Source organism: Zonotrichia leucophrys, chromosome Z (assembly GCF_028769735.1).
Source record: "Zonotrichia leucophrys gambelii isolate GWCS_2022_RI chromosome Z, RI_Zleu_2.0, whole genome shotgun sequence".
NCBI lineage: Eukaryota > Metazoa > Chordata > Aves > Passeriformes > Passerellidae > Zonotrichia > Zonotrichia leucophrys.
In genome coordinates, this window is record NC_088200.1 from 17307291 (window position 1) to 17379379 (window position 72089).

The 72089-nt window shown below is 36.9% G+C and overlaps 1 protein-coding gene across 9 annotated transcripts; it reads left to right on the forward strand.

The window, feature by feature from the left end:
- Positions 1-35228: 35228 nt before the first annotated feature.
- On the forward strand, positions 35229-48064 carry NUDT12 (nudix hydrolase 12). 9 transcript variants are annotated; one of them, XM_064736209.1, is made up of 8 exons: positions 35229-35315; positions 35854-35903; positions 36108-36321; positions 38881-39473; positions 40436-40603; positions 41613-41726; positions 43103-43302; positions 44880-48064. In XM_064736209.1, exons 3-8 carry the CDS (start codon positions 36116-36118, stop codon positions 44988-44990), a joined length of 1392 nt encoding a protein of 463 aa, XP_064592279.1. In that variant the 5' UTR covers positions 35229-35315; positions 35854-35903; positions 36108-36115; the 3' UTR covers positions 44991-48064. The 9 variants fall into 9 exon arrangements, with proteins under 9 accessions (XP_064592279.1, XP_064592282.1, XP_064592274.1 ...); XM_064736204.1 differs by lacking the exon at positions 35229-35315 and adding an exon at positions 35413-35748; XM_064736203.1 differs by lacking the exon at positions 35229-35315 and adding an exon at positions 35414-35631.
- Positions 48065-72089: the final 24025 nt, after the last annotated feature.

Genomic DNA, 72089 nt, shown 5'->3' on the forward strand with positions numbered 1-72089 from the left:
GTTCTCTTCCCTATGATATAAATGTTGATATTGAAGAGCCCAGAGGAGGGAAAAATCTCACTTGTGATAGGTAACAAAATTACTGCAGTAAAAAGTCAACATGTAAAGCTGAGGTGAAAATATTCACATGCTGAACAAAAGGATATCCATTTTCATGATGGCAAGTTGCAAGAAAGTAATAGAAATTCAATACATCTGGTGTTTTACCTTAGAGCAACCCACCCTGAGCACCTTCAATAAACACAAGATGACAAGACAACATTTTTAAGGCAATCAAACCACATACTTATCTGGAAGACTACATTACCTTCCCTGCTATTTTAACAAAAATAAGAATCTAATATAATTCCTAAAGCTCACTGAGGTCTGTGTAACTGTTTCAGGAATTTATGGCTCTGAAGGTTCACCAGTTTTGAAAGAGAAGAATTTCTACTACCACAATCAAACACCTGGAGGAGACAATACAGTCCTTAAAATTAGCTTGTCATTTTATCTCTGGGCAAGCTTTCAAATATACTACATATGATTGATTATATCAGCTAAAAGGAGTGTTTCCTTATATTTCATCATAGCTCACTGAAGTGTGCAGAAGAATACCATGTGAACTAGCAATACAGCTGACAGATAAGCTAAAAGAGCTATGAAGAATGCAGGTAGGAGAGATTTCACTACCCAGTGTTCACTTCTTCACAGATCATGGTAGGGGAAAATAAGTAATTGCCATTTGCATCAGGGAACACTCCACTCAAAAACACAATACTAAGGCTGCATGAACACAGGATATCCCATAACTTCATAATTGTGGGATATTTCTATCTCATCCTTAAAAATTTTTATTGTTAGGAAAAAAATCCAATTTTTAAGTCTTCTAATAAAGTCCTAATTCCTGCTGTTCAATCTCATCAAAAAGAAGAGATGGCAGGAGTCATCTACTCTTTGGCAGGAGCCTTTGCAGTATTTGAAGACTTTCAGCTCATATTCACCATTCTGCTTATCTCTAAGCTAAGCTTCTTCAAGCAGTTACATCTTTTCCTGATAGTTAAGGTTTCTTCTTGACTCCTTGAGGGAAGAGCTCAGTTTTTCAGAATTACTTTGAATTTCACTTTATATTCCGGTGTGCTTGTAGCCACTCCTCAACTAATGACATTGGCAAATTCAGCAGATACACTCTTCACCATTTCTTACAACAGTTTGCAGATTTATCTCCTAACCCTGTACTGGGATTAATTTCTGTTTGTATAATCTTGAAATAAATGAGACTTCTTGTCTTTGGGAATACAATTTGGGCTTCAAAGACTAAAAATATATAAAAGACAGTGATCACATGCAAAATGCCCACTGAGTCTGAAGTGATGTGACAGGACCATAGCTGGCACCTTCTCACCACTTTATTCATCACTTGCTCCTCCAGAATGCCAGAAATGCCCACTGTGCAGCACCTTTCTCTTCCTGAAGTCATGTCTCCTTCTTCTCAGAAGAGAGACTCCTCTTTCACTTCCACACCTAATAAATTATGTACATGGTGTTAGGAAAATTAATCCACAAACACCAGAGGTTTATGTCCAAAAAGGAGACAAAGGAGTCAGTTTACTTTATTCAAATAAAGGGAGAGGCCATGAGGCATTCCCCTGGAGTCCCTCAAATTTTTAGAGGACGTAGACTCTCTTTTCATCCTAATTTCCCGGCCGCATTTCCCTTCTTTCTTTCCCCATTGGCTGAGGTACTTGAGAGGTACAGACTTCCGAATATGCCTGATACCAAAGATTTCCTTCTAATGTATAACACTCCCTTTTATGGAATTTAGGGGTTTTTCTTCCCCATTATTTCTTTCATCTTTCAATGTCTAATTTCATTTATCAGCAAACCTAAAGTTTATTTGTAAAAGCAAATATCTTTTCCCATTCATCAATCAGTGGAATCCTTCCCATTGTTTCTTTTATCTCCCAGTGCTAGTTTTCTCTAGCACCAAACCCACAGCTTGTTGGTAAAGACAAATCCACTATTCCTCTCAATGGCACAGAAAAACAACCTAGACACACCACACAGCTCCAGTGTGCAGTGAAAAATGAATCCTTGTCCTTGGCTTAAACCAGGACAGTCAGACACACATCTCTTCAGCACCATATGTGCCAAACTCCCCTCACCTGTTCATAAAAGCCACATGTCAGTATACTCTATGTGCAAATAATAACACGCTCTATGCCATGCCTTATCAAGGTTTGTCACCTCTGTTTGGTGCACCATATCAAATATTGCTGCTATACATCTAAATGTAACTTTGCCAAGTCCTTGTTGCTCTTGATTTTCAATTGGATGCCTTGCATACTCAAGCCTCCTTCGCTATCCCCTTTAATAGGAAAAACCCCTTCATACCCAGGCAGGAGATGGGGCCCTCCTGTGGATGTTTTCTAAAAGAAATTATCTCTCTGATTCTGTCAGCAATGCAAAAGTCCCCAAGGGAGACTTCTTCAAGGCTCTGTTAACAGCCTCTCCCTCCCATAAATCGCAGTCCATAATGTTGGCTGTTCCAGAAATTCAGTGTCTCCATTGATCAGATTCCAAAATAGGACTAAGAGTAAAGAGCACAATTTTTACTCTGAGTGAAAGAGACAGACTGTGCCACAAGGACACATGGCATTAATGATAAAAGCAGAAAAGGTTAAGACCCTCTCTCAGTTTCTAAACCTTGGCCTGGCGTAGTCCTCTGGAGGAGAAAACTTCCATTGGGGGTTGGGTTTCTTTACTTTTGTTCCTTTTACTTGTGGGATGTTTCCCATTGAGTTGCTGGGAAGCACTGATGGCTGAGAGCTTGAGACGGCGGCGAGGTGACCAGGCCTCGGGGGGAGGAGGGGTCTGGTGGCACTGCTCTGGTTTTGGGAGTTTCTCTCGGAGGGGCAGAGGGGCTGCTGGGGCAGGGCTGGGGCAGCTGCCAGCTCTCCCTCGCTCTTGGCTTTCAGGGCAGGACGGCTGGAGCCGCTACTTGGGAAGGGAATTCGTTGCCAGCCCAGAGCTGTTTCTTCTGCCTTGAGGTGAAGAGCCTTTGCTTGTAGGAGCAGCCACTGAACAGGGACCTTTTGAACACCCACCTCACTAAAAGAGGGATCTGTCCCCGTCTGCTCGGGATCTCGGGCTCACCCCTCTATGCCCTGCTGGGACCCGGGCTGCCGCTGCCCCGGCCCCCCTGCTTGTTTGGCGCTGCTCGGAATTTTCGCTACGCGTTAGCCCCGCACCCCCGGCCTGCCGAGACATCCCACGGTTCCAGTCACGGCTCCGGAGTCTCTGCTACATCTCGTCCACCAGCCCGGGATTCCTGCCGTTCCAGTTTGGTGCTCCTCGGAGTCCTGCTGGGGCACCGGGATCGACTGCCCCGGAGGTTTGTGAAGCGAGGCCTCTCCTTCATCCCTTCCCGCCTCTGCGGGAGCCACCAGCGCCCCTGCCGGCCGTGACCGGAACTGCCCCAAAGGGGAAAGCGCCTGCGGCCCAGAAGGGCCCTGTCACCGGGGTCTGGTTCTGGTTGTTGTTTGTGCCATGGTTATTGTTGTTTGTTTGCCTTGTTATACATACTGGTAAAGAATTGTTATCCCTATTCTCATGTCTTTGCCTGAGAGCCCCTTAATTTCAAAATTATAATAATTTGTAAGGAGAGGGTTTACATTTTTTCATTCCAAGGGAGGGTTCTGCCTTCCTTGGAAGGCAGACAACTGACTTTCATGACATGACAACATCATAAAACCATGCCCCACGGCAGGGTTTGGGAAGGTTTCCCAGTTTAAGATACCAACCCTCCAAAGGGGTACAGGCACAAGTGTACCTTGCCCTAATTTAGAGGAAGTGTCTGATCATCAGGCTTAGAAAGGGAGGCAAGCCAGTCTTAGCATAGGCAGTGATGGATGAAGAAGGATCTAGCCAGACCTGAATTCCATTTCTCACTCAGTTTCTTGCAGGCTATAAAGAGGGTGGTCATCTCCTGGCCTCCTCAACACCATGACTCTGCTTTTTGTTTTCCAGCTGTGAAAAATCTGCACATTACATCACAGCCCTTCATAAGAATGGCATTTTTAGAGCATGATGTCAAAGGTGCATCATTTCCCAGGCAGGCCCTGGGAAATGCCAGACGGCCTCCTGGGATGATTGTACAGCCATGCCAGATGGAGCATGCCAAAGCAGCACAGCCCTATCTACTCTAGTAATTGAGAGCATCTTAACTGCCAAATTATACCCAGGGAGGGTACTGGGGAGGGCTTTGGATGGGACAGGCTGAATTCATGCCAAGAAGCATTCTGATTCTGTATTAGTCCAGATGAACATGGGCCAGCACCTGGAAGCATTAATGGCACAGTCAGAGCTAATTGCATAGACACAACCATGACACACAAATAACTTCACCCTACACCCATCCATCTTGTCTCATATTGTCATTTAAACTCACGGGCTTCATGTTCCAGATTTTCTCTCCAGGCTTTTATTTCTTTGGTTCATTACACACAAAGATCCCAGAATTTTTACTGACAACATTTATCTAATGTTTTAGTTTGAAAAGACAGGTGTCTGCTAAGGAAGGCAGGAGCCTTCCTTGAAATGGAAAATGCAAATCCCTTCCCTCCAAATTATTATAATTTTGAAATTAAGGGACTCTCAGGCAAATATATGGGAGTAGGAATAACAGTTTTTTATTAGGAAATAAAATAAAAATAGAATATAAAAATAAAAATGCAGTAATACAAAACAACACTGACAGAGCAGAATCCAATCTGACACCCTGTTGGTCAGGTTAATAGAAGTCCCTTTAAATGATGGCTGCAGTCCTCCTGGAGTGACAGATGAGGTTCTGTTGAAGCACTGATCCTGTAGAAGGGTGTAGGTTTCCTCTGAAGGTTCAGTGGTGGTATAGAGGGGCCTGGTCTTCCTCTAGGAATCCAGTGGAAAAGAAAGCTGCTCCTCTAGGATTCCGTGGGAAAAGGCTGTCTCTGGTGTTCCAAATCTCAGACTATATCCAGGTAGGAATGCTTGGCTCCTCCCCCTGAGCAAAGCATCTCACAAGGGGATGATGTAATTTTATCAATCAAGCAGTGAGACTCAATGGACCATTAACAGAAAGTATCTCCCCTGAGAGAGGATTGGTTGTGGAAGAGATAAAGAAAACTGCCACACCTGGTTTTAACAGGTGGCCCGATTAATAGAAGATAACTGCCCCAGCTCTAACAGATGGGTATAGAATACACACCCCCAGCCACATCTTGCATTTTCCAACTTAAGACATCTAATGACACTATTTACCGAAGAATTCTCTTATTCATGACTTTAGTACATTGATTTCTGTTGGTAGAGACCCTGAGTTTGCAAGTCTCATTCTGATCTAAGGATGCATGTAACACTTATTTGTTTTTCTCCCAGTGCAGGAATAGATTTTTAAAAATTTGAAGATGCAAATATATCTCTCTGTTCATTTTTTTGAAAGTAAAGAAGTCAAAGATGCAGATGGAAGGAGTATGTAATTGATCATCTTTACAAATTACAGTAATGACCTAGAATTTGTCCCTGTAATGTAAACTTACTTATTTAGAAGTAGAAGAAAACCCAAGAAGTGAAAATCAACGCTTTGCAATTCCAAATAACTGCATGATAGGTAATTCATAAACTGCTCAAGTTTCAACAGAAAGCTGACTAAAGGTTTGCTTTCCTTATATTTCTCAGAATCTGAAGCGTTGTCAATCCTATCTCAAATGATTAAAAACTGTTCTCTTAGGTTAATACCATGGCCAGTTTATAATTTGCATTCTCAAAGACACAATTCCAAGGTTTAAAATTATGAGAAGGCAGTACTCCTAAATAACTTTGGGGTTACTTTTTTAACTCCTTAAAAGACTTCAGGGAAATTAGTACAATCTGTTTGGAAACTGATTTACACCACTAAGGTCAACAAAGTTGGTAACCTGTTTTTTAGAGGAAAGAATTTCAACACTATTCCCATGAATGGTACCCAAATTCAGACTAACTCTGTTTCTATGTACAACTAATTTATTTAAAGAAACAATAAAAGATACTGAAAATCTTAGAACCTCTATGTTAATTAACTTTATAGATTCATACAGGAACACAGAGGTTACCAAAAAGAGACATAGCTCTAAAACTATACAATAAAAGCTGGACTTTTGAGATTAGTGACTGTCAAAAAATCAATGGTACATTAAAATATTACAGATCTTATTCTAGGTGACAGCAAATAATGTTTTACTGACACTTGAATGCATTACAATGTTTCCTTTTGCATGCACTCAATAGATTTGAGACCTTTTTATTAGTCAAAAAACCTCATTTTATGCACTTTTAAAAGTGCCAAAAATGTATATATAGCTGATAGAACATAATGAGGCTTTTTTTTGCCTCAAACCATTATACTGTCCAGAGTAAATATGTACATAAGGAATAAAGTAAGGATTTAGATCCTTTTTTGAAAAATAGGATCTAAATCTTTATTTACCCAGTTGACCAAGTAGTGTCCTATAAGTTCAACGTTTTTGTTCTGCGTTTCCATTTGACCATTAGTATAACGCTTTACAAATGAAAGAAAACTCAAAAATAAGAAATCATGCCTACAGTATGCAAGGCAGAAAAAACCCATTCTTTTTGGGTTTGGGCTGGGGTTTTTCAGTCCTTAAGCTGAAGTGTAATGTAACAATGTCACTCTTAATGTCATGTCACCTTTAACAATGTCCCCTTTACTCTTTTTCCTTGTTTTGCACTTCTTTCCATTCAGAGTTACGTACAGAGTTCCCATGTTATGTTTTCTATAGCTGTCAAAGCAGCCTGGAATTTTTAGTGGTATTTCATGGAAGTCTACCATCATCTTCAGATCCTGCTGTTGCTTAACCTCTGCACCACCATCACAGTGTCTGTATTTTCTCTTTTTCCTAGTTCTTATACACAGTTCTGTCTAACTGTTCTTTCCTTTAAATTGCACAAATGTCTTAACATACACTCGTAAAGATGGGAACCCAGAGTGCTATCTGGGACTTCATGGAATTTTTGCACGTATCTTGCACTATATACTACCATATTTTGCTATTTGTTTTCAGACACGAATGGTGTAGAAAACAAAGCAAACATTTAGAAATATGTCTCATCATCAGTGGAAAAATATAACCAGGAAAAAACTTCCAGTTTCAAGGTAGTGAAGTTTCAAGTGTAAAAAAAAACCAACTTCTAGTTCCGAGGGTGAAAGCCAGGCTGATAATTCTTCTCCTAACATACTTAGCAAGCATGTGTCAAAAATCTCAGTAACTTATGTTTTTGCAGTAACTGCAATCATCCACTACTGTATTTTCTTTTCTTTAACACAAAACAACTTGAAATGTCCCAGAATCATCCACAATATCATAATGAAAAACAAAAGGAATTGCAAAAAGGAATTGTAAAAACAGATCTGCATGCCCCTGTCTGTAAAGTTCAGGAATTACTGGTAAAAGTTCAAAGCATTCTCAACATCCAGGCAACTTCATATTTGATTTTGCACCTGTAAATATTTCCTCTTAGACCATTGTCCTCAACCCCACGAGTCCACCTTCCTTTTCTATCTGGGCTGCAGTTATTCACAATATCCAAATTTTTTCTGAGCAAAAGTTTTGTTATATACAGGAGCTAGCAAGGCCCATTATAAATTGTTTTCATAAATGCACAAGCCTCTCACAGGCCCAGCATTCCTAACTGTTACTTTCATACATCCTACCATAAAGTAGCTGTCTGAAGATGCACCTGAAAGTGGAACTTATTTTTTCAGAGGACTGGAATTAATATTAAGCCTCTCCTTCATAAAGCATGAAGAGCTGATCATTCAAATTTAAAAAGTTGCACATCTACTAAAAAATAACAAACACAAAACCGAATACAAACATATTCATTTTTTTTCTGTCTAGGAAAATTAGAAGTTAATGAGAATTATAATCTCTTTTATCATCAAAGTTTGTAACTCCATAGATCTGGAATATTTTACACTAAGTTTTAGTTGTACTTCTTTTTCATCACATGGTACTAGGATTTCAAAATTTCTTATTATTGTACTAGTTTACATGTGTGAATGAAGACATTTATTTTACATTGTGGTGTCTCTTTCAAAATACTTCTGTCTAGCAATTCTGCCCTTGCTAGTATGTCTGTTGCCTTGGTCTTCAGTTTGTGTAAAAGAAAGAAAAAAAATACTCTAAGATGCACTACTTTCTTCAGCTAAGATGGAAGATAGATATGTGTCCTCATTCATATAAATGTGAGAAATCAAAGCCCTCCATAAAGAAGATAGGAGAAGTGAACTTCAATTTTCAGTTACTGACTGACATGATAAGATATAAAAGCACATAACATAAAAACATGAAAGTTGTGTAAAATGACTTGTCTTACTACACTACTGCAATATTCAATGTTTTCATATTCTGGATGTAAGCCACTGTTCAGAAAAACAAAACAGGAGTTCACAGTGCTCCTGGTGTAGTTTCCAAGGAGAAGTAAGGAGACAGAAGACAGTGATACTTTTGTCTTAATATCTCTCTTTTCCAAGGTAGTTTTAGCAATTTAACATGCATATTACACTCTAACAGTACTATAGCCCTCCTCATCTATAACTTCAATCTCTTTTCTGAAGATCTTGCTCCTTTTCACAGTATTGTGTAATCCTCTCAAATAATCTTTCAATTAATTTTAAAATAAGGACTATATTAAAAAAATAATAAAGAGCCCAAGATACATACAACATAACCAAGATACATACAACATATTAGGCAAGCAATCTAAAAATTATTTGCAAGTCTTATTTCTGCAAACACCAAGATGCAAAACATATCTTCATTTTTTGCACCTACACTCCTGGTTTCACTTTTTGAATTAAATCCCACCCCCTACTGGGAGGGAAAACTACAACTGTAAAAGCTATAGACAGCATGTTCAATATATAGATTATTTTCTTTACCTCATTTTCATTAGATTCTCTGCTTTTGAATGTGAAACCTAGGTCTTCAGCTTTGATGTTAGATTTAAAATTTTCTTCTCATTGGTGAATTGATAGAAATTTTCTCAGGCTTGGAGTGAATTTCTATTGTATTTGTTCAAGTAAGGAATTGATAGCATTGGTTAAAGATGCCAGACATGGTACTAGCAGATGCTACAGAGACTTCCCTGCAGAACTCTGTGAGTGCATTTCAGTCCTGTTCTTTAACAGCTCTGCTGTTCTTGATCTGGGCTTCTCCTGTGTAGGGCTTGACAGAAGTTACCCAGTATTCTGGCTCTGTGATTCAGCAAATAGCCACTGAGGACTAAATAGATACCCCCAAATGTCATCTTCACTTGTTTGATAAACCAGTTTTCTGATCAGATCTAGATTATCCAGAAATTAGTAGGCATTTTCATGAGTCAGTAAATATGAAATTGTTTTTTAGTATCTGGACAAAGTAAAGTAGCAAAATCAAGGTTACTCACAAAAACACAGGGAAAAAAAAGAAGAAACCTGGAATTAAGGTAAACAAAACCAGTATTTTTTTTCATAGAACTAAACTATGTCCTTTAATTCTACATAAAATTCCCACTGAAGAGTTTCAGCTTTTGCTTACAACTGACTCATCCTGAGGAATCACTGATATACTAGTGCTGTTTACTCAATGTATGAATTAGAAAACATTTCAGATAACTTCTCAGCAATACAAATAAAAATGGTTTGAACTGCCAGGAGCTATATATAATGCTTATTTGATGAGAAAGCATTTCTAAAATAATTGCCAGTGATGTCAGTTTGCAGTGAGCTGGAAGGCTTAGCATTTCTTCTTTGAGACTGTGGAGTACATCAGGAAATATGTAGAAACAGAGCAGCAGCATATCCTCACTACCACAAGCTTTCACAGATCTCTTGAAATCGGAGATTAGACAGTTTACAGCTGCTGAGGGTCTATCCTTGGTGCAGTAAGAAAACCATAGAACAAGTCAGAGGGGAAAAGAATTAATTCTGGATGCTTGTTTTGAAACTGTATGTTGATATTATTTCTTGAAATGCAAGCTACATATGTTTAACTCTTTTTTCAGTTATCTTTGTAATATGATATAGTCTTGCTTCTTAACATACTGCCATAGGTTGACAACGAAGTGAGTTTTCTGGGGAAGTTATAGCCAAACCAATCAGTGGTCAGATTTGAATATTGACACCTGGTGTAACCACTGAAGACACGGACACGCCTCTGAGAACACAGAGGGTTAAAAGCAGAGAACGCCCTCGAGAAGTCTTTGTTTTGTTTTAGTCAGTAAAGGTTCAGGGCTATCGTCTGGGTGGGGGAGGGGAAGCCATACGGCCTAGGCTAAGATAGGCCAGGAGCCCCGGACAGAGAATCGGGGTGAGGGGAATGGAACCGGGCTGGCCCCTGCAGGACAGAGGGGTAGAGATGTCCCGGGCAGCCCCCTTAGAGAAAGAGAGAGAGAGCCACCTTGAAATGTGATACCATGTGCTGGCAGCACGCAGGCAGAGGAGGAAGTGAAGGGGCGGGGGGGAAGGTGCCCAGCCGTGGGAGTCCCGGGCAGGGTGCTGTGAGATTTCAGCCGTCCTGAGGGCAGCAGAGCCCAAGATTTTAGCCCTCTCTTAGACAAAGAAAACTCTGCGAAACGCAATCCTCCTTGATCTGAAAGAAGAGAGTAACAACCTGGGACCTGAGATACCAGAAGAAGATGGGAAAGGATCCTAGGTGGGAAGAGATGATGGAATGGCCTTGGCTGGACTTTCTCGTGTATAGCCATAGACTGAACCAATTTTCCTGTAAGACAGAGACTGCACTTAGGGAGATGCAATGGCTTGAGCCAAGAGAGTGACCTGCTGCTGTGACGCCATGTGCAGGAGTGAAGTGAACAGAAAGATGAGGAGGGTGTCGTGGTGCCCTCTGGCTTCAGGGAAGAAGATCTCTGTTCTCAAGATCCTTAGCTCTACGAGAGGTGGAAATGGAGGAGACTGTTGTCCCAAAATGAGAAACTGTTGTTTTTCTGGTACTTGGCAAAGCATCCCTAAAAGGAACCCTATAAGCAGTTTTGGTCCATGTGCAGTGGTGAGAGCACTGCACATGGAAGGAGGATGTCATGATGGTAGATTTTCTCGAGGTGGTGCTGTGTGTGACATGGAAACATAAGAGGTTTCAATTTCAACTGTGTTTCCTGTGGAAGACTATGGTACAAGAGAGACTCCTTTCTCCCGTGATGAACTGAGAATTGATTATCTGAGAGGTGGTAACGACTTACAGTGCAAGGTTTTGTCTCACGGTGCTTTGGTGGAAATAGGGTGGGGAGAGGAGGAATGTTTTGGAAGGTTTTCATTCTGAATTTGTGTATTCCTTTCATTATAGTGTAAGTTAATAAAGTTTTTTTCTTTATTTCTAAGCTTGAGCCTGCTCTGCTCTGTTTCTGGTCACATCTCACAGCAGCCATTTGAGAAAAATATATTTTCATGTGTGCGCTGGCACTGTGCCAGCGCCAAGCTATGACACATACAAAATTTTAGTAACGATTTAGCATGTTTCAAAATCTTTAATAAACATGTTGCCCTTTTTCTGGGGAAAATTTTCTTTTACTACATTCAAGATACGAATACTAAAATTCCTTGGATGTTGTGTTCATGACTATTTTACAAACCTTTGAAAATGAAGTATTTGTCAAATAACAATATACTTACAGTTATATTGGTGCAAACAGTGTCACTGAAACACAAAATATTATTTTAAGTCCAGTTGTTTCAAAGCAAAATAGAAAGCATTAAAGAGGTATTTGTAATCAATACTTGCATGATGAACTACTGGATGCCATCATGGGCAGTAAAGATACTGCTTATCAGTTATCCATTACTCTAAAGTACAACTGCACAGTTAATCAGTACCTAGTGTCCTTGGCTAATGAAGACAAATAGATCAAACATAGTGAACTGTAGTAACAAAGTGTGAGGAGGACAAGGCAGAAGAGACAACCTATTGTGGGCTGACCAGCACCCCTGTTCCTTGGGAAGCTGTGAATGAAGCAGTGAATTGAATGGGTTTTCTTATTAGTATGTTACTGACAGGAAATAGGTAGCGTTAAAAATAGCTTTGAAAAACTTTTCATATTTCACATTATTACTGGTAAAGTACCACAATCATCACCCTGAGACAGACGGGGTTTAGGGAGCAGTTTTTTGTCGGTTTTTGTTTTTCACAATTCAACTCTATTTTAAGTGGCAGTAAAATAAATTTTTCATAAGTTGAGTCTGTTTTGTCCATGATGGTAATTGCTGAATGATCTGTCTCTCTTTATTTTGACCTGTGGGCTTTTCCATCTTGTTTTCTCCCAGCAGTCTGGGGAGCAGGAGGACTACAAGAGTGGCTGGATGGCTGTCTGGCTGCAAGCAGAGGTCAGCCCACCAAAACTTCTTTTATGGACTTGACCAGTTTTAAATGGCTCTCTGTACTTTCTTTGCTACACTGCGACAGATATCAGAAACCTATTAAGAAGGGATATCTGTCTAGGTTTCAGATTTTTTTTTTCTTCTAAATAAATTGTTTAAGTATTGATGTGTTTTTTTAAATGAGAATATAATCAGAGTGGAGAGAGAATACTACTAGGCTGAACTTGTCAAGGCCCCAAACTAGGGGAAGTGAGATAATTTGCAGAAACACATTTATTCCCGTTAATTAATGTTGTTGTATTTTCTGTGAATATTGTTTTTTGCAACTCATTCCATGATATATATTGGATCGTGGCTATATTGTTAAAAAATTGAGTAAATGTTTTTTATATTAGCATGTTGTTTATGTAATTTAAATAGAGTTCAGGTGGTTTTCAAAACTTACCATGTGTGCCATTAAATCTACTGAAATGTTAGTTACAAAACTCTAACTTACACATTTCTTGACATCTCTGCAAGAGGTTTTGGTATTTCAAGATAATAAGATTAATAAAAAAAGCAAGGAATGTGTGCCACACATTTGTTAGGAATTATAATGCATTCGATTGGATCTTTACACAGAGGTAAAAGTTTGTCTTCAGTGTAGGGTCCCTAGGTAACAGTCTTAAAAAGCATATTCATTTCAGCTTGGACTCTGTGAATAGCAGAGTGGACTGGCATTGTAAAACCACCAGTTTCTCCCAGCCCTATGCTTGCAGGTGTGTCACACACAGTAACAGCAGTAATGCTTCTTCCATCAAAGCCATCAGAGAGGCAAGCATCAGGAACTCTACAGTAAGATATAACCATGATGAAATCAGTAACAGGAATGCATAATTTGTCACCTACATATAAATGAATTTCACTGCCAGAATCTGCAAGTCCAGAGAAAGCACAAATGTACCATACAGGAAAATTCAAACTATTTTTCATTCAGTTTATTAAATAAATTTATTACAAGCATCTTTTTATTGAATTGATTAAACAATTTACATCACTCTTGAAAATTATACAGAACCTTTATTATCTTCCATTCTCAATATTTAAAGCTAGAAAAAGCAGACTGCAATAATTAACTTTGACCTGTAAGACATATCTTTTGCTGTTATTTTTAATTTAGGGTGTTATGAACCATAATCTGAGCCATTCAAAACCCTACAAGTATTAGAAAAGCAACAGTTAGATTAGTGGCAAACGAATATATTTCCCTGCCTAGCAGAATAGGCACATATTTAGTTTTAAATAGTTGATTCATTTCTGAACTGTTTCTAAAATTTCTTCTTATTTTCACCCATTTTCATTGTCTATCAAGAAAGAAGTGTGCTACATTATCTGTGTACGCATTAATTCAATCTGAAACTCTCACTTCACTAGAAGCTAGAATGTTGTCTCTACCATTTATTGACGTCAAAAGAGATATTGTTGCTTCACAATAGAAGATAATTGAAAAAAAAATTTTCTAAGAGCTTTGTGATACAACATCTTTGAAAGTGGTTTGCTTCTCCTTTTCTTACTTGGTTTTGGATGTGCAAAAAATCTCACTTGTGGGTTTTTTGTGGTTTTGGTATTGGGATTTTTTTTGTTGGTTTGTTGGGGTATTTTTTGAAAAAAAAAAGCAAAACTCACAAGACTGTGATACATACAGCTTATTAAAGTCAAAACATTAGGAGAAGTTACCTACTAGCTAGTCTGAGAAGCAACTGTTTTCTTTCAAAGCCAAGTTTTAGCCTATATGAAATGTGCTGTAGGTAGCCCAAGAGAGAAATCACCACACAAACTGTACAGATTACATGCAGCTTGATAAGCATGTAAACATAAACATGCATAATAAGCATATAAGCATAAACATGCTTAATAACCTCATGGAATATAGGTGATTAGAATTTTTAGATATAGGATGATTACTAAACAACACATTCCTAATATTCACATAAAAAGCAAAACATTTACAAGAAAAAAGAAAAAAATTCAAATATCTTCACTCTTGGTAAAGCCACTAGGCATTTTGGAAATCTGAGATGAAAGAACAGGAAGGCCAAATTACTTGACTACCCTACTCAAAGATATCCACACATTATAATGAACAGCAAAGAAGAAACCTCTGAAGACTTTCAGGGAAAAAGAGAAAAGTCACATGTCTGAGGATCCATGTTAGAAAACCCATACACACAATACTGCAAAGCAGAAGGGTGAATATTTTAACACCTACCACTTAAACTCCTCATGTCACGTCTTTCCTGGTCTTTAGTCATTTGTGGGTGATTTGCAGGAATTATTCAGCCAGAATTCTTTCTTACAGTGTCTAATAGGCACTGTAAGAAAATGTTGATTTGATAATACTGAGAAAGAGCAGCACCCAGAGGCATTAATAGGTGTGGTAAAGACCAAATGGGCAATAAATTATGATGCAGCTGCTCACTCATTCCCTTCCCTTCACGAACCAACACTGGATAGGGAGGAGAATTGGAAAAAGTAAAACAACCAAAAATCCATATCATCATAATAATGAAAAGCAATAAATTCATATAAAAGAGAGGAACTAAAAACCAAGAAGTCAAATTAATGGCCAATACAGTTGCTTACTGTCTGCCAGCTGATGCCTAGAGTGTCCTCAGGTAGCAACCAGGACCCCCACTTTCTGTAGTGAGTATGACATTCTGTTGGCCAGTTTGGATGACCTCTGCTCGCCATGCTTTCCCCAGATTGTGCAGCCATTCACTGGCAGCATAGGAGACAGATTATTTGATTACTTTATTATGTCATAATAACTACTGATAAGTTTATTAGACACTGACAATGTTATGAATGATTTTGGTCCCACGGCTGTTTCAAAATTTGAATTCCCTATTGCAGGAGTAGCAATCTTGACTTCAATTTCTAGGAAGTACAAGAAAAATGTGCTTAAAAGATCTCTGCTTGTATTTCCAGACAAATTTTGCACTGCTGGTGACTTACACAAATGTAGAAATAACAAAGCAACAGGTGAAGATAACTGGTCAAAGTAATCTATCTCAAAAGACAAGTAGCAAACACTGCATTGCTTATTCTGTTTTAGTGCGAATTTGTCTTGAAATCACCTTCTTTTTTCCTTGCTCAGGTTGCTGGTAAAGCTGGAAACCCAGATGAAAAATTAGCTAACAAACACGCCCCAAGACACATTTGTTCAAAACCTGCTTTATCTTCAATGGACACCTGAGAAGAAACTAGTTAAAAGCTTGACAGATTCAACACATGGCAAACCATCTTTTGTTGGCAGTGCTTTAAATTGCTATGAGGGAAGGTATTTCAGTGAATCAGAGGTCAGCACAGGGAAAGAAAATGCCACTGTTAATTCCATGTTAGAAAGAAGTGTTATATACAAATCCCAAAAATTAAAAAAACCACCACATTTTATAAATTCATTTTAAAAAGTCTTAATCAAATCTTATATATCTGTCTGTGGAAACATGTATATTCTAAGAGTGATTTTATGTGTAGCATAAGTTTCACATGAAATAAAAGGACAGATTTTCTGGTTTCTCCTCTCTGACCTTCAAAAGAGTCAAATTTAGATTCTGTAGGTGCAGGAGAAAAGTAAGTTTAGGGTTTGAATCACAGTTTTCTAGGATTCTAAGATGTGCTCCGATGTCACAGTAAAGGTCTGTACATAATGACCCAAAGCGGCTTTTGGAGTCCTCTTTCTTACATCCCACTGGTATACACCTGTGGAGAACCTGGGGGGCATCCCCTGGGTTGGGGAAACAGAAGAAGCTTCCCTCAAAAAGCCAATAAGACCCCATTGGATCCTTCCCCTGTGGCTGTTCCTGTGTCCCTGAGCCACTCCCTCCCTATTCCCCGATTGCTCCTTATCTTTGGCCCTGAGACCAGGGTCAGTCCCTGGGCCCCAACAGAGTTGGACCCTGCACGTGTGTGTGCCTGGGACCTGAACATCTCACCACACGGCTGAATTAAACATCTGTGAATATTATACAAAGGCCCTTTTTGCTTCTTTACCCTGGACTTTACTAGCAGCTATTCAGGCTACAGCATACATCTATGCAAAAAATGTCCCGAACCATTCAAGTGCAAGTCCATCAGATTTAATGAAGTATGGATTAGACTCCAAACAAAAAGGGCCATATGTCTGAAATGTATCTGAAAGTATAACAGAAAACAAAATAAATCAAATTGCTTGATGATTCTACCTAAATGGTGGTAACCACTGGGTCTCTTTGGGGTAGCCTTTCTACTGTTTAGAAATTGCTTGGACTGAAGATTTAAATAGTATTTAAAGTATTTAAATTAAAAGTATTTAAATATTTGGCCATATATAATAAAAATTATGATTATGAAAGGTTCTGAAAGTATGAGGCACTTAATTTTGTTTTCAATTCCAGTCTTTATTCAGTAACTCTCTTCAGAAAGGGGGGAGAGAGATTATAGACATAACACTCACTTTAGATTAAATAATTACATATAGAGTATGAGGTCAATTGCATTCTAGAATGTATAAAAAGCATTCTACTACAGATGTCCTGAATTCTGCCTTTTCTCCTGGAGAATGCTGTCACATCACCCACTCTTCAAGACAAAATGAGTGTGTGAATCAAAGCAAAACTGCAGCTCTCCACTCCCTTCTCCTGGATAAAAGTAGGCCTCTGTGGACAGAAATATGCACAGGAAAACCTATCTAAAGACAAAAGAAAATTCATATTTTGTTCATATTTTGTTCATCTGTTATTCTGATAGGAAATCCATATTATTTTGTGTGCAGAACCCACACTTACATTCTGGTTTTAAAGGTTCTTTTCATGTTTAAGTATGCTCAGTGATTTCATTATTAGTCAGTTTCATTTTTTGTTCATGTGAAGGAAAAGTTCATAGCACTTGGCAAAAAGGAATGCAAATACAAGGAATTATTTATCCCTTTTGAACAATCAGCTAATGAATTTGCCAGGGGAGAAGCAGGGTGACACAACATGACATTTTATTTTCATTACAATCTAACTAAAATTATTGCTTGTCTCTCAACTGCAGTGAGTCAACAAACTTGCTTGCATTTCTTTGTACTCAAATTATACCAATTTACACCTGACAACAATTTAGCACACTTGCATTCCGAAGAGTAAAAACTCCAAAGTATATTTTAAAGCTCTTTTCAAGTTTGACATACTCTTTTTGAGTTCTACCCCCTGCTTGACAAAGCTTTTCGACTTATCTGAATGCTGATGTAAAATAATGCAATTATTTGACCAGGTAGGAAAGCTGTAGCAAAGGCCTGTGGTGTTCTACAGCCACAGGACAGATGTGAATATATGTGCAGTTGCATGATGGGTACGCCTTCATGCTAAACAGGACAGTCGATGGGCAGCAACCACACTGCCAGCCCAGTGCCTTGGTAAGCTCAACCTTCCTTGAGCCTGGATTTCTCTCCAAAAGATACAGGCCTGGTTGTAGTGCAGTAACCTGGTAGTGCTCTCCTCAGAAACAGTTGGGAGCCAGAAGCATATTGTCCAGCTGTCCAGTCAATCTGTGTGTCAGAGAATGAAGGCGAGGCGTGATGAGTGAGTGTCACAGTCACAGCGTGGGAACTTTACATGGTTTTCTTCTGGAAAGAGAAAAGATGAATGGTTACAAGCAGCTTTCCTTTCTGGAGGCAAGTCTGACCAATAAAGCCTGTTCTCATGTGCCTAACTCCAATCTCACACTACAGAGGAGACTGAAATTAGTATTTTTAGTGTGACTATGAAGGCTGTGCTTACAAAAGGCAGACTCTCTCTAAAAGGCATGATATAGATCAGGCATGAGAAAATATTGGCTCTATTACAGGTTCCACTATTAACTCAGACCTCACTTAAATTGTTTATAATAGTGTCACACTAAATTGTCCAAGTATTGTAACAAGTGGGCAATCATTATTTTAAGGGAAAAGCAGGTTTTGTGAAGGCAGTACAAGTAAAAAATATTAAAATGCCTCTTCTCAATAATCATAATGCAATCTACATGCTCTGACATATGCGTTCTTAATAAAAATAACATTAGCAGACATAGGAATGATCCAATTTTAATAAACTTTGCAATAGTTACATTTTGGAATAAAATCAGTAGCAGGTGGGTTCAGCAAAAATAGGACACTTTTTTTTCCTAGGTGTCCTAGGACACCTTTTTTAAAACTTTTAACTGTGTTGTCATGTCAAAGACCAACAATATTTCATCTTGAGAATATTCGTCACAATCTTAAATTATATATTAATTCTATTCTACTCTATTTGTCATTTTCTCTATTTCAGTCAGGATTTTATGGATTTGCTGCATAATGGTTTACCATAATCTTTTATTAATTTACTATGACCAAAATTTCTTGCAAGCATAAAGCAATTATTTCACTTTTATAGCATCTAAACTAAGGATCTCAAAAAGTTAAAAACAGCAAGCTAATTAATTCTAACAACATTGCCAATATTTGACAAAGGTTATAACTTTTAACCTAGGTTTTACTTGAACTACCAGCAAAATGCCTGGTCCTCTGATGTGAAATAGAATTGCTGACTGAAAGGTCTCAGCAGAGTAATATTTTGGGTCTTTTTCTACCCTGTGCTCAGAAGTTTCTATTAGCCAGTTGTAGACTATTTGGGATCTTACAAAGTCAGACATTAAATTACTTCAGAAAAGACATGTTTATCTAGAAGGGGTCAGGAAACACATGGTTTTCTGCAGAAGGCATTTTTTGCTTTTTAAACAGCAAAAAATTTGGTTTTAGCCTAGACTATGCATGTATGGCCAGATGTTCTTTTCATGTTAGTAAAATTAATTAGCCATAGAGTTTGTTAATACTATATTCTGGGGCCCCTTAGTACAATTATTGCACTAGTAATTTAACTATTATACCGTGAACTTGCAAATGCTAGCTTAAATCGCTAGCATGTGTCAATATCTGTGTGTTTATAAAAGACATGATAAATCATGTGGTTCTGGAAAGCACTTAAAAAAACAGGTTCACTAAGCATACATTTGGCACAGCTAATTATAGAATCAACTACTTTTGAAAAATACAGGAGTGCAGAAATTACATTCTTGAAATGTCCTGATCTGCATTAGTAAAACCCCCAAATGTCCCAAGAAGCATGCTCAAAAAGCCATCCCATTTCTATAAGAAAAGCCAAAACAGTCTGCCAAACTGTTCCCAGTATATCAAGAGCATGGTGTTTCATGTAAGTCTAGAATCACAGTTTACAATTCTCAGTCATCCTGCAAACACTTTGCAGCACCACAATTTAAAGCCCATTTTAAAGGCCTTGGGTCTAGTTAACAACTATTTTGTTTTGTTCCATATCTGCATTGGGCAAAAACTTCCTGAAGCATCTAATCTTTTCTGACAAAGAGGAAAAAAAAATGCACATATACATTTTGTACAAACTGAAACCTTTGGCTAAACTATGGGGTATGTTTTCTCAAGGGCACAGTGATATTTCAGAGGCAAAGCACACAGGAGAAAAGCGTATGACACCTTTGCTCATGCTGCATTTGATCCACTCGAATATATAACAGCCTCTCAAGGTGTTGATGGACCACATGATGTGCAAAGCCACACAGACCCCTCCTTTCATTCTGTCTTCAGACTCTTTCTTTTCTTGACTCTTTGATTTGGAAGTTACTGAGAAACTGCATAGAATAGATGGTACACCATTGCATAGCTTACCACATTTAATGTATGTATTTTAATTACTATAGCTTTTCAAATTTTGATAATTGCATGACATTTAGACCTCATACTATTTACGAATGCCAGACCATGGCTCCTTAGAAAGACAGCTGAGAGGTCACTAAAGCTTGATCAGCTTCACAATCACAGCACCATTCATTCCCTGAAAGAACTCTTCCTTGTCCTCTTTCAGCTCCAACAGCCACACAACATCAAGATCAGAAGAATGACCTCTCTAGTTCACAGTTCTGACTCAGCTCCTGCAACAATTTTCTAAAGCTCTGTCAGTGTGTGAGCCATGTACTAAGATCCTGAAAAACAGTGTACAGAGTGATCATGAATCATCATGGCAGAACTAAGCAAAAGACAAACTGTGTGATGCAGGTGTGAGCCAAAGAAAGATGGAATGGGGGAAAAAAAAAGTGCACAAGTGTACAGTGTATGGTTTTACTGCATCACTCTCCTTTCTCCTAAACCATTTTTTAGGCAACTTTTTTTCTGTTTTCCTGCTACTTTGTGCCTCCTAAAACACTTAAATGCAAATCTTGACATTCAAAACAAAATCAGAAAACCTACAAAAGGACCAACTCTGCCTCTATTTGGAAGGAAACAAAAGTACTTTCTCCCTCTACCTTCCAAACAGGAAGGAAAGCACAGAAGTCAAGAATTTTCTTGAATCTTCCTCAATCATTTTTTTCTAACATGCTGAAAATGTGTCTCCTGCTTTCATCTTCTTTGTCTCTACTCCTTCCCAATGTTTGCTTTGTTCTCATGATAAAATGGTATCTATCATTAGCAGTTTAATGTAGCATTTTAATGCACTTAGTATTGTTTTGATTTTTTTTTTTCTGCCAGAGCTGTAGTGGGTACCTATAGCTGTTCACAAAGTATTTCAAACAATCTGAAACAAGTGTCCTGAATGATTGAAGATTATTATGTAAGGGTACAGAAAGAGTTTCAACTTCATAAGATAAATTAAAATGCATCATAAGATGATAGCAATGAAAGCCATATGAAATAATGTCCTGAAGTCTCATATGAAATATAGTCTGCTCAGTGCTCTATTCCATATCAAGAAACCTACCACATGTGGCACTGGTTAACTGGAGTTGGCTGTCTCCAAAGAATGGTTGCAGAATCATGGTCTATGAAACTAATTTCTCTTTTAGCCCTGGAAGAGGTGTTTTAGTTCAGAATTTACACATTGCATAAAGCTGTGTTAGGTACAGTAAAATTTTAAGCAGAGTGGTAAGGATGTGGACCAATTCCATGACCATTTAACCCTTCTCTGTTGCTCAGAGATCTCTGAGGTACTACAGTAGAAATATTCATAGTAGCACATAGTCTGGAATTTAACTACACAGAGGATGGAGTGGGAGGAAAAGGAAGAATCTTTACCTTCACTGAAATAATCAGACTGTATAACACAGTTTAGTCACAGTAGTCTTTTCCTTTTTTTCTTTTTCTTTTTTTTCTTTATTTTTTTCTGTTGTGTTCCTTTCTTTTTACAAAAGATGCTGCCAGAAGGCAACCCTGGCAGCTCGCTCCAGGAAAGCAAAGTTGCCAAGACATAGGGAGAAAATGGAGCTACCCTTGGACTGAGACAGTAAATGGGAAAATACAAACTTGTGTGTGCACACCGATTTCACCACAGTCCCCTCACAATTATCCTCCCTGACAACACTGAAGAAGTGTTAAAATTATCTTCAGCCCCCAGCTAGTTATTGCTACCAGCCCTCATACTGTTGTTCTGATGTATGAGATCCTTTACAGCTAATATCACCAGACCAAGGATGTTGGTCTCTGAAGCATACTTCAAGAAAATGAGCACTCCATGTAGCCATACTTTTCACATACCTTCCACCTGTTTCTGGGCATATGTCTTGCTTCTACCAGAGACCCATTAATTAACTGAAAACCAGAAAATCAAGTATTAAAGGCTGCCTGGAATGCCTCATATCAACCAGTGTAAAGATCAAAAATCTCTTAGTATTTTAGACAACTTTGGCTGTATTTTAGACAACTTTAGTCCTATTTTCTTATTTAATGGGGTTCTGGCACCTAAAATTAGGTTCAAAAAAGCAACAACATTGAAAAGGAAAAACCACATGTACATAACATGTACTTGGACATGAAGCAGGAATTATGATTACACCCTAGAAATCAGAATAACTACACTCAGTAATTGAAATTATATAGTAATTTATTAGGGAAAAAAAAGAGAGAGAAGGGTATCTTATGGTCCACCATTATGGTGCATCACCTGCTATTGCTCTTACATTTTTCACTCAATCAATACTTCCTACATACACAAGATATCTAGGTGCAAGTCAGATTCTTATGGAAACTTTAGAAGGTAAACTCCAATCATTCAGTGATTAGTCATATTTCATGTAAATGCTTACAAAGTTTAGAGTACCAAAGGCAATTTTTAATACAATATGTAAAACCATCTCTTAAAAATAGTTTTATAGATATTTTAGGTTTTCAAGAATAAACAGTGACAATCTGTTCTTCAGAGGACTTAAATAAAGAAAGCAATCATTAAATCCACCTAAAGCACAGACACTTGCAGACTCAGAGAAATGTTCTGGGAACTTTTGAATGGTCCCTGAAATGCTAAACAGAGAAGGTTCCTCAGACATGTTTTTCTGCACTCTGGTTCAAGTAGTAAAGGATTTTGCAGAATTTTTAGCTCTCCCTGTCCAATGTGCACCCTCTAACAGCAAAAACTCCCCAACAAAGCACCCATATTATTGAATATTGTATTCCTTTCTCAGCTTTACTCTCAATGTAAGACAGACCTTTTATTAAACTCACTTTTTCCTATTTCTCGGGGATTTCAGCTTCTGTTTCATTATGCACCACAGCTGCACTTATTTATATGAATTTTAAATGGATCGTCACAATGCAACAAGGACTGTGCAGGTTGTATAAATTTTCATTATAATTCTGTTGTAACCAAGATGACTCATGCCATCCCTCCATTAACAAGATACTTACTTAGCCACAATCAATAAATGCCTCTCTTGAACACCTGGAATCCAGCCCTATCCAACTGCTACAGACACATGGCAATGTCCCCTAGTTTAGGACAATTTTAATGTAGTTTGCACAATACTGAATATGATTTTGTCTGGATTTTCTGGTGTGACTAGAACACAAAATAATGATAACCATGAAGGTCAGAAGTTAGAGAAAAGAAGGAAAAAAAAAATTTAAATTCATCAGCCAAGGACCAATCCTAACCATAACATAGGTAAAAACAAAGAATGAGTATACCTTAAAAAATATTTGTAAGCAAATTCAAGATTCTGGATGAGATAATGGCAATGAAAGCAAAATTCAAATTAGTGATCCTAAACAGATGGAAGTATTCAGAGAAAATACATGCTTACCCTAAGCCCCAGAGACCAGCAGATGTCTTACAGAAAATTAAGGGACACCTACACAGAATATACTGAAAAGGAGCAGTGCCTTTGTCAGACAGATGCTCTCTGATATGGTAGAATTCTTGTAACTTCTATAAACCATCACACCAAAAGATAAAGAAGCTAATCTCCAATGAACTTCCACTGTAAGTACAACCATGTTATGCTGTTAATTTATACTAACAGGACATAAAGGCCTAGTTTTAGGGGTCCATGTACTTAAAATGAGTTGACAGAGTGCTGCTTGCTTGTCACATCTCCTGTAAAGAAATATTTTGTTGACTTTGACAAAACAAGGGTGTCCTTTTTTATGCTATTACCAGTTTTTCAGACAATCTACCATGAACTGCTTGCAGCTGTATTTCATTCAGCAGCAAGCAGCACTTGAACTGTTTCCAAAAACAGAATTAGCTACACTCTTTGTTTTTAATAAATCCATTTTCCCATAATAATTGATTAAAACATTGTCTTTATAATAACTGAAAGGGATAACCATTAAAACAAATGTATTCTGACTCAAGCACTTATATAGAATCTACAGAAAGAGGCTCAATCCTGGGCTTGTATAAGTAACATTTTTTCTTAAAAGTCCTTACTAATTTACAGATAGATCACTGTTAAACAGACATGCTATACTGAATAGTGTTAAATAAAAATGAGCAAATTATTTTGGTGACAAGGACAGAATTAATTTGCCTTGTAGCATATGGTTCAAAAATGCTTTAGCAAACACTGTGTGTATTAACAGTATTAAAGCTATTGTTTCAACTTTGTAGGATAATGATTTGATGTACCTGAAAATTACCAGTTTCAACTATACATATTATGGTCATAAAGCTAAGATGAAGTATTTCGTCTTTTATGTGTGCTGCAACATTAATAAACTTGTACACATCAGAATACTTTAGTATATGAGCTGTTAGGCTCATGAGCAAAATTTCTTATCCTTCATACCTAGTTTTCTAGTTCCAATGTCTATTATTCATCTGAAGTGTCTCCTTTGCCATAAAATAAACATTTTTTGTAAAAACTTAGTGATTAACGCTTACAGAATTTTTTTGGTTGTAGTTTTCTTTGACTTTTGATTTACCAAGCACCTCACTTTTGGAACTTCTTCCACAGTCTTCTTGTAATCAATGCAAATATCTGATTAAATATCTTTATGCTTTTTTAAGTCTAACTAGAGATTATGTGAATCTTCATAGGGTATATTAACTTGGCTCTCCATTTTAAGGATAAGGAAGAGCTTTCCCTGGTAAATGCTGTGTCCAATTCCAGTTAAAGAAATCGTCTAAACTGACCTTTCAAAACCAAAATAAGTAGGGTATTTGCAAAGAAAGAGCAAATCACACTCAAAATCAGATACAGGTTCTGTACATATTTGAGATAATGACTTTAAAATTCAGATGGCAAATTTAGAACTAATAAATCTACCCAGAACAAATTCTAATCATACGTATGAGTATATAAAGAGACCCACATACATTGCTTTTCTGCCTATTTTGCTTACTTTTTAGGATAAGAAAAAACTCAGTTTTTCTGTATTGTGCAATACGCCGTGTTCCAGTGTCACTAACTTACATGCTGACAAGTACACACTCCCTGGCTTCTGTATTGCAAACTATATATTTTGTTATAAAATTGAACTAACTTGTACAATGAAAAATTTATTTGTTTAAACAAAAAGTTCTTTTCCCTTGGATGATATTTTTGTTTGCTCTAAGCTCTTCAGAAATCTGAGTGATCCCCTGGTCTATACTCTCTCATGTTTCATGAGAACCAAGGTTGTCAGACCAATTATTCACGTTTGTAACATCTTCCCTAATTTGTCAGACAAAGCAGGGAAGCACTCAGCAATTTGTTAGCACTCAGACAAAATCGCATTATTAATGCAGGTTTTTGTCCCCCACTCATTCATATACACTAAGTGTTGCTGTAATCCCTTTGAAGAAAATACATACTAACATTAAAATCTTCCATAGATTCCAAACAACACTTTGAATACATATTGCAATATGCAATAACAAAGCACTGTGCACAAAGTGCAATAACACAGCACTGTCACATGCGCCCTATTGATGGGCCATCCTGCCATTCTACATCAGCTGGTTCAGGCACTAGCAGTTAACTGAAGCCTTGCTCATAACCACACAGTTTAACATAGCTCTCAGGTGGGCTTTACTGGCACAATAATGAGTTTAATAAAGAGTCAGCTATTTTCAAAGCTCAGGAATATAGGTACACTCTTCACCTGGTGAAGAACATACTAAAGAAATCGGTAAAATAAATTTAGTATTTCTGTGAAGACACTGAAATCCCTTAAAGACAACATGAATTTTTCTTCAGATATTTAGTCAAATCAACTGAAATAGCTTAAATGAAATCACAGAGTACCCTGCCTTCTCATTTGCTATATTTCTTGCAAGAAAAGAGTATCCCAGTATCTTTTTATTAAAAACAAAACAAAAAAAACAAACAAAAAAAAGGGGAAAAAAAAGCATTTTTATATTTTTAACTTATATTTCTGACTTTTAAATGCAGTTCCAACTTAGTGAAGCAACCAATATATATTTAATTACATGGAAAAGATGGTTTAACTGCAAGGCAAATTCAGTACCAAAAATCCAAAGAAAACTGCCTTGCCTGAAATGTACACAAATCAATTCTTTGCAGTGATTTGAAAAGAGCAGTGCTTTAATACCTAGATTACTAAAACCAGAGTTGATAAAGCCCTATATTCCTGTGGGTAAAGCTTTACTGAAAAACTGACCATCTATAACACACTTCATTAAATTCGTTTTTCTTCTTCCCAAACTGACACAACTACTAGAGCTGCTTAAACTCCTAATGCTAACTATATTAATCTGTCATCTACTGAAAACTTTGACAATTTGAATTCAAAGTAGAATGTTTAGGATCTGCTGACATCTTACAAAAATCTTGAAAAAACACATTTTATACACAATGCTTTTGTATTACGTCTTTGTTCTGAATTTCTTCAACCTTCTTCCTCTTACTACGTGAGGTGTAATTAAGGCAGGTCATGGTCCATACAGTTGAAAGCATTGAGAAGTCATTATTAGACTTACCAGAAACAACATGACCCAATTCACTTTTCTACAATGATACTACACTCAAAAAGTTTGTAGTAACACCCACAGACTGCACCGATCTCATAAAATGGCCTGTAAGTCCAAAAGTTATTCTTCTAACCTCCCTTTAAATTAACTCTGATTTTTTTAGCAATTTTTCTTTTAAGAAGCACGGTGAGAGCACTCCACCAGCATTAAGGAGACTTGTAGAGGAACCTCACAACAGTGCTTAAGAAGTGTCTCTGGGGACAGTCATCAGCAGTAACTGGTCTCATGCTTTCTGCACTTGGGATCCTGGCATTCTCTACTGCTGGAATGATTTTAAAGTTAACCAATAGAAGAAGTGTAAGCACACAGAACCTCAGTGATTTTATTCTCTAGCTGTGCAGCTCCTTGCAAGATGCTAACCATTGGTAAAAGGTAAGCTGTCACAAATAACAGCAGATTGCACCAAGGACCTATCAAGTAAAAAATTATTAAGCTTAGCAATTTGTTCCATATTAAAATGTATAAATGTGATTTAGCACAATTATATGAGAGGATGCTAAAATATGGTCTTTAAGATAAACTATTTCAGTAACGTGACGCTGGCAATTTATTTACAGACGCGAACGGCATGGGGCTGCTATGATTTTTTCAGCATTAGTCTCAATACATGATTATGATAATGGAAAGATGCTAATGGAAAGATGTTCTCTAAAATATCAACAAATTTATCAGCTTTGACAAAGAACATTGCATTAGCAAAGATTAACAAGTCAGTAATTAAGGTAGCAGAATTAAGGATTGAGATGCTTGCATGTCTGAAATTTTACAACAAAACTTATTTTGTTAGATTTTACTTTTCTTGATTTTCTGTATTTATTCTTATATAAACTGTATCTAATCACTCATAATTCCATCTAGAAGGAAACACAGAATAAGCTTGTCATTTTATAGAACAAAGTACAACCTTTCTTATGAAAGTAATTTCATGTTTGCAGTCGGAGAAACCACTTGAAACAAGAGATTTGTTTCAATTTGGGTAATATCTCATTATTGTTTACCCCAAAAGCACAAGGCATAGCTGATATTGTGGTATTTACTTAACTCTTGTAGAAGTGGTGACAGTATACGAACTGATGAGGCTCATCAAAACCATTGCTCTTGACAGCACTGCCACCTGCTGTTTCTGTTAATTTTGTTTCTTGCTCAATTGTTTGTACAGCTAATTTCACCCCATCTATTAGAAAGCAGTACAATCAACATTGATTTTTTTAACCATTTAAAACACTGCTCGTTATTTCAGTTTCTTTTGGCAGCAGATGCATAATTTTCTTCTTCTCATGGTTTTTTAAATGCACAGAATAATCACACTAAAGAAGCAAGACTTCCTGCCTGCTTTTTGGAAGTGATTGTTTAGGCTTCTCTATGTGTTTCTTAAGATGTTTTCACATAGTAAAAAATTAAAAAGTAAATAATCTAATTAAAAAATTATTAAATTATGTTGTTTAGTTTTTAGGCCAACACACCTAGCACAGAAATTCAGGAGATGTTAATGTTAAAGAAGTAACTTTTACTCTTTAGAAAACGGACCTAGTAAGTTGTGGGATTTTATCATATAAGTTAGGCCTTCAGCTCTATGGTATTAATACGCTTTTGTGAATTTAATCAGAGGAGGCTATTCAACAATGAAAGACAAATTATTACATTTCCTTTGCAACTCTGTTTAGAACTAGCCTAGGTTTCTCTATAGACAAAAGAGAAGACAAATTAAAAAATAATTTTATTTCTGAAATTGAAACTTGGTGCATGTACATACTTTATTCTTGTAAGTTTGTATAGAGAGAGAAAAAGATGAGATGTATGTTTGTGGGGGGAGTTTATAAATTTATTTAAATACATGTTTACCTGTTAAAACATATAACACCATCCTAAATCTACTACTAAATTTCAGGGGTAGTAAATAAGCCAAGCTATCATGATGGTTGCCTTACGTTGCTGCTCAGAATCTTGTGTTTGAAGAAAAATGTTCCTTTCCACTGCGTGGTCCTGAAGGCTGAATTCCAAAAAAGTTTACTGCTAAATTACTAAAATGAAGAGAGTGGATTGTAGGATAAAAAAGCACTAACAATCTTTTGGGGCAGATGTGAAGATTCAAATTGAGGACTTGTTTCTGCTCTGCAGGTGATTTCCATAGCAAGGTTTTCATAGCGGGGGGGATATGGGGGGGGGGGGCGGTTCTATTAGAAAGTCGTCTCTTAGTAGCAGTTTCTATAGGATACTGTCCAACAGAACTGGTGCCAACCCGTTCCAAGACAGACCTGCCACTGGCCAAGGCTGAGCCCATCAGTGACAGTGGTACTGCCACTGGGATACCTGATTTAAGAAAGTGAAAAAGTTACTGCACCAAAGCAATTGCAGCCAAAGAGAGGAGTAAGCATATGTGAGAGAAGGAGTTCTACAGATAGCCAGATCAGTGGAGAAGGAGGGGTAGAAAATTCTCCAGGTACTGAAGCTGGATTCCATCTGCAGTCCAAGGTGTAGCCCATGGTGAGGCAGCTGTGCCCCTGCAGCCCATGGTGGGCCATGGTGAAGCACAGATCCACCTGCAGCCCAAGGACAACCCTGTGCCAGAGCAGGTAGATGTCTGAATGAAACTGTAGGAAGACCTTGTAGAAGGCTAGAAGGACCTAGCAGGACTTCTACAGAGAAAGAGGTGCTCAGGCTGGAGCACCTCTCTCTCTCTAGAAGTCCTGCTGGAGAGACGACTTCCACGGAGAGAGGTGCCCAGGCTGGAGCAGGTTTTTGGGCAAGACTTGTGACCCCAGAGGGCACCCAGGCTGGAGCACTGCATTCCTAAAGGACTACAGACCATGGAAGGGACCCATATTCAAGCCGTCCATGAATAACTGCAGCCTGTAGGAAGGACTCATACTGGAGAAGTGCATGGAGGAGAGGAAAGATTTCTTCTCCTAAGGAAGATGCAATAGCAGAGACCATAACTCCCATTACTGTCTCAATTGCACTGCTAGGGACACGAGTAGAGAGTCAGAATAAAGTTAAGAAATTAGGCAGGGAGGGATGGGAGAAAGCTATTTTTAAGATTTGGGTTTATTTCTCATTGTCCTACTCTAGTTAGAATGGTAATAAATTAATTTCCCCAAGTCTGTTTTACCCATGACAGTAACCAGTGAGTGATCTGTACCTATCTTTATCTCACCATGAAGCCTTTCTTTGTATATTGTCTCCTCTGTCTAGCTGATGTGGAGAGTGACAAAGTGAATTTGGTGGGCATCTGGCGTTCAGGCAGTCAACCCACCACATACTTTTTATGGGAATTCTTTCTTCTTCCCACTATGCTGACTATAAAGAATCCCTTCGCTAAATGACTGCCCCTATACTGACAAGGAAGTGTAGATACATAACAGGGACAGCAGAGGGACTGGGCTGACAGAACAAGGACATTTGCAACTTTAAGACAGTATGGGAATATAAATTACATGTTAAGAGTACAATAAGCAGTCATATGGTGATAACAACAATTAGGTTCAACTGCTTCCTTTGAAGAAAAGACAGAGGAGAATATGAAAGAGTTGTACTATGAGTGACATAAAATAGGCGAGAAATGACTGCTTACTCTCTTCCAATAGCCTAAGAATCAAAAGAGCATACTAGATGGCAGGTTCAAAGCAAAAACAATACCAACAAAAAAACCTTCTTTTTTTCCAAACAACCTGCAATTAAGGTGCTCCCTGCAATTGAATACTGCAGATTCTAGAAATCAATTCTTTTGAAAAAAACTCTATTTTTTTAAAACCCTTTCTAGGAAAGATCATTGACTGTTAATAACCATGAATCCTCCAAAGTATTCTGCAAATTATTGAAAGAGGGTCTAAGAAAGAACTCTTGCAATTTTTAACACCATGAGATATGTTTTTAATCACTGTCAAAGAAGTCATAGATACCTCAGACTTTAATAATTGAGCAAACACCAGCCTGAAAGCATGTTTTTCTACTTTTCTATCTTGAGAAAAGTAGAAGAATAGGAAATGACAATTGAATAACAGCAGCCTGGATGTAGCAATTGGAGTAGCTATTTTGAAGACATAATTGTGATTGTGTGGGACAAAATTATGGAAGATGTTAAGATGATGAATAGTGAGAAAGAGAAAGCAGTGTAATGAGCTTGAAATCTGTCATAGTAATCAAGACTGCAGACATGAGCAGATCCAGGAGATAGGCAAACAGTTTAAGCTGGCAGATACAAGATGTTCCACCATGGCTGCAGCGAGGGTATATGGAAATGAGTGTCAGTATTTTCAAGATTATCTGGTAAAGGACCTTTTTCAGTGCAGCCAATGATAAAAGGAGGAAGCCATACACAGGAACATACAGGGACACAAACCTGACCACAAAATGATAAGGAAGGTGGTGATGACAGCCAGGTTGGGCCAGCCACACAAATTGATGAGGAGACATGTGAAGGCAAAGGAATATTTATTCCAGCAAGGTTATCTTAATTGGGAACTTGGTCAGTTGGCAAACCAAAGGAACAGTGGTAAGGCAGGAAGGAAAATATACTGACACCTGACTAAGCAAACAGGTCAACAGTGACAGTAAACTAACCTTGCCAGTCCAACAGCTGCTGAGCTATCATGCAGCTATGGCCACTACTTTGATGAAAACTCACCTGGAGTTTTCATCTAGGCAGTCTGCAAACTCAGGGGTCCTCTGGTCATTCTGCTAATCCAGGGGCCCTGAACCATGTGGAGTGAGGGAATCAATAGAGCTGTGGAGCAACAAGCAGGGAAAGGCAGAGCAAAGAAGAACAGATAGACAAAAGGACCAAAAGGGGTACAGTTGTCTGTAAAGAAGTGCCACTCACTACTACATTAATCTGGCTTAGTCCTGCACTTGATGGCCACAGTGTGTCTTGTCTTCTTGCATCTTCTTATTAAAAATTCTCTTATCTTCCTCTCTGCATAACTGATTGCGCTGTCCCATGTATATGCATCCTGTAAGAACTCAGTGCCAGGTACCTGAGGGGACCTGCACGGACCTGCATGTGCCTGTGTGTGAATGGAATGTGGTGCCAGCCACTGGAGTAAACCTGGGAATGTGGGTGTTCCTGGTTCGTGGCATCAGAGACTAGAGTGAGGAGGAGGATCCCAGCACAAGCTACAGAGAGCAAGAAGGGGCCTCTCCCGTCATAGGCAGGAATAGTGCTTGTTTTCAAAATATATGGTGGGTGGCAAGAGTAAGCATAAGCAAGATCACAGATCACAGGAGATAGAAGGCTAATATGATAAAAACAAAGAATTAACTTAGAGAAGGAACAGTTTTATGAAACCTGTTTTGAAGACCTAAATTCCTGAATCGGTTCCACTATTTCCCTCAGATATATTGAAAGTCTCTTTTTTTTTTCCCAAAACAACTAAAACTAGTTTCTTAGTTTTAAAATACACTTTCATTTGACTTCAAAGGAAGTCATCCTTTGAATGTGAAACAAGCGGCATGAAGATAATTATGATTAAGCAAAAAATAATTTGCAAGTATCATATCAGTTTGAAAAATAATGTTATCAGATATTTTTAATACCAACTCCAGGCCTCAGAGAGTCTACAGAACAGGAAGAGTAACAGCCATTTAAACTCAAATTTGCTGCAAATATGACTTCACTGATCATGAGCCAGTACTTGCAAGCCAGACACTGAGAAATTATTAAAACCGCTTTTATTAATAAACCCTTATTAAACAATTCAAATACCAGCTCAGCCATCTCCTGAGAAATTTGAGAAACTAAATCAACCAGTCTAGAACTCAGGGAGCCATGCTTCCAAATTTATAAGTGATCAGTTAAACACAAGTGCTTAACAAATGCAACCAAATTAGAATATGAAAACAACTGAAAATCCAAGAATAATTTGGAGAAGAACAAGAAAATCCTAATCAGTCACAAAGCACATATAATAATCTTACCCATACTATAATCATCTTGTCTCATGCCCGCTCTAGATACACTACTTCTCTTCCTATAAGCCTTCACAGCTTTTCAGGTTCTGGAGACTCCAGCAGATTACCACACCAGAAACATTCCCCACTTGGATTGCACCTTGGGCTAGGTCATTGAACAGCTGCTTCATCTTTCCCCAATGAATCAAGATTAAGCAAGGTGCCGAAGGAGAAAATGGGGCAGTGGTCAGGCATTCAGTCTCACAGAGGAAGCAGCTGGGACCTTTCATAGCAGCTGGGACCTTTCATAGCAGTGGTCCCTTCTGAAAAAGTAAGCTGTTTGTGCTTCTGCCTTCCAGCCCTCCATATTGTCCCCACAAAATTTAATTCAGGAACATTAAGCTTCAGCACTCCTCACCTCTCATCCCCACATCAGTTGCTTGGGGAAAATTTGTTTCATAACCATCATATGACAAACCATTCACTTTTCAGGAACATGTTCTGGGCAGATTCTACACACCTTTTATCTTGTCAGACTGTCAGACACAGCATGTATTGCAGTACCTTCCACAGCTGTAAGAAACTTCTTGCTCAGCTGACTGAAAGCACTTTGAGTTGAAAGAATTCCTATTCTCCCTATTCTCTAGACTGCTGAGGTCCAGAGTTAGTACTAAAAACAGTATTTTGACATTATCTGATATATGTAAATGGATTTTTCTCATAATAAATACTGTCCTACAGCTTTATTACAACTCTTTCCTACAAGAAAGTAAAAACTCCCACCAAAAGGATTCCATCTCTTCAATACCAACAAACTCATATTTAGACCAATGGATGCTTTGGATCAGGCCCTTTAGTATTTGCCCAAATGTTTTCCAGGGAGGACTGCTTGGGAACTAATCAGGGAGATGATTAGGAAAGGCACTAGTTGTATTGTCCCAAAGTCCTTATTTACAACTTCAAAGCATACTATCACAGAATGCTTAAGTGCCCGGTAATACTGATTTCTGCTTCCCTCATAACAACTTTGACTCCTTAAGACAAATCAAAATTTTATTTTGATACTAAGAAGTGTGAAAAGCATAGTCTATTAAAATGCACTAATCACAATGTACATAAACTAAAACATTTGACAACACGTTCTTTTCACACAGTCAGTGTCTCACTTTTTTCACCTAAAATGAACAACTTAAAATCAGAGCTTCTTTCAAACTTTACCTAGCACATCAACTCTGAACAGAGCCTTCATGAAATGTGGGTGGAACTGAGAGGTTAAGAATGAAGCCCAAATGAAGAACTAACTTGCTGGTTGTGGAGTCTTTTCTCTGCATGTCAGAATTGGTAAAACCAATTTGATTGACCTCTGCATTCCAGCTTTAGGCAATAGGAATAACCACAATTTGTTTTGCAGGATTACCCTGTACAGTACAAAACTTTTATTTTGACCTTTCAAAAGCTACACCTTTTTTTTTTTTCCCTGCACTCTCCAGGTGCAAATGAATTAGGACAACAGTCCCATGTTCATTTCTATAGGACTAATATAGCCTCAATTTTCCAAGGTTTTTCTTAGTGAGAGGGAAGCTAATGTTTTTACAAACAATTTGGTGGGTGAAGGTGTGGGTGTTAGCATCTTTGAAATGGGTCACAATGCCTCTACTAACTTTGGGCAGCAGGTTTGTTGCAGAACCCAGACTGCTTGCAGAACCCAGGCTCCTGTGAAAAATGTCAATCACTTATTTTTAATTTTTTAAAAAGTTTAATAGTAATAAAATTTATAAAAATAGTAATGCAAATAGAGTAATAATAATTTGGACAATTTGAATTAGGGCAATAAGAGACAATAGAAACAAAGAGTTATGGACGTCTGGGTATCTTTTTCTGGGCAGCACGAAAAAGGACACCTCTTAACCCTTAAAAACAATAGCCTGTTGCATATTCATACACTTCATACATGATGAATAAATGCCATTCAAACACAGGATTCTGTCTGGTCATCATCAGCTTCTTCCTCTGAATCATAACAGCGCCTTCGAGGTGGGAAGAAGTTCGTTTCTTCTGATAAGAGGGTAAGAAATTCTTTTTCTCTGAAAGATTTAGGTGTCCTGTGGCTGCTACCTTGCTGAGAGTCCTTTTTTTAAAAAAAGTATCCTACATAACATAGTTTCTATTTTAACATTCCTTATAACCTCAAACTGTATTTAACACACTACTTAAGAGAATTAATACAGCATTACTTTCTTATGCAACACATATATTCATTTTAATATCTGCAAAAAGGCAATCATAAAACACCCATTTTTCACACTCCTGAGACAGACAAGGGTCTGCATAAGCTTGAACTTATGATCTTTGGGGTCAAATGACAGTAGATTCAAGGGGGGATATGTGGTAGTGGTTCGGGAAGGCTGTGCCTTCCTAGTACCTCAGCAATGGGGAAGAGGGCGACATATAGCTGAGAATTTGGAATAAAATGAGGCTGCGGCCTCTGAAACTTCTAGAGAAAACATCCCGAAGCCATGTGCCCCTGTGGAGTCTCCCCCTTTATTCGAAAAAAAAAAGTTGAAGGACTCCTCTTTTTGGACATAAACTCTGGTGTTGGTGGAATATTCCTGACTAGTCAGGACACACCTCTGGCTGATTACATCATTCCGATTTCCCCGCTAACTCTTCTCCGCTGCCATGTCAGTAGCTGCGCCTTTTTCACAACTACTTCCGCATTCTGTTGCCACCGACCTTTGCCTTCTGCTAGCGCGGTAAAGCAATGCCAAAAATCAATCTGATCATTTCCCTATTACCACTCCTGCCCGGCGGACAAAATGGCGGCTCGCCCTTTAACCCTGTGCATCAACCCAACCCATCCAGCAGCGGCGCTCGGGGAACGACTGGCAATTCCCTGCGGGAACACGCAGCGTCTCAAGCCTGGCGCCCGCCTGAAAGGCCGGGCGTGGCAATCGCGCTCGGCCCTGCTCCGTCTCTCTCGGGCCCGCGCTGGAGTGGGCCTTCCTCTGCAGCGCTGCCGGGCGCGGTGGGAGGGGCACGGGGCCTGGCCGCCAGCGGAGGCTGCGCACGGTAACGTGGCCGGCTGTTGCGGCCGGGTCGCGGCCCTAGGGAAGCGAGGGGAGCGGGACCTGAGGAAGCAGAAGCTGTCGCTGTGCTGCGCAGCGGTCACGGCAGCGGTGTCTGCGTGTGCGTGTGTGTGTTTGTCTGTCTGTCTATCTCTCTGTGTCTGTGTGCTTTTGGTTTAGAAACCTTGATGTATTGTTTTCACACTCAGAATCTTCATTTCCACAGTGAAATCTTCTGGTCCTCAAGCCTCTTTAAAACTGGTTTTGATTGTTAAGGTAAAGTTTCACAATGTTTGGAGGCGGGTGGGACGAAGATTGGAATAATAATATCACACCAATCACAAGAATTTCTTGTATCTGTATTTTTGGTAATAATACTGATTTTCTGTACAGCATTAAAGTTCAATCTTTTGCTTAAATCGTCTTAGTAGTGGGAGGTATACTCTCTGGCGCTTTTATTTTCTTTTTTTTTAATCTCAGAAGGCACAATGACTGGCTTTGAAAAGAACCTGCATCAGGACATGGTTTCTCAGCTGCATAACTTTGCTGCTGCTGGTGACACAGCCGGGCTGAAGGTGCTGCTCAGGCGCTTGCCATCACTGGTCAATGCAGCCGCAGGGAATGGCTGGACAGCCCTCATGTACGGTGCTAGAAATGGACACCTCGAGGTTGTGCAGGTTCTTCTTCAAGAGGGGTAAGCTGTTTAGTAGAACCTGTTCAAGAGCTCTGTTTTGCACCCCCTTTTTGCCCCTGTCAGTTTTGCCTAAGAAGTAAATTTACCAGACAGATAATGGCAGAATTTTCAGGGATAAAGTTCAGGAAAATTTATTCTGTGTCATTTTATAACTGGGTTCTGCTATTGCATCATGCTTTTTATTTTTGCTAAGAAAGTCTAAAACTTATAAGCATCTCTAAAGTTACTCCTTTGATATTCAAGGATATGTTGTCACTTTTCACAGAGGCCAACAGAATAGAACAAAGTTTGCACCCTAATTCCAACTACTGTATGATAAATTTGGTGTATTTGATCGTTCCACTTAAATTTTTTCTCTAAACTCGATTTGTAATCCACTGGAATCTTTGTTAGTGTAGAATGTTTGCTGACTCTTCAGTAGGACATCACAGACTCACCTTTTCTGAAACTACTCCAAATGGAAAATGCTTTAAAACTAAGTTAGAGTCAAATGCATTTAACTGAGTTGAACATTAATCAAGCCCAGGCTGTTCTGTTCTGAACTCCTAGTTACAGAAAAAAGAAAGTTTAGTTCATTCTGTAGTTAATGACTAACTTCAGGCATAGCATTCCACATCCTCCAGTTATTGTCCCACCTACTCTTGATTTTTTTTTTCAGTCATAGCCAAGACCTGTAGCCTCTGCTGGGGGCATTAGATGAACCACTGGTTTCTACTATAATCAGTACATTCCAGTACATAGAGGGTATCATAGTGCAAGATTCTGTGTATTGAGGAATCTTTTGTGATGCTGGGAAATTTATCAGTTCTTAAATAGGATTAACAGTTTTTTTAACTTAAGCTTTTCTTAATTGCTCTTTAGGCAATTGAATATAGTTCATGAAATGATGCTGCACTCTCATTGGTCTTTTTTAGTTAATGCTTAGAATAATTATTTTGACAATTATAGTTGCTGGTTATACAAACATGAGTGTCTATGAAGATAATATTTTGTAACATTACATACAATAATTCTACAAATCTAGTCAGTTGCATTTTTGTCACAGAACTGTAGCATCATAGAATGTTCTGAGTTGATAGGGACCCACAAGGATTAAATCCAACTCATAGTCCTGCGCAGCACTGTCTCTAAGGATCACACCATGTGCCTGAGAGCATTGTTGAAACATTTCTCGAACTCTGTCAGCCATAGTACTGTGAGCACTGCCCTGGGAAGCCTGTTCTAGCGCCTAGCCACCCTCTGGATAAGGAACATTTTCCTGATAGCCAACTTAATCCTCTCCTGAGAGAAACTAATTTCATTCCCATGAGTCCTGTTACTGGTCATGCGAAAAGTTGCTTTAGCAGCAAAAACTTGTAACATAAGTTTTGAATAGTTTTCTAAACAGTATACTCAAATTCCCTCAAAAACTACTGAGTTTAATATAAAATCTCAAAATGGTCTTGTCTGTGGTACAGTTAACTGTGTATCAGCAACATTAATATTATTGATATCTTCTGGTTTTAAAAACTGATGAGTCTAGTATTTATTACATAATTTGTCATTTAAAGTGACATTTCTGTTTTACTTACCAATTTAAGATTAGCAAGTAATGAAAATTGTATTGTTTTAATCTCTCAGTCAGCCTCAACCTATTTAAAGTTTGGGTTTCTTTTTGGTTTTAGTATTTAAATGTATGTGATGAGGCAACATCCCTTACCTGTTTCACTTTACAGACATCTGGGTAACTAAAAGATCCCTACAGGATCCAGCTTCTGTCACTAAGGAGAGGCTGTATTCTTGATTCTAATTTTATGGTAAATTATCCAATATCCTGAGTTAGAAGGGACCACAAAGATCAACTCCTGCAGCTGTGCAGGTCATCCCAAGAATCCCACCATGTGCCCATGTTTGAGAGCGTTGTCTAAACATTCCTTGAAGTCCAGCTTTTTGTCCTGTCACTGGTCGTCAGAGTGAAAAGATCAGTATCTGCACCTCTGCTTGCCCTTGTGAGGATGTTGGACACCCCAGTGAGGTCTGTCCTCAGTCTTCTTTTCTCCAGGCTGAACAAGCCAATTAACCTCAATAAAATGTTTTATTGTAAATGTTTTGTTGCTGCTTCCAGTAGCTTCTAGAAAGTAATGCTTGTTAGGCTTCTTTTTTTTTTCTTTGTTTTTTTTCCCATTTTGATTACTGATTATGAGGAGCAGACCTATAGCCTGACTTTTGAAGCTCTGGTTTTGAGCCTTTTTTTTAATGATGCAGTATATGGAATTTTAATAAATTCATTGCCTTTGTACTACTTCATGAATTTTGGTGAATGATAATCTGGAAAGGATCAACAAGAAAGGATCAACAAAAATGTGAAATACAGCCTTGGCAAAAGAAGAAGAAGTGAATAATATTTTGTTATCATGATGCTAAATATTTTGCCTAAAGATTATCCCAGCATTGACAGAGTGTCTAGAAGTTCTTGTACCTTAATAGCATCAGATACATATGCTGTAAAAATAATACAGCAACAGGACCCTTCCTAAACATATTTATTCTGGTAACCTCAGCTCTTTTCTGTTTATTCAGGTGTGACAGATCCATCGTTAATAAATCAAGGCAGACAGCTCTGGACATTGCTAAATTTTGGGGGTACAAACACATAGCTAATTTGTTGGCTAATGTGAAAGGTGATCAGAAACCTATTTTTTTGTCAAATGATGTGAAAGAATATGAAAATTATTTTGGCATGACACTTCTGGACAGAAGGAGTGATAAAAGAACAGATTCTAAGTGGCTCAGTAAAAAACAAAGCCATCCAGCTACAGTGTACATCCTCTTCTCAAATCTGAGTCCCTTGGTTACTTTGGGTGGGGGAAGAGAGAGCTCGCAGCAACCAGAAGTAAAGCTTTGCAGGTTGTGCCACAAGGATGTGGAACAGTTCATGAACCAAACTGAAGAATGTACCTTGATTTTTCTTGGAGTGGACCTTCAGTTTGATATGAACCTGATGGCTGCTTGCAATGGAAGAGTTCAGCAAGAAGATGAAGATGGGTTAGTTGCTTGGTTTGCTCTTAGCGTAGATTCTGCTTCTGCTGAAAAATTTAAACAGAAGCATGAGGACTGTTACTTTCTTCACCCACCGATGCCAGCGCTACTGCAGTTACCTGAAAAAGAAGCTGGTAAGGTGCATAAAATGCAGCAAGTACAAAATGCATAATCAGAAAGATACACTTTGGTATTCCCTGAAGTATAATTCAAAGAAAAGACAAAACACTGCAAAGAAATTGTGTTTTCAGTGGTTTTAGAAATATTTTGGTTTTAAAACCTGGTAGTGGTTTGTGAAGAATTTTGTATGTAAGAACATTTGCATTTGCAAAGGACTAATTTCTGCAATGACGGTATTAGACTGTAAAACCTATTGATCATCATGGGTTTTAAACAGTACTATTTAAATATTAATGCGCAAATATTTTAAACATAAAGGAAAAAAAAATGTCATTACCGAGTTTTCAGTAATTAAATTGTTAATTAAAATTAATAATTATGAAATTATTGCTTACAAGAAATGAGAACCTAAGTCCTTCATAATAGTGTGTTGGATACTCATTTGACAAGAGAGTGTTGAAAATTTAGGATAGCAAAGTGAATTTGTGTTAGTAAGGACATTAACAATAAGTGTTGTTAATGACTGCTATTGTAACAGTTGTGTTTTTACATAAGGATAAAAGGAAAGCTCAACTTGAGCCTTAAGTTTAAATGGAACAATGCATTATTATGTCAATACCTGTAGTAGCCCTGAAATGGTCATCTGAAGAAGACTTGATACATGTAATTTTGGCAGTTTGCCTACACAAAGTGACATCTGTGAGAAACAGGGTATATTGATCTGGATAAATTTGTTTCTGACTATGTGTAAATTGCCCTGTAGCTCTTTAATACTGTGTTCTATTGTGTTTGCTGTGCTACAAAGAAAAAGGTCTGCATAACTCATTTTGCTCAACTTCTCTTGTAGCCATAATTATGATTCAAACCACACTCTGATTTTTTGTGTTAAAACTCAGAACTTGATTTTTCTATGCTGTTAAAACTTTAACATGAATTAATATTTGATTTTGTGCACTCTCATTGTATTCTTTTAAAGGAGTAATAGCCCAGGCGAGATCTGTTCTAGCATGGCACCAGCGTTACCGATTCTGTCCAACATGTGGGAGTGCAACCAAGACTGAAGAAGGGGGTTACAAGAAAACTTGCTTAAAAGAGGGTTGTCCCAGTCTCCAAGGAGTTCACAACACATCATATCCAAGAGTTGGTAAGAATATTCACTCAAAAGTGGCTTGCTTTTAAATGAGTTGCTTGTAAATTGCTATGCATGTATGTCAATTTATTTCTAGTTATTTCAGCTGCTTACTTCTGTTCTAGGTCTTCCATACTACTTGTTTCTCCACAACTGTGGAGTGTTGTGTGTGTTCTCCACAGCTGTGTATGTGTCAGCTCTGTTTAGGATTAAGTAGTTCGGGCTTCTCTTTGTTTCACTAGTCTGTGATACAGAATTGCTGTGATAATGCAAACCTTATTTCAACAACTAATATCAGTTAGAAGTTCCAAGAGTATAAATGAGAATTGGCAGTATAAAGGGTCACATTCTACTTTTTTACTTAAAACTAGATGACAGTAAAAAGGGGAAAAGATCACAAGTTGATAGGGCTGCTTGGACCAATAGGAGAAAATATTACGTTAGTAATATTTTAAAGTTTTACTAGTTAGAAAGAAAAGGATACAATGACCAGAAGTGAGAAAATTTCTCAAATGCAACATCATATGAAAAACTGATAGCAAAGAGTAAATGAAGTCAAAGGTGGAAAGTAGTCAGTATTGACGTTGTCAGCAAAGTGTCTAGTTATTTGGTGTTTAGTCAAAAAGACATTCTTCAGACCTCTGTGGTGAAGAGAAGATGATAATAAACGAGTTTGTTGCAGAAACTGTTGGTATATGCTGGATGCATATGTTAGTATTGCTGATTAGTACTGACTCTTAGCAGATTGTGTCCTTTGGTTACAGGTAATTTCTATCCTGCATTTCAAGCCTTGGTTAGTAAGCTGCTTCTACTACGCACTTATGTTGCGCAACAAAATAAAGATGTATCTTGCATGGAGGGTAACCCCAAAGTGAAACGAAATAACAGCTTGCTCTGGGTACAGACGCAGTTATGATTTCAATATAATTTTTGCCCTTATATGCATTGGTATGGAATAGCTAGAAGTTTTTACTGCATTAAGTCTCTCAAATGTTGAAATATATTCATTTCATGTCCTTTGCAGATCCTGTTGTGATAATGCAAGTCATCCATCCAGATGGCAACCATTGCCTTTTAGGTAGGCAGAGGAGATTTCCCCCAGGAATGTTTACCTGCCTTGCTGGATTTGTAGAACCTGGTGAGTAATTTTGTTTTCCTTTATCAAGTGTATTTTCTCAATGAAAGTATTATACCGTTACAATTACAAATATAATTTGTGTTATCTCAAATTGAAGTTTTCTTGCTTCATAATAGATGAGTTGTTACAATAAATATACCCATTCTGTACTTTGCAGCTGTTGATTTGTTAAAAAAAAAGCGAAGAGCAACTTGAGTAAATAAAAATACGGAACAGTTTTCAAATCATGTAGTCTTAAATCACTACCTAAAAGAAAAAAAAATTATTTTAAAACACGTCACCTTGGCTGGTGATACTTTAGGCGAAGGATTTTAGCATAGAAAAAGTAAGTGTTAAAATCTGAGTTAAATCTGTCATTAAGATAAGCATATACTTAGATGTTTAGGGCCTGATTGATTCTACAGAAATAGATAATGAGTAGATAAATAGAAATTCCATAATTCTGAAAGAAAGATAAAGAGATTTTTCAATAGCTATTTCAAGCAACAATAGTTGAAATTCGTTACAGTTATAAGTACCTGCTGATCAACTTGCAAAATATTCTATATTGTGAACAGATCTTTATCACCAGTGAAATTATAGTGAATAAATATATTCAGTAAACATGTGCAGGTTGACATACAGTGACAGTATGAACAAGTTTATTCAGGTATCATTTGAAAAAAGTCAAAATATTTATTTCTGATGGATGGACTCTGTCCTTTAACGAACCTGTAACCAGCGGTTACAGCACAGTGCATGTGCGCCTATGTAGGCTGACCATCAGCATTCCGCACACATGCACCTACAGTTTTCTATGGATATGGAAGCAGAGCTTTCCATTGCAGTTTCAATTTACAGTGTTGTCTCCATGTGTTAAGGCAATGAAGAATGAGTCAGGCAAAGGGAATAATACAACGCAGAAATGTGAGCAAGTATTCTAAATCTCTGTTTTCTTAATATTGTAATTCTAAATACTGATTTTTCAAGTTGTAGTACATGCTGTTGCAATCATACTGAAAATCCAGAAATTAACACTGCTAGCTACAAATGAATGTTTCAAGAATAATTAGAGGAATTATGTATTTTCTACTTAATTTTTGACATTTTAGATATAGTGGTTTGTGTGTATAAGGAATTACCAATTCAGAAAATAAATATTATAGTGGAGAAATGACTACACTTTATTTTCAAAGTTCCATTTTGCTTTTGTGGCTGTTTTACCTTATTAGACTTTTGTGTCTTGTGCTGAGGTCTTTGCCCTGATCTGTGAACTAGATCTTTATAGCTAATTGCCTTGGGCAGTTTCAAATCTTTTGAGATAGTTCAAAGCACAGCATGTGTTCATTGCTTGGAGTATTTTCATGAGCTGCTTGTTCTTTGCCCTTTTTGATTAGGTGAAACCATAGAAAATGCTGTTCGAAGAGAAGTAGAGGAGGAGGCTGGAGTGAAAGTTGCCCATGTTCAGTACATCTCTTGTCAGCCGTGGCCAATGCCCTCTTCCCTAATGATTGGCTGCTTAGCTGTTGCAGTGTCCACAGAAATTAAAGTCGACAAGAATGAAATAGAGGATGCACGCTGGTTCACTAGAGAACAGGTAAAGTTCAATTTCATTTTCTTCTTCTATTGATTAGTCTGTGACTGTATTGATTCTGGCATACAACAGACACTTGCTTTTTCAGCAAGCCAAATAAGCATGTGTACTCTTCATTTTGTCATACAGCAGAGCTGGGATCAATGGAGTAGGGGTGCCGTAGGGCTGGGATTAGTGGAGTAGGGGTGCCTTCTGGCAGGAGGTGGCCTAGTGAGGTGGAGGGTTGGTTGTGCAGTCCTGTTAGGAGGGTGGCTAGTCATATGGGGAAACTTAGCCCTAAGTTTATAGATAATTGGGTGGTTGGGGTAAATGTGTAAGGTAGTAGGCCTAGAAGATTAATGAGTAGGAGGAAGATTATGAGGGATGTTAAAATTAGGGCTCATTTGTGTCCTATTTTGTCTAGGGGTATTATTAGTTGTTTTGTGACTAGGTTGATAAATCATAGTTTGAGAGGCAGTATATTGACAGTGTAGGTTAGACACAACCAGAAAAAGATAGGTATTCACAGTAACGTCTGAGTTACCTGCATGCTCATTTTATGATGTTTTTGCCAGTTTGCTCTTCACCTTTCCCTTCTGTGAGATAGTCAAGTTATTTTAACCCGTGTCCTTAGCAAGCCTGTGCTTTTCATGCAGTAGTAATATTTAATAGCATTATTCATTACAGTTTCTCCAAACAGGCATGCTACCAGATATGCTGTGAGGGTGGAAGTTAAAGTAAGGACTCTGGGAATTAATTAGATTGAATATCTTTTTTTTCATGCAATACTACTTTAATACTCTGTTATTAAATGCAGCTTACTATGCATTAATAAGAAATCCTACCCTTAGCTTCCATCAGTAGTTAAAATACAGTGAAATAAAAGGCTGAAAAGACTTTCACAGAGATAGTTCATGAATAGAAGGAAAGGTTGCTTGCACAACTTAGTTTTCACAGGTTTTCCTATGGGCAACTTAGAAGCTAAGCTGTTAATAACACTGGACATCTGCCTAGCTGTTCAAAGCATTTTGACTGTAAGTCTCCTTGAAGGCAAAGTTAATCACCTACAATCTCAGTGTGTTTGTGTTAACACTGGGAGCATTATTTTAAGGGAATATCAGTTCTGAATGCAACTAGTAGCATGCAGATTGGCGTACAGCTGGAAATAAGCTTCAAAAATGTGCTGAAACTGAATTCACGTTACTTGCAACTTCTTCAGAAGACCAAGAAAACACATCTCCATGGCACTACATGTAAACATTAAAAAAAATATTTCTGTCATAGTATAGAGCCCCATCTGGTGGTCCTTGCCATAAAAAAGCTTCACAGAAACCTTAAATAATATACTAGCGGTCTCCGCAGTTCTGTTAGGAAGAAGGTATTTTTTGGAGCACATTAGGCTCAAAAATGTCATAATTCACACAATGTTGGACTTTCTCTGCATTTACATTGTAGAATCTCTTAGCAGCTCTTTAATGGGTATAACAGTGGCAGACTGATGGATCATTATAGGAAGATCATTTCTGAATCTGAACAATGTTAGATTCTATATAGTTTATAATGCTGTCTTCTAAAGGTGAAAAAATCTGCTTTTATTGCAGGTCGTGGAAGTTCTCATTAAAGGAAACCAGCGTTCTTTCTTTGTACCACCAAGTCGAGCTATTGCACACCAGTTGATGAAACATTGGATTGGAATGAACGCTAATCTTTAGTTCAAATAATTGATTTCTTTAAGTTACTTCTTCTATTGAATGCCTTCTTAGGAACAAATTAGAACAATTTGTCTAGTGAATGTGTAACCAAGTGATTTTCTGAGTCTTCACATTGGTTCCAGAGCTAAACCATGCGATCTTTGTAGGTATTTTCAGACCTGAATTAGATTGGGACAAAACCCAATCATTATCCCAAGCAAGCAAACACCAAATAAGTAGAATTGGTACCTTGTTGAGTACAGGCTTTCTTGTTCTAGAATGAAATTATTATGCCTTTTTCTTTACACTTCTTATGTTTGATTTGGTCTTCCCCCACTGGAAGGATTCATAGCATTACAAAGCGGGCTATCTGACCTTGCCTGGTACTTACATCCTCCTCTTTGGCCTTAACTGTTTCTCTCTCATTTTTGCATATGTCCATTTTTTAAATTTGACCTGTTACAAAAACCTACATTCAGTGCTGAAAGCCTTACCAAGTATGGTTATTCTAAAGTCAGTAGCATATGTAACTAGTGAATATGTGGTACTTCGTATTTTTTACATTAATAACCTAATTTATGTTAATGCTCAAAGCAGAGCATTTGCTCGTACATTCTGACTTGGCTTGCACTTACCCAATTGTATGTCAGCCTGAATTTAAAGGTATAACACAATACTTTGTTTTTGAAAAAGGTGTTGGAGAACTATCCCTGAATGCCTAAGTATTAGTGTTTTCATAAGATAATAATGTACTTAACTGATGCTAGGCAGTGAGTAATTTGATTCTCTGATAATTAGAAATGAAATTACAGAATAATGGAGAAGGAGGAACAAGATGTATCTCAAAATATGCACAAAGTTCTTTATGGAAATAGAGATGCCAAGATTGTTACTGCTATTAAGAATCTTATATTTAAAGAAATATATTAACTGCAGCTATAAGACTGCAGGGATATGTTAATTAAAATATGTATTTATGTGTTTTTAATGCTACAGTTCAGATTTGTGCCTTAATTTATCAAGTTATTTAGGATAGTGTTGATGTTCTGAAAAGAGAAGTGTATTGGTTTAATATAAATTTCATTATGTAATAGTTCATAGTCTGTCATTCTGCAGTCATTGCAGTGATGTCAAAAGGAATGCACATAACCTGAGGAAGTTGTAGTGACAAATGTAAACTTATTATTTTGTGATTTGTTTATTTGGAGTAATTTGTTTTTAACAGTGAATGGTGTCACATTTTTTTCCAAAATTGTCAGCAACCTGGAATCAGTAAAACTGTTGTACAAATCCTGATTGTACTTTGTTTTCCCCATTCATGTCGCATTATGCTCAGCAGTTTTCATGGTTTTTTTGTAAGGCAGTACCTAAGAAACTTTAAAGCAAGAAGCCTTCCTGACAGATTTGGAGTATTTGACATATTATGTTGCTTCATTCTCTTCCTTGTTTTAGCCATATATAAAAATAAATACAGGTTATTTCTTGTCTGGCAGGGAGAAGGAAACAATACAGTGCTTCCCTTAAAAATTGCTTTTACAGAGAAAGTGAGTTATGGAAAGCTGTCGTAGGGCGCACGTACCAGCAAGACTGCATGGTAACAATGGCAATTATCAGTTACAGGTTGCTCATAGAGTAAAGGAGAATATTGGAAAGTATACAAAAAGTGGTGAAAGCTAAGCAGTGAAAGGAAGTTTCAACTAGTGCTGTGGTGATTACATTCAGAGAGATGAACAAAGGAATGAGGAGCCAGATGGAAGAAGGAGGATAAAGTGTAGAGCAAATATAGGTAGCATAAAAATAAGTAGTTTACGGCTTTGAGGTAGCTAAATGTACATGACTAAGACCCATAGGAATACTTCTAGAACTATTGGAACAGTTCTTGTGTAGAAAATTATGGTGAGTGGCTATAGAGATGTGCTTCTAAAAGTGAAACTCCAAACACAGTATCCCTAATTAAAACTGATGTTAATAATCTGCTTAATTTTTTTTTTGAGAATCTGTGTACCAGTATATATGTGCAGTTACAAGGCTAATAAGTAAATTAAAAATGTACACTTTTATGTATGAAGAAAACCAGAAAAATATGACAAAAGGAACAACACTTAATCTCTGATTTTGAGAGTAATCTTTTAATGATCTTTCAAGTTTAATAATTTAAGTGTCAACGATTTTTAGTCTTTATAGATATTCAAAATCTAAGCCAAGCTTCTGAAAATGGTTTTGAAAGTTTCTTTTCCTTTTTCCCTTACCAAGAGAAGAATTCCATTTGCAGGGAAGAAGACAAACCTAAGAAAGCTAGTTAGATAAATTTAATCCATTTAAGAAAAGACTTTTCCTGGCATTTTATTGGTTAATTTTCCCTATTTGTATGTCAGGGTTTGAATTTATTTCAAAATTACCTATACATTGTAAGGACAGTTACTGTTTGCGGTTTACACAGGAAATGTCAAATTGAAGGGCCAAATTCTGTGGTTTTCTGGCAACTATGGCAGTTCAGGAAAGTTTAATTTAGAAACAGTTGAAGAGAGTGTAGTGGTTCTGACTGGAGTATTGTATGGGCAACACCTCCAGAAGATCTCAGTAGTTCACCTTACTCAAAAGACAGCAGCAGCTTTGAAAGCAGGCTAATTCTTGCCATGAAGTTAATGCAGTAGATTAAGAGAATAGTGTTACTTACTAAAAAGAGTGTTTTTTTTCTATGCTGTGAGTAATGATCTGTCACTTTTCTCCTCTCCTTGTACAATGGTATCAGACCAAAAATAGTACTCCTGATATCAAATGTACAAGGCAGAAAATTCTGGAGATGTCTTTTATCCCAGTTTGCCTGTGTACTAAAGAGAACTACCTTCTATTCAGTGTATAATTTGAAAATAATATGTATTTTATCTGTTTTTATAATAATTTACAGATAATAGAAATAGTAGCTTAATAAAGCAGGAAAAGATAATTAGGTCTTTGAACACAAACCAAAATTGATACTTCAAATGAAACTGTAATCTCATGCAATGTAATGACATTCTATGTAAGTATAATACTGGTTATGATATTTTTACAAACTTTGCATTTGTCCTAATAAACATGCTACTTTTAACTCATTTTTCATTCTGGATATATGTAAACACATGAAAAGGAGAATCATTCCAGTGTTGATTCTATAATTTGAACATTATGTTTTCTATAGAAGCATTGGCAAGTCAGTACTTGCCAATTAACTGATTACTCATTGAAGTCTGATTACGTTGAAATCTGCAAGATGTGAGGGAAAAATGGGTGGATGTTAACAGGCTGGTTATAGGTAGACCAGTCATGATGCTTCATGGAATTAAATATACTAATCAGATTCTGAGCTTAGCAGACAGAAATAGAAAAAGAAGTGGAACAAGGCTGTGAACATTGCTCCCTCTTTTATCTTTAATTTTAATTAGGTAATCTGATTGATTAAGGCTTTTCAGATGGAGCTGGCGTTTTGTAGCTGCTGGATAATTTAGTTGTTATTTTATTATCTGCTTTATGTGTAAAGAGTTAAATAAGTGATAGTCCTTCATTGCTTCATTGATTTGAAGGATATGTATATACTGTATATCATTGCTGACTGGGTTTGATGGTACTTATGGGGGTAAGTCTAGAGAAAAAAAATTGAACTTGTTATCCTATTAAGCCTTAGTAAGACAGCCAGCCCATCCTTCATGAGCTTAGAAAAGCAGACTGTTCACAGTCCGTAACAGCAAACATCTGAGGAAAATGAATATTGGATTATAGCAATGGTAAGTATAAACCTTTTTCTGGTAAATTAGACTATTTTAATTAGTATTCTGTAGCTACTAATTGTTACAATTCATCATAAATTTTGTTAAATAGAAATTCTGCAGATTTTTTTCACAGTAAGGAAATAAGACTATTTTCCTAAATGATAAGATTTTTAAGACAGATACTTGATTCCTAAATCTGTATTGGTTATCTTATTTTAGCATCTAAGTACTATAAGTTTAGTGGTATATAATTTTGGAAATTAAAGCCTACTTGTATGAACTTGCATTTGTTAGAAGTATTGGCTTTCTGCAACCAGCATTTCACACTGGAATATGAGGAGTGCTATGATAAGACTACAGAATTAGTAGTCAAGAAGGAATATTGAGAGTTGAGTTGAGAGAAGAGGATGCTGTTGAGTAGAGAAGCTTACATTTTAATTTTTCAGCACTTAAGTAAGCCTGGATAGTAAATTTTTTCCTCCTACCATTTCATCATCCTGCAAACTAGTCTAGCTTTGGTAAAGTACATCCCTATTTCTTTCCAAGGAGAGAAGCATTCTAATGTTCAGCTCAGAAATGCTGGTATTTTCTCAAGACCTCTGCCAAAGCTAAAAAAGAGTGTATGGAATAAGTGCCTCAAATTCTTTTGTCACTCTAAGTCTAAATTGCTCCTTACTTACTTCGTATGAATTGCTCGTCTGGAGAAAGTGACCCTAGAAACTACATGGTCAGGAAGTATGGTTCCCATTTCAGACACCAGATATCAAATCCTAGAAGTTAGGATAGGGTGACAGATTTTGCCCATATTGCATTCTATGAACAATGGAATATTTTTCATATATGACGGTAGTTTAAATTTTATACTGCCAGACATTTTGACAATAAAAAAACTACCTCATTTTCAGATAAAATTTTTATAGTATGCAATTACTCAGCAGGGGTTTTTTGGGGGGTTGAGTATAAGCAAATACTTTGAATTTACGTGGTTTCAGTTAAGAGGGACAAGGAATTCTGAAGCTCAAATAAATTGGATTAATTTATTTGAGAAAGAATTGAGAAAGAAATTTATTTGAGAATGATTGAGAAAGAATTATAGTATTACATGACAGTAACTCCTTTCAGTATAGAAACTCCGTTTCATTTTTGGAAATGGTTGTTATAGATGTCATTGCTAATGTATGTTATAGTGAGATTTCTACTAGTTTCATTGTCAATTGTTGCATCACATCTGTATGGTATTTCTGATACCTCATTTTTGGTACTGACAAAGCATGAATTCCATAGATAGCGCTCTGAATATCAGAATGACAAACTCACTGACATGAATAGGCTAATCCAGCTCTAAAACAGAAATAGCAGATATCCAACAATGTAAACAGAAATGGAAGTTTATATGATTTTTAAAACACATTTTCAGAGCTTTTGATGAAGGAAAATTATTTTATGCAGTAGAAAAGAGAGGTCCTGCACAGCAAATTCCGTTCTCTGTTTATAAATATGTTTTTACTTTTATGATAATAAATACATGAACATCCATTGTAGTGAAGTGTATAATAAAGTGAAGAATAATAATTTTTTAGTAGTTGTGTTAAAATCATGATGGAATGTTTTATAGACCATTCACAGCACCGAGGCAACCTACTAGTCTGCTGTAGTGTATGGCAGTGCACAATGCTGCTGCAGAAATCAAGTATCTCCAACATCTAAAATAAATGTTTATTAATACATTATTTTGTCTTCTGTTGCAAAAGCTCAAAATAATTAACCAAAAAGCAGAATTACTTAATAAGTAGAGAGGAGCTTTACAGGACATGAGTTTTACATATGATTTAGCAGAATTAAAAAAAAAAAAACAAACAACTGACTTCACTTCTCTCTAAAAAGGCAGAAATAGCTGTGTATGTACAGCCCATGATTGCTAATCTATATTTCACTGCAACTTTGCTGGTAACTGCATTCTTAGTGCTGAGTTAAAATAATCTTGAAAACATTTGACTGACTGCAATTGTAGTAGCATTTTGTGAATCCAAAGTGAAGTGCCTGCAGGGAGGCAACTTCAATATATTGTAGAGAATAATATAACTATTAATTCTTTTCAAAAGATTGGTAAAAATCTATTCAACGATTCATTTTGTGTCCATTTCTGCTTGTAGAAAAGTCAAAAATAATGCAAAATCTAATTACATGGGGTTTGGGTTTCCTAAATATGTGGATTTATGACATATGTGATAGTTTAGTTGTTTAGACAGTAACCTTCCATCTGAATCAGAACCGAAGAGATACTGACTGGTATTTGCAATCTTTTTGTGGTCTGGAAAAAAAAAGTGCCACTGTAGCAGTGAGGAACAAGTGACATGGACCCCCTTATGCATCAGAAGGAGATCCCTTTATTGTAAAAAAATCACACCCTTTTTATGCCTTTAATCTCTACCTGACATAACTGAAACCAAACTGAGACTTAACAGAAAGAAGGCACCCACTGTCTGCCTCAGCTGCAGTGCTGCTGTCCATGCATCCTATCATCTCATCAGCTTCCTTACATGGCCCGTGCATTCCTCCAGCCAATCACATTCTCACTTCTAGCGGACTCTTTCCTCTCTCGTAACTGCCTCTCACCTCTCAACCGACTTCCAGCTGTCCATCCTGCAGCTGTGCCTTTCCCGTGGGGCCTTCTGATGAGCTTAAGCCTTAGCAGCTTTAATAATTATAAACCCATAATAATATATAACCCCATAAAATATTTTCTTTTTTATTAAGCAACGAAAACATACTAGGAAAAACCTAAACAACTCCTAAGACATTAATAACAGGGACAACAATAATAACTATTACAACTTTTCAAAAACTGTAACATAGGCTTATAACATAGTAACTATATATATACATTAATTCAGGATGCTGTGACAGAAGGCCGCACACACCATGATGGAATCCACTGCACATGATGGCCCGTGGAGAGGCAGGCATATCCTCTTCCCCATGTCAGCAAGGCCAGTGGTCCTTTCATTCTGCAGTCAGTAGATCCCTTTACCATCACAGGAGGTTTTAGATGGGCCTTCATGTCAAAAGGGTACTGCCTTTCACATGCAGTTTGTCTCATAGAAATTTAAAAAGTTAAGAACCTACAAGGCTTTAGCTCATGAGGGCACCCCAACTCCCCGCCTCTTTGTTTTTCAAGCAAGGATTTTAAGATTTTTATGGACACCCTCAACAACAGTACAGTTCATGACATAAAATGGTTGATCAGTGGGTTCTAGCAGAGCACTTGTCGTAAATTGAGTTCACTAATCCACATTTTATTGTGTGTTTCCTTTGGGTGCTCTATTCGCAGAACTAAGTGGATACTGTCATTTATCCACTGAGTCCATTTGATTGGAATCTGATTATTTTCAGACATAGAGTTCATGATTTTAATAATTTTACAAAGGGCTATATGGTACTGGTACAGTCCCTGTAAATGGCTGCCTTCTTCCTTTTTTCTAGACATTTTGCAGACATTTTTGAGAAGGCCAGTTTTTTCAGGAAAATACATAGGTGAAACTAAGCAAGTGAAGACAGGATCCATTCCAGCTGAGGCAGAGAGTGAGAAACACTGCTAAGACAGGCATTTTTTACACATTTTATGTATGTTTGACATAAACATTCTTTGACACTAAATGTATTCTACAGTACTTCAGAAATGTGTGTTTGGAAATTATTCAAATAAAATTCTAGTGGAAGCTTGGTAAAGAGAAAAAGGCAAAACTAGAATGTATTTCAATAAGGTGTATTTCAATGAGATAAGTAAAAGGTAAATCAATGATGAACCCTTTTTGCCTACTCTCTGTGGAACTCAAGACTGTCCTATACTACTCGTTCTAATGACATTGTAAATTATATGTGGGGCATCTACCCCAGTGTATAAAATGTAAAGCAGGGAAAATGCCACAGACCACAATCAGTGCAGAAAATAAAAAGAGTAAATCAAGTAGTAAACTTTAGCATTTGCCTAGACATATTTGAGAGTCTCATATGGCTTTGGAAAATTCTGTTTAGAGTTTCTATGGTTTTAACTGTGTCAGTTACTTCACTGTGAGGCACTGAAACAGGTCACTCAGAGAGGCTGGGGATGCCCCATCTCTGGAGGTGTTCAAGGCCAAACTGGATGGAGCTTTGAGCAGCCTGATCTAGTGGAAGGTATCCCTGTCCATGGCAGCAGTGTTGGGATGAGATGATCTTGAAGTTTCCTTCCAGCATGAGCCATTCTGCGATTGTCTAATTCACACTGGAAAATTCAAACTTTAGTAATTAGAGGAGAGGAACTAAGCAGTTAGAGACTGGACCACACATAGCTAGTAACTTGCGAAGCAAAGTCAAAGCTATGATTAGTATGGAACACTAGAAGATTGTGAAATACAAAGAGACACAATGGAAATAAATGAGAATTAAATTCAGTGTTACTAAGTTCATCTAAGGAAATAGGGACAAAAATTATTCTGTATCAAAAAGGAGGAAATGTTGAAATGCAGAAGGAAAGAGAAGTAAAATATTCTTCTTTAAGAAAGGCCTGTTTTGGTAGGCTGTGACATCATTGTTCTAAAGTCTGTGAGCACTGTAGAATTCAGTAGGGAGGTATACAGTGAGGTACCTCTGAATATAATCATAGCCAAAATCTTCATAGATTTTGGCTATGAATAGAGCATAGGATTCTGAATTATAAGATACTTACAGCCTCAAAGGGTAGTTTATATTGTCCTGAAAAAAAAATATTTTTCAAATTTATTGTGTCATTGCACCATTCTGATTCAGCATTAGCAAATATATTCTCTGTATTTTCCTTTCTTTTTTTACCTTTGTCTTTTCTGACAGTCTCATCCTTATAGGTTCACTGAACATGGTTGTTTAGAAAACAAAAGAACACATGTAGTTTCACATAAAATCTCCACTATATAAACATATAAACATAAATTAAAATAGCTCCTATGTTTTCAAATCTACTTCCAATCGGTGTTTTTAAGGCATTTTTTTCCTGCATAACAAGATGAACTCAAAGCCATTCATTACATTGGTTTTGGGTTTTTTTGTTTTAGCTTTCATTTTCTCAGAGTTTGTCATCATCTGCATTAACCTGAAGGAAACAGCATTATAGATGTTATCAACAATGAAAATAAATACGTTCTAAACAGAGATTTACCTGTATTTATAGTGGGATAGAAATATAAATACAAACATTTCTAGATTGATCTTTTACTCAAAATTAGGATGTTGTTATTCTGAGCTAACCCAAGCTGTAATCTATGTAGTAAGAGTTACTTATTATGTAAGAAACTATGTCAATGGACTTTGGCTTCCATCCAGGCAAATGCTGAATGCTTCTATTCCCAGTTAAGCTAATTTGTCTCTTGTACATCTAGTGTCCAGCAGTGAACAAAATAGTTCCTAAGGCAAATTCTTACCCTGCAGTCCTCATGCATACAACTAATCCTTGCTCAAGTCAATAGGTCTACTCATGAGTAGGATTCAAATTGATGAGATTCCTAATTCTCTTATCACATCTCAGCCCCAGGACCAATGAGACAAGAATAGACCAAGACAATGTGTGGGTAGAATAAATGAGAAGCAAAGAATGGGTGCCTCTTCTGATATGGTAGGCCTAAGAGTAGAAAGGATAAATTAACATATGGAAATGTAGTATGGGCAGCAAAACTATTTGCATCATGAAGTTGTTTCCAATGTTTTTTTGAAATTTAAGGTATTAACAATTTAACATACTGCAGGTACAATAAATATGTAAATAATATAATTAATATCCAAGAGCTGATAGACTAAAAACTCCGAGAAAAAGTACAGATATATCTTCAAACTGAAACTGAGAGTGTAAACATTGCAAAGTGCCTGCTGTAAAATGAGTACACCATTTTCACAGTCTGCCAGTAGTGTCTCCTAAAAAGACAGAGGAGAATTGCCTTCATTTTGCAGCCAGCTAAAGAATGTACACTGCCATATTCAGTCATTCAAGCATCACACTAACTTAAAATTTTTCAGAAGTAGAAATGACTGTGTCTTGAAAAAATTTCATTCCAGTTGTTTGGCTAGCTATGTATTATGGCATACAGTGACATGTAACATGAGTCTTAAAATTTCAGTGTAATTATTTTAAAAGCTTCATCCTTGTAACAAGATTCATATATCCTCATTACTCCAGTAAGTTTATGGCCTTAAAATTTCACTCACGCTCTTCCCCAATGATGTATTGCATGTTCTGATAAACAAGCATCCAAAGACTATTATGACTAATAACACTTGTAATTAGTTGATTTTTCCCAACAATAACTCTATTGATTTCCAAGACCACACCTATGATGTATTAGGTGTTCAAATATTTCAAACTTCAAAGAATCCCTTCTCAAGAGAAAAAAACAATTATTATGAAGTATTTTGTTGCACATATAAACAAGATTGAATTTAAAATGAATGCTTAAAATATTAATCTCTAAAAATCTGAATCACCCTGACTGTAGAAGATCACCCACTGCTCAAAGCTTCCACAGACTTTAAAGGGTATTGGTTCAGGCCCTAAACTGAGATCATGAGATCTTGATTTTAAGATACTATTTTTTAAATCTTCAAAAGTTGTTCCTAAATAAATAAAAGAAGAAATAAATGCATTAGTACCTGCTCTAGAACTTTTCTGTCTTTTATTATAACAAATTATAATAAAACAAGTTAGTAAACCTGAGAGTTAAGAGGGCAAAACTATTCCAGAGAATCTTTCTCATTATCCATTGTTTTCCCTCCCACACAGAAAACTAGAACACAGATGCCCTTGGTTCTTAGAAATGAGTAGAAAGAAAAGAAAAAGCTGCAAGAGCAGAAAGAGCTCAGATTCCAGAGAATGTAAGTTTACAGAAATGTTTTATAAAATAAAATCAACAGAAACGTATGTGGCTATTCTTAATTTACTCACCAAGACAGAAATTCTCTTTTGTGCCCAGTGTTTGTCACATTGGAAATATTTACACTTAAGTGTGGTGGATACATACAGGTAATGTATTACATAATGGTGAAGCTAGTTCCTATACTTTAGTTAAGCTGCTATCCTATTTATTTCTGGCAAAAGCTTTCCAAATATATTGTTGTTCAATTGCCTCAAAATGTCACCATTCTTGGTGTAAATCTCAGTGTTGTCTTAGTTTAATAGCTTGTTCTAATCCTGTTTAAGTAGATGTCACTATTAAACTGTTACCTTGTAATGCACATGACCTTTTATTACAAAAACCAAAGGAAGACAGAATTTTATGTCATTGTGTGAATGCCATGAAATCTTGCGTAGTACAGCCAGGAAACACTATTTTATTCTACTTAAATCAGGTAGCTGTGACTCACATCTTCTGTCAATGTGCCACTGACCTGCTGTGTGATTGTATTCATTAATCCCTTTGTTTGCTCATCTGTAAAAGGATTATAAAAGCCAACTTCCATAGAATTTACCCAGATTGCAAGCAAGCAGTGGGAACTCAGTGTGTTCACAGGAACAAAGTAAATATTAGGAGGGGTAATAAAATTTCTAATGTAGCTCTTATTATAAGCAAATAGAGTATCTTATACCCTAACAAAAGCAAAAATTTATTTTTTAAAATTGCAAATATATTGAATTTCTCAGATCAGAGTGAATAAATGTGGCCCATCCTGTTTATCTCATTTCGCATTCCTTATCAGTTAACTATGACAAAACTAGTTAATACTGAAATTGAAAAGCAATAATGTGGAAAATACACTAGATCTTAAAGATAGTGTAGGAATTTTCTATGAAAACTGTCTCAAAGCTAATCACATATTTATAATACTGCTTACCAAATCATGGGAAAATGTTTTTCTTTTTTTTTTTTTAACCTTGAATTAGATGCACAGTTGTCACCCATTTGTAAATGCCAGCAAAGTGTAGGAAGCCTTGAAAATAAAGCACATGAGGCTCTGTCTCACTTCACAGAGCCACTGGATGTACAGGGTGCTGAAGAAGATGGAAAAGATCATGAAAACAAGAATCAGAGTAGCTCAGATGCTTCTGAAGATAGAGACCTTGATAATGTATCAGACATTGAAAAAGAAGGGAAGAAGGAAAAGAACTGCACTCCTAAAATGATCTCACCTCAGCAAGATGAAATCATAGCTACAGTAACTTTTCGTGAGTTAGAGGGGTCATCCAAAGGAAAAATTACACTGTGGGGCAAGCCAGATTCTTCAGACTCAGTTAGCTTGGCCACTGGAAAAATTTCTGCAGAAGTAAAATATGGCTCTTTTAATATTGAAATAGAAATTAAGAATATTTCTTTGTTTGATTCTGAAACAAAAGTTGGAGATCAACAAAGGAAGAGTTCAAAGAAAAAGAAACGTCATGAAAGACAATGCCAGAAAAGTCAGTGTTCAAAATGTCCAAAGTACGAAAGCCCTTTAACTGAACATTCAGCAGAACACAGGGGTAAATATAAGGGATCCTCTCTGCATAAAATTCAAAGTGCCATCAATGAAAGTCCCTCCATGGAAATGAACATTGAAACTAAACACATTCAGGTGGAATATACCAGCAGAAATAAAAATCTGAAGGTTAACATCAAAGCTGGTGAGCAGGCACAGAGCAAACCACTCAAAAGGGAACATGAAGATACATACTGGAGTGAAACAGATTATTCTGTTACAGAGGCACTGGGTAACACAGACTGTGAGTCATTGCTTAGCTTTCATGGAAAAGCAGATTATACATTTCCAGATGGATATACACTTCTTCCTCCACCTAAAGAATTTGCTGACTGTGACAAAATGCACCTGGATACAATTGCAGAAGGCATATCTTCATACTCTGTTAATGGCAGAAAGGAATCTGACAGTCTCACTACAGCCTTGAGTATTTGGGGGGAAGAAAATTATTTCTGCAAACTTAACACAGAGGACTATGAAGACCATACCAATGAAAAGGAAGATTTTTCTAAGGATAAAATACTTTTCTCAAAAATAAATAATACTAATTGTCTCGTAGCTATTAATACCTTGCATAATCCAAACAATGGGAAAGAATGCGTTAATAAGAACAATGTATTACGTCAAGAAAGAAATAACTGTGACAAACACAGAGATAGAGGACCCAAAACAGCAAGAAGAAAGTCTTTCCCAGATACTACCCTGGAGGTACCATCACCAGTTCACCCTAGAAGGGATTCTGGCTTTTACTCACTGCCGTCCTTAAATGTATTGCTTAAGGAGACCAAAGCAGATGTCCGTAACAGGAACTCACATATTCCTATGAAATATAAGGAACTTTTTAAGTGTCCTGACTTGACCTCCTCTCTGACAGAGCTTTGCAAGTATCCTGACTTGACCTCCTCACTGAGAAATTTGAGAAGTCTTAAGTCTTCATATCAGTATGCTTTGACATCATTTGATCGTAATATTACCATTTATCCATCTGAGCCTGAAGAAGGTGTCTGTCTAGATGGCACTTGTTTGCTGAAAGACTCTGCAGACTGTGTGGGGCAAGATGAAGAAACAGAAGAAACATTAATGGAGAGTCTTCATTCCAGGGGTACTACACCTGACAAAAGAGAAAGTGACCATGAAGAGCCTCTGGGAAACCTATCCATGTGGGAAGAAGACTCAGAGTCTACTGAAGCTTTAGATAAAGAGAAATCAGATTACAGCTCTGTAGAAAAGCATGTTGAATGGCAAAACAAAGCTCACCTGATACAAGCCTCTCCACTTTCTACAAGCCCTTCGGGTGAATTCATTAATGATAAAGGAAGTACTAATTATGCATCTACAGAAAGCATCCCAATACAATGTTCAGTTTTACCGTTAAATGTTCACCCACCTTATGCACAGTCTGAGATAACAAATAAAAGGAGAGACTCAGTACTGACTGACCCTCCAGTTATAACCGGAGAAGTAGAAGGAAGGCTTGTCCAAGGCAACACTACATTGACACCCGAATATTTTGGCACTGCAGTGAGGAAAGAACCTAACCTTACCTGCAGTATACAAGAAAAATCCTTGCTGTCATCCTTGTTAGATCACAAAGAGAAAGACATGAATAAAGCATTGGAAAGCCTTTCTGAGGTACAGTACGTATCTGGAGATGTCCTTGTTGAATCTGATTGCCGTAATAATTCAGCACAGGTCTTTGTATTATCTACCTCTTCAGTATGCACAGAAAATAAAGAGAATTTTACAGAACATTTAAACATTAAGCAAAGATTGGAGGACTTTTGCAGTAAACAGTCAACTGACAATAGTTTAAGGAGAGAGCCTGGAGTAAATCAACTACCTCTGTTAGTCAAGTCCAACTTTGAAGAAATTGAATCAAATTTTGAAATGAAAGAAGATTATTATGAGACTGCAGATATGTCATCATCAGTAAGACATATTAGTCAGAAAGGTAGGTGTTACAACACTTTTCAAGTTAATATCACTTACACACCTTTTGCATAGGAGCTTTTGTGACATCTGTTTACTTGGTAAATAAATATATATTAAAAGTTTTCAATGATATTGTTATGGTATATGTTTAGCCATGGGGTTATAATATGCAGTTACTCTGCTGAGGATTCTAGGATCCATCTTGCAGAGCCAAAACATTGAAATTTAAAAAAAAAAACAAAAAGAATTAATGCAGCTTTGCTCAAGAAGCAGTTTTATTACATTAAATGTCCCTCCTATCCTGTACATCTAGTGAAAGAAGAAAGCACCATTGCTGGAAGTAATAGTAAAAGCAGTTGCTATGTGATATGAGCTCAGAGCACAAGTCTGTGTTTAAAACCATATAAATCTAGCTTTCAAATCCACGTGATCAGCATGAATACTGAATATATATACTGGCCTAACATTTTCATTGGATGACCATAGGGGATCCTTTAGCCTGCTTTTCTCCTCTCTTTTACATGTTTGGAGAAACTGTGTATGGAAAAGGCTTATTTTTAATAGCTAATTTTACAAAATTTCTTGTCTTTCTTTTTTTTATCCATGTATCCACACCCATAACTAGTCTTTTAAAATGAGTGTTTTGAAGTATAAAAATTTTAAGCCATCCTGGGATATTGCACACTACAATGTGAGCCTTTTACATTATGAATATGTACACACATATGTGTGTATGTATGGTTAAAATATCACTCCAAACGCTTTAATTTTATTTTTTATTATTAATCAGGCTATGTGCAAATACATCTCAAATTCATCTCTCCAGAAGGCAATGTTTCCAGCAGATTTGGAGGTTAAGAGGTTTATATAATTGAAAAGTATACATTTTCTTATGGAAAATGTCTAATATAATCCTAGTTCAAAGAAGCTGAAGTTTTAAAAAATCTTTTCATTCACCATACCTGCAGAAAGACTGGTATGACCTCCGTGGCTGTCTTGTTTGGCATTGGTAATGGAAATTAAAAAAATTACCTGAAGTATTTTATACACTATATAGATATTACTACATAGATTCATATTGCTATATAGACCAGTATCTCAACATAATATCTCAATACCAATATCTTGGTATCAATATGTAAACTAGAGAATTGATGAAATGGAAATCTCTATAGAACAAGGTATAGAATTAAGATACTAAAGGAAACAGTACACCAAAATCCTTGACTTCTCAGATGTTAGACCTAAATGGTTAAGGACACAGCCCAGAAGTGAAATATAGCTATGTTTTTCTATTTTTTTTCTTTTCTTTTATTCTCTCTTCGCTTTTGCCCTTTGGTAAGAATTATCTACGTGTGTTCTTTCTCATACCTGTCATCTTGCTTTGGCCCTCTTTTGGTCCAGGGTCATATTTTGATTTATCTTCATTCCCAGCAATGCTGTGGAGGTCCTTCTTTAAATGAATAAATGTGTACATTCAGAATAAATTTTACAGCCTACTTTACCAAGACATTGGGCAGTGTGGGACTTACGGAGTATAGTAATCCAGTGACACTGGAAAGCAAATGTGTCATTTTTCTGCAAAGAATGAGAACTTCTACAACAGAGGAGAAGAGATGCTACTGTGGTAAACAGGATGGGGGAAAGGCAGTCTAGAAGCCTCTAGTGTTCTGGGTACTTCATGAGTGTATCAAAGAGGAAAAGACCCCTGCAAAGGGCACTAGAAGGGCATTGAAAGAGATAGGTTTCCTGAGTCTCAGCAATGGTCTGGAATAGTGCCCTGGAATGGCCTTGCTGAGTTACATGTGATGAACATCTGGCTGAAGCCAGAAAAAGGCTGTGCAGCCATGAGTGTATCTACAGAGTCCTCCAGGGAGCCTGTGGAGGTTGGACTTTATCTGTCCTTGCCAGTGGTTACAGTCACATTTTTAATACAGAATATAATACAAGATTTGTTTTATCATTGTTGTTTTATCTGAAATAATAATGCAACAATTGAGGTTATTCTGCCTTAACTAGAAAGAAGTCTAAACCAGAAAAATCTTCATGCATTTCTCACAAGATTATTAGTATTCAAATAGGAGTTTATATATCTATCTACCTATTGACCGCTTCAGAAATGTATGATATTAAACAAGACCATGAGCAATCTACAAGTTTCTGCATTAAAATAGTGATGTACTATGCTGTGTAGATATTTAACTAGAGACACTTCTACTCAATTAGTATCAAATGCATATTTTCAGAATATTTTCAGTATTATTTGGTATTTTCATTTATATATTGGTTAGATTATTCTTGGATTTAGAATGTGGAGTTATTACACAGTAAAATTACTTATACAAGTTGTGTCACATATTTCTCATGAACAACATCTGGTTATAACTTAGACTTGAAATCAGAAATGAATAAAACAAGAAAATTGCCTTTGAAGAAAGATGCCAGAGCAAGTGACAGTTCCCAGGAAGATGCAATAGATCAGTGGGCCAGAAGACGGAAACAGTTCAAAGACAGTAAAAAGTGCAGTTCAACTGGAGGAAGCTCCATAAACAGCACAATCACTGAGGGATCAAGTGAGTACTTTAGTATTACACTTGGTATCTTTCCTGTATGTGTAATTGGTAATATGACAGGCTTTTCAGCTAAGGAAATTGATCTCCAGTTTACTATCCAAATGTCTCTGTTAGTCATTATCATAAGTAACATAAAACATCCTTTCTCCTTGGTTAAGCAAACAATCTGACTAAAAAAAAGTTGATTCTACCATGCATGTTCATGGTAGGACATGCTCAAATTATATGCTCAAATAATATTAAGACAAACTTTAGGCACAAATATGTAATTATGTGCCAGCAGGTTTGAGGTTATAACAAAAATCATAATCCTGATATCTACTTATATCAAAGCATGTTGAGCTGGGAGTCTTTCCTCCTCACAAAGGTAACCACCTGCTCCAACTTTAATCTGCACTTGTTGCCTAGATTGTTATTCACTGTGACTCATAACTGTCTCTTTAAGAGATCTGTCACCTTGCCACATGCAAATTCATCAGCTTAAACTTCATGGGAAGGAAATTTTAAGATTAACTACTTAGTGAATTTAAATTGCATGCAGATGCAGTCACCAAACAGGGATTGCACAGTCTAGGGAGAACATATATGGATATGTGGTACTTCTCACTTAACACTGCTTTACCTCCTGTTTTGCTATTTTAGTAATATAAAAAATACTTTGTGGAGATGAAGAAATGTGCACTTCCCTGTGGAAATATTTTGTGCTATGAGTTCTTTTGGTACAGGAAATTTTATTTGTAGGTGTATAGCCTCCTCTTCGAAGAAGGGAAAATATGGACATATAGAAGACTCTGAACTCTGAGTCCTCAGTGCAAGTCCAATAGATAAGGTATAAATATGTTCCGTGCCTGTACCAAAGAGGTAAATCCTACATTAATTCCCTTCTTATACATAGATTTCAGTTGGCAGCTGGGTTGCCAAGAGGGACTTGAGATATGTGAACCAGCAGGGAACCCAAGCCTTTTTGAAGTAGTAATTGAAAAGCAAGCAGGATATCCTGAGGTATCTAATATGGTACAGCCACCTCTGTTCAGGTAACTGAGCCACACCCTACAATTTTAATGCCTGTTAACAAAGATGGTGTGTCTAACATTTCACATGGGAATAAAGAGGCTCTTTATTGGTGGCAATTTTCATTGCTTGCCCCTAAAACAGGTTCTATGCCATCATATTAAGACTATTAAGAAAGACATATTAAGAAAGTTACCATGTCAAACCACCTGTGCTCAAAAAAACTTGCCAGAAGCTATACACACCAGGCTAAACTATTCCTTGATTTCAACAGTGATGTCTTAAATAAAAAGTTGGACCATAAATTTTACTAAGTTAGGCATGTGTTGGTTTCATAAAGGAAGCATAAATATATCTTTTTTAACATATCAAATAAGTCAAAAAAGAGCAAGTTGAAAGAGCTAAAATTTCTTTCCTTGAGACAAAGTTTTGGGTAGCACATGGCATATACCCAGAGTGGTCTCCAGAACAGGTGACTGGGCATACGATTTTGTCAGATTCTCACATCTAATCTTTTTGGATAGTATGCACAGGCCTGAGACTTCTGTCCCTTTTGGTTTGGTAGCTTGACTTACCCTCTGTTGGCAGACAACTCTGATTGACGTATGGAAGCATCAGCTCCTTACATTCTTACTTCCAGCATCTGGGAATAATTTAAATGTGCTTGTTTGTGATTCTCCAGTTTGACATCTGTTCCAAAAACTCAAGGATAAGAGAAAGGAAATGTTTTGGCATAATTCCATGGCAGTGTCAGCATGGCAGTGTATATAGTTTTGCCTATTTGTCACATTTTAATCTACTCTAACTTTACTCAAATTACAAAAATTTAGCATTAAACTGGCAAAATACTGTGCTGTACTGGGTTGTTTGGTGCTAGTCTAGGTTTTAACTTAAGCATTCGAGGAAAAATGAGCTTTAAACATATCAGCATAGTAATATTTATTTATTTATCTATTTGCTAGTAACTTCTTAAACAGTTAAGCATGTAATCTCATACTTTGTGCATAAGGGAGGAGCCAGTGGACCTGGAGTATTTGTTAGATAGACACAACTGACCACATTTTCTAAGAGAAGAAAGGACTGCCACTTAGATGTATTCAGGGAGTGACTTCCTGAACAAATATAACTTTAAATAAAGGTATATTTGTATCTTCTCTGTTTTTATCCTGGTAATCATTTTACATCAAACACAGGATAAACAAAACAAACAGACCCTTCCTCCAGCTGCATTAAATCTAGCTGCATTATACCAGGCATTTCATAGTGAAATGTATGTGATGTTTTTTTCCTCTCTGAAAATTTATATTTTCAGTCTATCTGTTAGCACAGCATCTGATTATGTACACTTATATATGACTTTCACCATCCAGTCATAACTTTGAAGTTCCAGCTCCTGGCCTGCTTGGGATGTTGTTGGACTATTTATTTACATTCAGCTTGCTGTTGTTAACCTGTCACAGCCAGCTGCCTGACATCCTGTTGCCTTGAGAGTCTCAACTTTAGCAGAGAATTAGAGCTCTCCTCCATTTCCATGTGAGTTCTCCTCCATTTCCATGTGAACTCATTACAAGATATTGGGAATGTAAATTATTATAAAGTAGGAATCTGAAAATTCTCAGGATAACACATCACACACATATTCAACAGCCAATGAAGGAACTAGCCAGGAGTTCTATGGTAAAAGACAAAGGAAAAAAAAAACCCCACCAAACCATTGTTTCCTCACCTCCTTTTTAAAAAAATTTCATGCCTGGAAGAGCTAAGATTAAGAAAACAGAAAATATGGTAATCAATGCCCCTGTCATGGAAGATACTTTTCAGCTTCTCTTTTGTCTTCTGATATGAATTGAACTCATGCTAAATTTCTAGAAGATTTTTTTGATTTCCTAATCAAATGGGTCACATTAGATAGCTTAAGAACTAGCTAAAGCCAGATTTGTCTTAGAGTTGCAGCTCCCGTTTTGACCACTTGCGTTAAGACTTCACTTCTTACTCAAGTCCAACTGCATTAGCTTCCAGTATTGTGATCTTAGATTTGGAAATCCTTGCAGACCTCTCCTTTAACGCGACAGAATTGAGGACTTCAGTACAAACATTACAAACAGTTAATTAAGAAGTTTGTGGCACTTCTTGCATGCTGAGTGGCTGAGGTCTCTTATTCTTCATACATTTTCCCTCCTGACATAACTTTTACTTTTTTTATCACCATGACAGTAAATTCAGAGGATGCTCGATCAGTAGATCTGGGACTATATTCTGAAAATGAGGACAGAGGTTTTTATACAGAAAATTTTCATTCTGCTTCCTGGGTTTTCAGAGGAGATGATGTCTCTCCAGATAACAGTCCTAGATGTCTCAGCAAAAGACCTAGACCAGTGGCAAGTAAGTTGACTAGAGCAACAGGTAATAAATGTCATAAAAATTTATTCATTTTGGGCACTCTGAGGATTTCAGGGGAATGACATTTTGGAGTAGGTGCTGGTCTTATGCTAAAGAAAGGAAAGGGAGCAACCCAAGAATCTAAAAGCTTATTTTAAAAAGAAATAATTCTTGTTTAGCTATTATCTTGCAAAATATCATCATTACTTGATAAACTGGTTAAAGTGCATAACTGATCTTTATGAGGTAAGGGTAGAGGCAATGTAATTCCATGACTTCTTCAAGCTTGCCAAAATCTTAGAGATATTTATGGTCATAAAGTATTACAATGGACATAAAATCTGATTTACATCAAACTTTCAGGCATAGTTGATCTAGAAAGAAAATAATCATTTGCTAGGAGTATGGAGGATTTTTCTATTTGTAGTTTAAATCTGTGCAAACAGATCTAGTGAACAACTATTTCTTTGGGAGGGGAGATTTTCCTTCACTTCTCAAATGTTAAGTTACTCAAAAGTAACAACAGTTCAAAGAACTATCACAAGCTGAAACACCCCTATAGCTTTCCAGAAATTTGTCCTTTGTTGGAGCTCATAAATAATTCAGAATATGAGGGAAAACAAATGTCCACTATAAGTCTTCTGATATGAAAAATTTCCCTTAACACAGGTGAGAATATTCTGGAAAACCATTTTGGTTGCTTCTTCTCCCAGGAGAGAGCTCATCAGAACTTCAGCATGATTGTTGAAGTCTATATTGAAGTATCTATTTTGGACAGATAACATTGATGTCATGCATATCAATTGGCCTGATATTAAAGTAATCTTGAAAGCAATTTCTGTCTTCTGAATAGTACACAATTTGACAACAAAACAGCTGTCATAAATTACTATTGAATTGGCCTCCATTAAGAAAAAATACATAGTAAGGTAGTCAAATGATCAAAACCAGACACTCCAAGAAATCAAATTTACATTGAAATAATTCCTAAGTATATTTGCTAAAGAACCAGGCCATTTAAATCAGAATAATAATACTAATAGACCCTGAGAAAAAGATGGAAGTAAGCAATTAGACCCTGATCTTCCTTTTTACGGAAGTTTATCCCTTTAAGTGTTAAATTCTGATGAGTTGAAAGATATTTCAGCTCCCCTTGGCAGCAGATGACACTGTGGCTGGGGAGGTTGAACTACAGGACTGGAAGGTATTCTGAGAGTGTGGAGTGGATGGATAAACAAAAGGAGAAGAAACAACTATCCAAAAGATAGATGCCTTATGAAATATAAAAAGAATGAAACTACAAGCCACAAATTTAAATTCATTTGAGAAATTAGAGTGTATTTTGTGTTTGCAGCATAGAAGTTTGACATAGAGGGCATGAGTGTTTTTCTCTCCCAAAACACCATCAGTAGAGTGGAATACCTGAATACTTCAGCCTACATTACAAAGTCCAAGCATTTAATTTAAATTGCTGACTGCCTATGCCCTAGCATGAATGATACTTGATTTGTTGCAGTCTGAGGTAGTGAAAGCACCCCAACTATTTGTAAAATCAGTAATGCTCAGTACCTACAAAAACTTTTAAAAACAGACTGCTGCTTATTAAATTGAATGCTTAAAGAAAAAAGGTATCTTTCTTCCTATTTCCAGTTCGAGAAAGAACAGTGAAGATTGCAAAAGGAACTGGCAATTACCCTTGGGGTTTCAGGATCCAGTTCTCAAAGCCTATCCTTGTGACTGAAGTCGACACAAGTAAGTTGTGTTCGTACTGGTTAATTTCGCCTGTGGAAATAGATAAAAAGTAAATACATAATATTATATGCACTGATATAATGATATGATATGATATGATATGATATGATATGATATGATATGATATATATCTATATGATCTACATAGTATAGAACATCTGTGTTATATTAATTTATAATATTGATATACACAATAATTTCCTTAATTAGTAGGTGCAAGGTGTTTGAGAGCAAGAACTGCTAATGAGCAATTGTCTTAGAGTCCCTCTGTCCCTAGCAGTAAATCAGACTCCACTGCCCTGTCTTCTTCCATGTCAGTTCATACCTTGTGCAAGTGCCTGCATTTTGCTTCTCTCAAGATGTAAAGTCTAAAACTTTTTTGGGCTGACATCAATGAATGACAATAGGCCATTAAAAATTAAAATGATGATGCAGTGATCCTTCTAATGTTTCCAAAAATGTTATTGGCTAGGGACACTTCTTCTTGGATCAATCAAGCCATCTGTCAGTCTTGACAGGTGGACTGTTAACTTCTTCTGGTAATTGTGATGATTGTAAGAAACCCCAAAAGAAGCTCCAAAACCCAAGTGTGTGAGCAAAGAATGGCAGATGATTTTCAGCGAAGATGAAATGTAAGGATAGTGCTTCTAGAGAAGAATGAGCTAGCTGTACCATGCCTTAATAATGGTGTTGGCACTTTTGCTCAGGAATGAGATCTTGGGAGTCACCACTGAAAAGTGTCTGAAATCATTGGCTCTGTGCATAATGTCAACTTAGAAATCTGGCTAAAAGCTGACTCAGTCAGTAACAGCAGAGAGAATGAGACACAGGCAGTCTGTCATTTTACTGCTGCCTAAGACCTTGGCTCATCCAAATCAAGAGTACTCCTTGCTCTACTGCTCTGCATCTCAGGACAGGCACAGTAGAATTAGGAAAAGAGCAGAAGGTACAGGAGACTATGATAGATTCTTACTAGAGATAGATTCTTACTAAAAATAGCAGATACTAGGCAAAATGTCATCCCGTACAGAGAAAGCTAGTGCATGCCTTCAGGAATGGCATCTGAGAATAGCTCTGTCACTATTACCAGTCTTACGTATTAGATCGTCCATCATCCTGACAACACTGAGAAAGCCTGTGAATTCAGGAGCATGTGAATTCATAAATTCTTTACCTAAGTACAAATAAAATCATATATCATGCATACAATATCTCTGACACTTACCAATTTATCCCTACTAGTTAAAATTAAGTATAGCAACTCACATTTTATATCATTCTTTGATTTGTATGTTGTTTTCAAACACAGTAGCTTTAAAACAGTGACAACATTAAAAAATAAGGTTTTTCAGACAAGCTTGTAGTAAAATTATGTTTTCTCAAAATATAACTCATTTCATTAGGAAGAAATTCTTCCCTGTGAGAGTGGTGAGGCACATCACATCTTGTCCAGAGAGGCTGTGGATGCCCCATCCCTTCAAAAGTTCAAGGCAGGGTTAAATGGAACTTTGAGCAACCTGGTCTAGTGGAAGGGGATTGGAACTAGATGGCCTCTTTCAGCTGAAATCATTCTATGATTCTATAATGAATATTTTAATAATATTTTTATAACCCAGTTATGGTCATAAATTCTGGTATGGCATGCTCAAGGCCAGCCCAACCCAAAATGTTCTGACATTAACAAATTATTTTTAATACACATGCGGTGGACTGGGGCTTTATTTTGCCTGTTTATTATTAAGATTTTACTAATCTTATCCCTACAATTTCTAAACATTCTCAGAAATACACTGAAGGATCACATTTACTGCATCATAGGGAGCAAAATCTTAAAAAGCATACAGTAAATGTTAAGGACATGAAATAATATTTTCCAAAACTATTATTTTACAGTACATTTAGAATAGTTATTTATAAATGAGAAGATAAATACTGTATTTGAGAAATTTGTAACTGGGATTTAAGTAACTGTGTTGGTGCCCATGAATAGAGTATATTTATCACCTCCCTAGTTTATTTCCATTCCTGGCTAGCATGTTTCTGAGCAGTGTTTTATTAGGAATGCATGTGCTTTGCAATGGTTAACAAATAAACAAAAGGTGATGCATTAAAAATCTGATTCAGTTCTTCCTTCACTAGGACCTTTTTAACTTACCATGTAATTTGTTCCTAAAGCCAAAAATTCTCAAAATGCTATATCCAAATTCTATTAACCAGCAAAGATAAATATCAACACAGAAGGTACTCTTTTGGGGTTAAATTCAAAGTTTATCAGAATAATAGATAATTTTTTTCTAGTGACTCTACTGAGCTTTGCATCACATCTTTCTTTGCATTTCAGGCCAAAAACTCTCAGATACTGAAATGTCTATTTGAATCCTAAAGCATTTAAATCCTAATGTCATTTTAAATGGAATTTCTCCATTGCCAGTGATTATCTAGGGTTGCATCCATATCCAAATCCTGAAGCTTCTTTAACAGATGAGTAACAGGTTGGTCAGTAAAACTTGTTTCACCTCCAAGTTGACATCATGAAGGCCCTAAAACATAATCCTTGATTGGTTGAACAGATACTTGTTTTGCTAAAGAAGTGTGATCATATAGTCACACTTGATATCTTAGCACTAAATAAATTTTTGTGTTTTTTTGTTTTGGTGGTTTTCTTTTGTTTGTTTTTGGTTTCGTTTCTTTCTCTTCCTCTCTCTTTTTCTCTTTTTTTTTTTTTTTTTTTTTTTATTTTTCTCTTTCTTTTCTCTTTTTCTCTTTTTCTTATTCTCTTTTTCTTTTTCTCTTTTCTCTTTTGTTTTTCTTTTTCTTCCAGATAGTGCAGCTGAAGAAGCAGGGCTTCAAGTTGGGGATATTCTGATAGCAGTAAATGGAACTGATGTCACCAGCATGCCACATTCAGAAGCTGCAAATCTGGCAAGGAAAGGTAATTCTGAATCACAATAAATTAAATGAATGGGTCAGGTTTTCTGTTGAATGCTTCAAGTGCATCCAGAGAAATGGGGTGATATGTGCAACAGAAATCTCAATTAATAGTTTAGTCCCTTACCATTTCATACAGTGGTATTGCTGAGGTATTGCTTTTTTATCTAGACCTTGTTTTTTAGACACTTTAGAAAATTAGTCCCCAAAGAGCATGTAACTGTAATGGTTTTGGCTCTCTTACAAAGAAAGTGACTCAGAAAGCCCTTAAAGTGACTAGAGTGACACAAATGCCTTATTTATGCCTTATACTTCCTCAGGGACAGACTTCACATCTTTCTGTTTCTCTGTTGCCAAGATCTGAAGTCTAGTCAGGAGATAAGAGAGTTCATTTCATGAGGCATTCTTTTGTACCACCACAGAGACAGTTGGGGATATTAGTCCAGTATATCCTTCCCAGAATTGTGATGACTAAAACCCAGAGATAGCCATGTTTACATGGGGAAAATTAGTTTACTGCTATTCCCGTATTTATCCCAGATAAATTTTTGACAAAGGATCATGGGAAATTCAATAAATTAAAATACTTTTACAAGGCAATGACAAATTTGACTTGACACATACTGTATAATTTAATTACAGAACTGCCATTCACACTATTTAAGAGAATGTTGAGTGTTTTAGCAGAAAAATCTGTGATTACTGGTATTTTCAAGTCCTCAGAGAACACCCCCTGGATTGAATCTTGGCACACCAACAACATTCCCAAAGTCAAGTGTCCAGCAAATGTTTTGAAGATGAAATTGTGTCCCAGTCACATTTTTCAATCTTCCTTCAGGCATTACCACTTGCTCTTTAGTGTTGAAGCAATCCGAATTTCTGGCCTTTAGGGTCAAAATCATAGATATATTGATACTGTCGGCAAATATTGTGATGTTGCATCTCATTGATGATGTAGATAACATTTTTTCTTTAATCTTGCAACCCATAATCTCTTCTGAGTCCTTACATTTTGCAAATGATAACTAGATGCTTTAGCACAGGTTTGCTTCCAGCAGCCATCTTCCTCAGTGAGGGGAAAAGAAAAAGTAACCATAGTCCAAGGCAGAGAAAATGAAGAATTCTCAAGAGCATATGTAAAATGACAGAGACTGAAGGTGCCCCTAAGAGCATTTTTAGCAATTTTTCGTTAAACCTCAATTTATGTACACCCTTTTGAGCAATGAAATTACTCAAATTACTTCTCCTAACTGATAAAATAGACAAGCACCAAAGATGCTGCTGGCAGAAATAGGTCACAAAAATTTTTTTAGACATGTCTTCAGATAGCTGGCTCAGTTCTCAACACAAAATTAGTTCCATTGCTGAATTTGTGTTAAAAGAAGGCCAAATATCACTTGATTTAATATGCTTCGTCAGCTGCTCTGCTTCTTTTTACTTCTAGAAGTTACACTGGGAAGACATGGGCGTGGTATAGAACACCGCCTTCCTTCTCCCTGACCTATATGGGTATTCAGAAATACTGACACATCTATAGTTCTGACTTATGTTTTCACATGTAATATTTTAGGTCCTGATATCCTGACAATGATAGTGGGATCAGACATCAGCCGTTACCCCAACACCCCCAAACCTACTTGCCGAGGATATTTGCACAAACGAACACAATCAGCAATACTGAAGGGCTGGAGAAAGAGGTGGTTTGTGCTGAAACATAATGGTTACCTACACTATTACAAACACAAGAAGGTAAGGAGACTGGCTGGTGAGAAGTCAGAATTCAGGAGTGTGTCCTAAATTATGGAGTGTAGGAGTTCTGTACTCAAATTTGCAGATCATTATATTGACTTATGGTATTTGCAGCATAACATCAATGCTATAGGGTTTTGCATGAAGTGTGCAAAGGACGCTTGTTGAATGTTCTTCTATAGTTCTCTATGCACCTTAAATTTCCAGCAGAATAGCTGGTAGTCTTGTTTCTCTGCATCTGTCATGGTAGACATATGAGCCATAAAATCAGGAATATGCTGCAGAACCACTGGGTAAGCAACAAAACAGTCTGGTGAGTGCTTTATTTCAGCACTAGCTATTCTGGTGTCAAAACAAAAGCAAGTAAAAAACTTCATATAAAAAGATGCAAACATGTAGGAAACATTCTTTTGAAGAGATTTCATTTTATCATAACCAGATACATCATCAAACTCTTGAAATGTAAAAATTGCATATCTAGTTATACTTTTAAACACTTTCCAGTTTTTGATCAATTAAATATTACAGAGTGTTAGATAAATTGGAGTGAGAATTAGAAGGTGCCTCATAAGCTTACATTCTCTAAGATTTAA

Excerpts from the sequence above, each read along its gene's own strand:
- NUDT12 (XM_064736209.1), top strand. The coding sequence starts at position 36,116 with ATGACTGGCTTTGAAAAGAACCTGCATCAGGACATGGTTTCTCAGCTG. Across the intron at positions 36,322-38,880 it reads CAGGTTCTTCTTCAAGAGGG|GTGTGACAGATCCATCGTTA; the intron begins GTAAGCTGTTTA and ends CTGTTTATTCAG. Across the intron at positions 43,303-44,879 it reads GCTGGTTCACTAGAGAACAG|GTCGTGGAAGTTCTCATTAA; the intron begins GTAAAGTTCAAT and ends CTTTTATTGCAG.